General features: G+C 33.2%; 2 protein-coding genes and 1 long non-coding RNA gene across 3 annotated transcripts; all 3 read left to right on the top strand.

Moving 5' to 3' along the window:
* Nucleotides 1-7142: 7142 nt before the first annotated feature.
* Nucleotides 7143-12971, top strand: LOC132731447 (uncharacterized). Its single transcript, XM_060717633.1, has 4 exons — nucleotides 7143-7743; nucleotides 8083-8274; nucleotides 8440-8730; nucleotides 11528-12971. Exons 1-4 carry the CDS (start codon nucleotides 7644-7646, stop codon nucleotides 11914-11916), a joined length of 972 nt encoding a protein of 323 aa, XP_060573616.1. The 5' UTR covers nucleotides 7143-7643; the 3' UTR covers nucleotides 11917-12971.
* Nucleotides 12972-15820: 2849 nt separating this feature from the next.
* LOC132731449 (uncharacterized) lies at nucleotides 15821-19572 on the top strand. The gene is made up of 3 exons (XR_009625891.1): nucleotides 15821-16284; nucleotides 16678-16868; nucleotides 17042-19572. It is a non-coding gene; the product is annotated as an uncharacterized LOC132731449 (long non-coding RNA).
* A 3091-nt stretch (nucleotides 19573-22663) lies between these two features.
* LOC132731444 (uncharacterized) lies at nucleotides 22664-44002 on the top strand. The gene is made up of 7 exons (XM_060717627.1): nucleotides 22664-22815; nucleotides 25466-25805; nucleotides 26430-26648; nucleotides 26989-27285; nucleotides 27874-28422; nucleotides 28735-28947; nucleotides 39895-44002. The coding sequence occupies exons 2-7, from the start codon at nucleotides 25523-25525 to the stop codon at nucleotides 40299-40301; spliced, it is 1968 nt and encodes a 655-aa protein (XP_060573610.1). The 5' UTR covers nucleotides 22664-22815; nucleotides 25466-25522; the 3' UTR covers nucleotides 40302-44002.
* The last annotated feature ends 28087 nt before the right edge of the window (nucleotides 44003-72089 follow it).

Raw genomic sequence — 72089 nt, 5'->3', positions numbered from 1 at the left:
ATAAAACTGTCCATTATTTAGGAATGCCATACACCCTAGCAGTGGTCTTAATAGGTGCACCTGTCAATTTCACTTTGAATGTATTTACCATTAATCTTGATGAATAGCATCTGTATTTGGCTTACAGGGCTGAAAAATATATCTAAAATGAAAGATGTTGTAAAGATATGTATATGTTGATTTGAAACCATGATTTTTTTCTTTCTTTTTTAAACTTTATATACAATAGTTAACCCATTATGAATTTTACTCAGTATCAATTAAAAACCAATTAACGTTTTCAAACAATATAAGCTGTACACCTTATGCTACAGTGAATATTAAGGACACTTTGCAAAGTTTTAGTCACATGACACTCATAAGATATTTTAAAATGGAGGATAGAAACAGAAAAGGGCAGGTAAAGATTTTTCAAAGGCTTTATTTGCAAAATTATGGCTTGCATAAACATCGATTGAATTTGCATTAGTAAAAAGATGAAAAAATACAGTAAATTTGATAAAGGTGAAGTATTTTCAGTGAAATGTCTCTGTCTTTCCACATGTTTTAGTTATACGTTGCAAGTACATGCTTGCAGTGCAGTCAGCAAATTATGACGTCATGCGAGGTCGTTTTCGTCATTTGTTAGGTCAAAACAAAAATGGCGTCAAAATAGATGAGCGTCAAAACACATGACCGGACGAGTTTTAATTTTATAGCAAGTTAACTGTTGGAAGTTTTTCACAAATTGACTTGAAAGTTTTGACCCATCTATCCTTCCTTACTTGCTTTTTTGGGGATTACCTTGATAGTCGGTGTAAAAAGCTCATCAGAGCTTATGTTTATTGCACAGACGCTTGGGGTTTGGAGCTCAAAACGCCTTTAAAATCCAAATAAAATGCATATTTGTCAATCCCAGGACATGTACTGATCATATATATCAAAAAATCTTAATATATGCCGTTTTGAAAAAAAATCATATTTCAACACAAGATAAAAATGTTCGCCGGAAAAAATCCGCACCCCTACCGTCATAATCACCATGTATTTTAATCCATTTCCAATATTTTCACATAATCCTTTGGTCCATCGACACAGAAGATATAATTCTTCACGATGATGGTCAATTTTAAACTTTAACGGTAATATAAACAACGCAACAGCCGAAATAAACATCAATTTTATCGCCGTTTTTTTTCAACGACAAAATCTTTCGATAAATTCAATGGACCAGACGGCTATGAACGAAGCTATCCGATTATGTGGCCCTAGCTATGCCGTGTGCAAAATGCGCAGCGCTTTTAAGTTTGGGAACCACATAATCGGATAGCTTCGTTCATAGCCGTCTGGTCCATTGAATTTATCGAAAGATTTTGTCGTTGAAAAAAAACGGCGATAAAATTGATGTTTATTTCGGCTGTTGCGTTGTTTATATTACCGTTAAAGTTTAAAATTGACCATCATCGTGAAGAATTATATCTTCTGTGTTGATGGACCAAAGGATTATGTGAAAATATTGGAAATGGATTAAAATACATGGTGATTATGACGGTAGGGGTGCGGATTTTTTCCGGCGAACATTTTTATCTTGTGTATTATTATAGTTGTTGAAATATGATTTTTTTTCAAAACGGCATACTGGCATGCGAGCAGTTCCCGTACAGAAGCAGTACCCGTATTTTTCATTTAAACGCTTGATTGTTACATACATTCTTTAAAAATTCATTTCAAATCAAGCAGATACATAAACGAGACAAAATCTAAGTGTCAGTTCGACAGTACGTATAAAAAGTCTCATTTTAAATCACTTTCACCTGTGCGTTGTCAAAACTTGACCTTGTTTTATCTGGGGGATTCCGTCCTTGCGCGCATGCGCAAACATACTTACACGTGAGGCATGTTAAAGGGTTTTCCACTAATACCACCTGTTTACAGATAAGAAGGCAATGTGATGAAAACTTGTTTAATTATCAGAATTATGACCAATATTACTATATAAAATAATTTTATGGCTTTGATGCATAAAATATCATGCATACAAGCATGCCATCACATGTGAATGCATTGGGGGTAACGGTACCGGGTAATAGATACACGCGTTTAGTCTGCTTTCTATTTCCTGAATTACATCTATTTATCTCTTAGAAAATGGTCTGTTAAAATAGGTTCGATATAATAAAATTGTAATAATTATAATGGGTTAAATTTTATGTACGGGAACAACTACTTCTCTTCATACAAAATAATGGATAATTTCGGTACCCCATATGAGGCCTCATAACTAAGGGTTATTCTATGTTTAGAACATGATGGAATTTCCATGATTTGTGTGACGAGCCGAATATTGATGTGTAACATTCAAATTTTGGTGAGTGAGCGTAATAAAAAATAATGTTTAAGTAACTACGATTTTTGTACGGGAACTGCTCGCATGCCAGTATATTAAGATTTTTTGATATATATGATCAGTACATGTCCTGGGATTGACAAATATGCATTTTATTTGGATTTTAAAGGCGTTTTGAGCTCCAAACCCCAAGCGTCTGTGGTTTATTGTTGATGTATCCGACTTGTAAATAAAATTTACTTGACTTGACTTGACCGTAGTAACCTCCTCTGAAATTACCAAAAATGGCAGACATTAAAAATATTTAAAAAAAAATGTCATTTTTATTGGTTCTTTTGAAATAATTTTTTGACAAACAGTTCTGGAAAAGGTTCAATTATAAGATGGAAGAAAAATTTCATTCATTTATGATATTTATATTTAAATATTTTCCCGATAAACGTTTAGTACCGTGATATCATAGAACCCCGGGCTACACAAAAAGGCAGATGCTTTATCAGATCCATATTATTTCGACGCTTTAAAAGTGTCTAAATCCTGATGATACGGTATTGTTCCGTGTTGCCAATTCGTCTAGATTAGCATTATGTTGTCTTAACCTTCTCCCTTTTTGTCGCCTTATCTTACAAATAATTCATCAAATGAAAGTAATTATGTTCTTGAAATATTTGAAATATTATGTAGGTCTGTTGATTAAGAAGGCCCGGCACACCGGGGTGGGGGGGGGGAGGGTTAAGCAGCTGAAATCCCCCCCACCCCGACACCCTGGCCTAAAAAAAAAGTATATCAAAGATGGCATATTGAAAGACGCTGGTTTATGCTATACCTTATCAGGGCTGCAAGCAGGACAATTTAAATGTATATGCCTGTCTGGAAGATTCCGTTAAATCATAGTTTTTCCCTAGAATCAGTAAATATTAGGTTGATTTTCTTCGACTTGTGCAAGAATAAAATGTAATTTCAACACAAATTTTATAAAGTCTGAAATTTTGTGAAAAATATGAAGACACTTCCATTTCAAAATGTGCACCTAAATTGCACCAGATGCAACCATTTAACATGTAGATTTCATTTTTTTCCAGCGGGAGGATCCCCAGACCCCTCTCTAAGGGGGTAGTTTGGACTTTCAAAATTAGCCCGCCCCTAGCCAAAAAATTCTGGATCTGGCCCTTTCAAGGGACGATAAGAGACGATAAATCATAACTGGGTCTTTCAAATAGAATTTCATTTTAGAGACCTTGTATTTCATGCAAATATAATTATAAATTTTCCTCGGTGGATGTAAGTTCATGATAAAATTCAATTAAATGCACCCGTCACAAAAGATATTATCAGAGTAGAGACTATGTAGAGGGGCCGGATAGCCCAATCTGTAACGGTATATTCGGACGATTTGGGAATAGAGTTTTGGTCAGACTGAACTTTGTTTTTCTTACCCTGTGAAATTTGTCAACTGTGACTGTATAATACAAAACTCCGGGTCAATTGACAATGTCCTCTGTCAAAAGCAAAAGATGAAAGTCAAGATATAAATAGTGTATTTAATTAGAATTCAAAGCAGCATTCAGTAAGTTTCCCTACCAACGATTTCTAAGTAAAGTTTATATCAAGCTCTCATGCAGACCACATAAAAACATATTCTGTCTTAAATGAACAACATTTTCTATGCATGTGAATAGATAAATAAATGGCAAAATTGTTTCATACAAAATGCAAAACTACATGTTTGCACATTGTACAATTATTTAGTGCATCCTCTGACTTTTGCATGAAAGACTTGATTATTAATAAGATCTGTAAAATCCGAAGGGTTAATGAGTGATGTTTGACCAGAAAATAAATTGAAAATGTTGCAAACACAGAATGGCATATCATTAAGGCTAACAGAAACCTAGAACGAATAGCTACACATTTACCTTAATATATGAACAAAGAAATGCTTTACTATTCTACAAACCACATCTAGAATTCAATTCTATAATATAGGCACCTGAAATATAAGCACCTTAATTTTAAAAAATGCAACTGCAACGCGCAAAATAAATTATTTTCATAGCAAATTGAAAACGACTATAAAAAAGGGCAAACGACCTAGGAAACGGCGCTTAAACATATTTATCTGTTGTTCTTTCATAAAGAGAAAAAACTTGCAACCTTTTTTTTTTATTAATTTTGTATCCAATTAGCTGAGCTTACATCAATGTAGACTCACATCTTCCATATGAAGCGCATAAAAGCAATCTTTGTATGTTAAATGAAGTCGGTGATGAATTTCACTATATGTTAGTGTGTCCTTGTTTCTGTCTTCAAAGAAAGCGAAGCGATACATCCCAACTTACTTTTTAAGTAGACCAAACGTGTTGAAATTTAAGGAATTATTATCAACAGAAAATTTTGATCTTCTTAAAAATATTGTATTTTTAGCATGTTCTATTACTGAACGTTTTAAGACTAATAGCTAGAACAAGACAGGCCTAACGATTTTCTAAGTTAAATCCAAATGAATTCAAGTTCTACCTAATTTTCATATATTGCTCCCTGACTATCTTAGTAACGAACGATTTAATATTTATAGCCTTTCTTAGCGGTTGTAAATATTTGCAATATTGTAGTATTGTCTATGTACGTGAAAAGCGTGCACCTGTAGTGACGTATTCGTATTTTCTCACGCCACCTGATATTCATTTGCATGAGTTTACATTAGTATGTATGATAATTTGATAAGTAACTATACAATTGATAGAAGAAATAATAACAAATTGTGTTAAGTTTTTTTTAAATATCGTAATGCTCTACTACTCTCTTTTGTTACACCTTTTCTAGAAGTAAACATATATAGTTTATTACATACATGTATGTACATGTACTTACTATTTATCAGTTAATCATAAATGTATATTTCGAAATGCAGCAGTTTTGACAATATAATTACTGTCCCCATGTGATGAAAATAACGTTTAAAGTAGAATTTGTAACCCACTCTTTATTTTATGTTAATCAGTCATATTGTTACTATTGTGACGTGGCTTCTAATAATTTTAGTGATTGTTGTTGTTGTTGTTGTTGTTGTTGTGTATATATGCACCAATTAACTTCTTTGTAGTGTTGGCTTATAATTTTAAACTTAAAGCCGTGTTCTAAAATCCTCCGCTTAAAAATTCACTACCATTGTCTCACTAGATTGCACTAGTTTTCTTCACGCCAGTATGTCTGACGTGCTCAAAATATGGAATAAGCAATAACGGAAAAACACAAATTAGATAAAATACATAACTAAGTTTCGCTTACAACTGATTCATACCATAATCTTTGGGTCAACAAGACTTGCGAGAAATTATGAATTTTGGCTGTCCATTTTATCTGTCCGTCTGCAAAATTATCAAAGGCAATATTTATACCCGGTATAATTTTGCTTTATTTTGTAAAGTATACTGTTTTAGGAGATGTCCGCAATAGTATATTATTTTGAAACATACAACAATAACTGCTCCATTCTACACCTTGATGGTTAAGTACTTTTACTACTGTTAGATTTGAAAATTTATAATGTACATCATCATCTTGAAAAAAAGTACTAAACAGAAGGACCAAAGACTCATTTAAAGTATGAACCATGAAAAGAATTAGAAGGTGCACATGTACGTGATATTTATTTTTCAAGACGAGTAAAGTAAGTTCACAAAAAGTTTGCATCGAGGTGGGGCATGTTCAATTGAGAACATTGACCTTGAAGAAGTTTCAAACCACAAATCTAGTTACGATAATAATTATGTTATTATATTTTCCAACCCACTAGGAAGTAAATACAAACAGAAGTCAAGTATATATGACCTGAAGGAGCCTAACATATCCTGCACTTTACACAACAATATTTTCCTATCATGCACTTTTCACGATATCTCTTCCTTTTCACTGACTGGTGACCTTGAATTACAATATACATTGTAATCATAATTAGTGTATCAATTTCTCGAAAAAAGGCGTTGGCGTTGATATTTCTCAAGATGAGATGACTTTTACGGTTATTTTGTAGGGACAACCTTTAATTTATTAGTTCAACATAAAATATGTGACCTGAACAAATGATCTCTTAGTAATTCTTTTAGACTAAAACTATAACACAAATTAAAAATGAAAATGACGCAACAAAAACATTTTTAACAACAATACTGTAACCCAACATACATAATATGAAATAAAATCTTATGACATATCGGTTAACCCGTTAAGCCTGCTGGAAGACAACAGATTCTATCAATGCGATCAGTGCAGAACAAGAGCGTGGTCTATTCTGCTCGCTATTCAATAAGTGTATATTTTGAAATTCTCACTGCCCATGTCTAGATTGAAAGATAGGTAATTCCATTTACAATTTACATATTTAAACATAGTAATACAGGTGTATTTAAAGAAATCTTGACTCATTACCTGGAAAACAAATCACAAACACAGTTTTGCAAAGGGCAAGGCAATTTTGAATATGTTGGGATGGTTCAATGACTGTAAGAGATTGCTTGAAATCTTTAATGACGGTATTGTGGAATCTAGTTATTTTTAGATGTTGTTTTTGTAGAAGTGGCAAGGGAAGGGGAAGGTATTTTTTAGATAAACATAAAACATAAGATCACTCTTTGATTATTTTAGCATTATTAAGAATCATTTGTATTTAATCATTATCTTTTCATGGCAAGTACGTTTACGTTGCACAGTTTTGACACTGCAATCGACACTTTCACTGATATTTGGCAACTATTCTTTGAGAGTTGCTTTAAAAGAAAATACACTTCTGTCTATGAAAAATTCCTTTTTTATTTAAATATAAAGTAAGTTGCAAGTAATATATAGTTTTTAACTAACAATTTGACATAAATATCTACGACATTGTGATAATACTTCTTATTTTATGTTAGATATTAAACTTTCATCACCATCTATGACTCTTTGTCGACATATTCATTTAAAGTTTGGATGATAATCATATAGATATCGACGGGCCGAACTGTACCAATGTAACCACACTACTAGGTTAACATATAGAACGCATCTTTTGTTCACATTAAATTAAGTCATACTTTATTTCCTGCTATTATTAACTCATTCATGGAAAGACCTACATTTTATTCTCGACCTCAATTCCATTTATGGAAGTGTTGTTTAAAATGCTATTTATAGCTAAGTAAATACTATTTCATTCACCGAATAAGATGTTTGATGATTAAATGACGATGTAAAGTAGTTATTGTAACGTTATAAGTGTTTTGTACAAGTATTTGTTTTATTAAAAGCATATTCATAGGTTGCCTGTCTGAGTCTTTCAATGGATTCTAAAGACGAACACACTTTTGAAGACTTTATTTCTGGATTAAATAATAAAATATCCAAAAATGAAATGGATATATTGAAACAATTTACGAAAGGTAACCATTTCAGTTTAATTGTATAATTATTGTATAGAATGCATCGTTTATTTATTATCTTTATCATACAATTCAATCTGAAACTTAATGTTGTGAAAATGATAATAATTGTATGCATACATGATTTTTTTATATTTGGTTAGTTTATACTGACAAGTTATCAGACATAATACTGCATATATGTATATATGTATATGTTCTGTTAACTCCTTGGTATTTTCACAGATTTTACAATGAATTGTGATCTGATTATTACAAAGAGTGAAAATTAAGAATAAATAGATGAATATTAGGGACTTATTTATCTGTCTATAAATCAATAGTTTTTATCTTTGAAAGACCACTACCTGATGGACGTGCAATGTATTGAAACGTTTCAACAACTTTTGAAAGAACTAATAGGGAAGATAAACCTATCTCGTATGGAAATTCTTCAGGAAATGTTGTCTGTCCTCAAAAGAAAGGACCTAATAAACATTGCATTAGAATACAGAAAAACGGTGACTTCAGACTCAAAGGACATGTATGCAGGTATATTTTATTCTGTCTGTTAATTGTCAAAAATGTTATTCCATCATGTACATGCATCTTTTGCAGCAAATTATTTAATTATTTATTTGAATATTTTTCATTTACATAGATATAAAACATTATAGAATCAAATATATTATTATGTATCATTATTGTATTTTCTAGGAAGTGATAACGAGCAAATAACTTTAAGAATAGAGCACTTGTCATATTCTAAGGGCCACGTGCGAGAATTAGTGCAAAAACTATCAGACCTCTTGTTTGCACCGATTAACAAAATAACCATCAATCGGGTAGAAGAAATGAACTCTGGTGGGTACATTTGTGTCCTTGAGTTACCGAGTACACATGCAGAACTATTGCAAGAACTTTATGAAAGCGATGACAAAGAAACAGGTTTAAATTGTTTTGGAATAACGGATATTTACATACGAAGTGTGGCATATAAAATCAAAGGTATTAATATATTAATATTTGTCATCTAACTGACTTAAAGGCTATATACAATTATATCATTTATCGCTCATTTATAACATATTCCAAAAATGCTGATATGAACTCCTCAGCTGAGTAGACTGCAAATGTTATTTTATAGTCTTGGTAAAAACTTTGTATTGGCTATAAGTAGGACAATTTTATTGCTATCTTTATTGATTGTAAGAATTTGACCTTACTTATTTTGCTGAAATGAAAGATAAAAAGTTTTACTGTACTTCACACTTACAATGACCGTATAATCAGTTTATGTATTTACTTTACAATAAGCTGTATAAACTGATGGTATCTGATAATTGATACATGTACTACTAAAAGATACATTATAATTTGATCCATTGAATGTCATCAATACTTAAGATGTAGTGATAGATAATTATAGACCTTTTTACGACGAGGTCCGTTGCTATGAAAAAAATGACCGGAAGTAGTATTTTTTCGCGCATGCACAATTTGCGTAGGGCAAAAAGAGCCATGCCCTACATAGAAATGATGTAGAAATTCATAGACCATTCCGAGTTTGTTTAAGGTAAAAATTAGAAAATTATATAAAATAGTTTTTAACAGAAACAGAAAAGAATTGCCTTCATAGCTTTTTGGTCAGGATTGCTCAAAAAAGACATGGAAAAGACGATTGTTTAAGACCCCCCCTTACGATCACCACTGACCTGACATTGAGATTATTGTTGTAAAAATATATGGATATATATATATATATATATATATATATATATATATATAATATATATATATATATATATATATATATATATATATATATATATATATATATATATATATATATATATAGCAATTAAAGAAGTCAATTTAATTGTTGTTGAAAACGTCCATATTAAAAACAAGAGCAGTAGTATAAGGTATAAGAGAAGTACTCCGGACAAACTTTAAAAATAAAAATTATTAAAGGGCCATAACTCTGACAAAAATCACTGAACCGGAAAATGCTGACAATATGCACAACTAGACTTGGTACTGATCATTCCTGGAAAGTTTGGATGAAATTGCACCAGTAGTTTATGAGAAGTAGTCCGGACAAGTTTTTTGACGGACAGACGGACAGACAGAGACAGACAGACAGACGGACAGACAGACGACGGAGAAGTGATCCCTATATGTCGCCACTACTCCGTAGAGGCGACACAAAAATTATTACATATAAAACGTAACATTTTTATATAAATTTTAAAATCGAGGTTAAATATCATTCTGAAAAAAAAGTAGTAACACGTGATATAATGCATTTTTAGTTTTCAGTTTAGCTAATTTTATCCTTTATCCGACTTGACTGAGATGCCAAACATAAATTTTTTAAGTCAAATAATATATTTAAATAATTTTTCAAACTCTTGTGAAGTTAGGGTGGGTGGCGGAATAACACACATTTTGTCCGGTTCCTTGTAACACATGGAAATGCACGTCACGTACACTATTTGTCACTTCAATAAACATTGATGATATTGGTATAAAAATAAAAATTACTTAAATTACGATGAATCATTTTCATAATTTTAAGTAATTAACTATGTCATGGTACTAAAACGACCCGGTTGAATGATATTGTTAAGAAGCTGGCAAATAACAACCGGATACGTGTCAATTTGTTTGACACTTACCGCCTTGCAAATCCACTTTCAAAGGAAAACCAATTGTGTAATATTATGTAATACATGGGTTTTTAGTTTGTGATCTTTAACACCCTGCTGTTTTAATTTAAATTACTGATGAAATAGTCACCTAATGATACCTTGAACAGAGGACTTTTGGTCGTTGAATTATAAGTCCCGCTAATTATGTATATCTGTTATAAATATCAATTCACGTTTTAAGTACTTACCGCTTTAATTTAATTCATCCCAAATTTTCTTTTTTCTGTGTGACATAACTAGAAATCACGCCGTTTTTAAGACTTTAAGTGCGCTAAATGTATGCTATCGTACGTTATTGCGCTTTTGCCCTACGCAGAATGCGCATGCGCGAAATGCAACATACGTTGCTATGGAAAAATAGTACAGTAAAAAGGTCTATACACTCAGTAAATTTTCTTGTTGGTCACTATGTGACATATCTTAATGTTAGGATGATAACAAAGATACATTTCGCACATACTGTTGTTACTGTTGAATTTATGTACACAACTAGTCATTGGCATAATGTCTCATGCTTAAATTCCATTAATGAAACAGATAGTTTTCGTTAAATTCACATTACTTACACTCGGTCGTCGTGACTAAAGTAATAATTCATAGCCATTACTTCACGTGGCCAACCGTGACTTTCCTCGGGAAGTTCACTGAGCGTTTATTATTCTTGGATTTTAAATCTTTTATCAGTATATATGAAATGGTTTTATTTTTTTTTTAAAAAAGAACGTACAAAGTAAATATAGAATAAAGATATCTTATATCTTCATCTTAAAGAATTCATATCAATTGTTCCTCCAGGGAGCTTTATCATTTCATATCTTATCTATTTTTAATACTAGATTTTATATTAACTACTATCTATCTATATATTACTCATGTATGAACAAGGTATACTAGTAAACGAATATAAATTAAATTTTCGCCGTGGAAATAACGAAACATATTAATTTTATTTCAATGCAAACTTTGTTAGATAAAAAGATCATATGACATTTGGAATACATTATATATACATAGCAATGTTTGTTTTCTGCAATAGAATTCAAAATGCGTGTGCTTTATTTAAATTCACCTTACTTATTTTGATACATTAGGTAAAATGGTTCCAGTGGAAATGCTGCATCAACATCAACACGTTATTGCTATTTTAAAAGAGCAGAATGATGAATTTATGCAGCGTCTAGATAAGCTTAGTGCAAGCCTCGACTCTCTCCTACCACTTGTAACTGAACTTGGAGATCCTAAAACACACATGAAAAATCTTTCAAATTTGCACAAACATTCCGGCATGTCGACAACAATTTGGAAAATTCTTGGTAAATTAACAGACGACCAACTTCCTGAAAGGTATAGACCAGACTTTAGCCAGGAAGAAATACGACAAAAATGTCTATACTCAAAAGCAAGATTACAACGAGTATTTCCACATCTGTCTATGCCATTACAAAAGAAACCAGAAAATTATAAAGGAAGTCAATACTAATACTGTGTTAGTCATTGTAGGAAGAAAATAGTGTGTTAAGTGAGTTACTATAAGTAGAAAGACATCTATATCTTTATGATATATACCAACATTTTTCTAAGCAATCACAAGACTTGTACATTTGCCATTTCCGTTCCGGTTAATTTTAGTTATGACAATTAATAGTTTAAAACACTTTTCCAAAAGACAATATTTATACATTTTATTATCTGTCAAAATTTTCCAGCCGCAAAATTTATAAATATATATAATTTTAGAAAAACTCGGGGATAGAACTATCAAAAGTAGTCTTCAGCTTTTTTTTTATTAAATCTACTCTTAAATGATTTTTGCTTTTATTGCGTTTAGTTTCCATCTAATAAAAATATTTTCGATTTTAAATGAATTATAAGCATACCATATTTTGTTTTGATATAATGCAAGATGTGTCTAATCAATGAGTTTCTCAAAAAACTTTATGCTTTCTACTCCTTTATGTCTGAAATTGTATTTAAATTGTGTATATATGTACCATAGAAAAAACCAAGACATTGTTTAACAAATACCCTTTAAAATTACCTGATATCTGAACATACAATCAACTTAATGATACATATAAACAGGTATTGGAACTTGATAAATCCAGTGTAGATATTAGATATATGTGATTTTCAATATAAACTATCTGGTGGCGTTGGTGTTGATAGTTTACCCCTCACCCGTCCCAGATCACGGCAGTTTGCCACTTTGAATTCACTGGATAAACCTCCTATATCCGATTTATCCTACTTGATTCTCATGTTATCATGCTTTTACCTTGACGGTACATTAATTGTATGCATTGTCTAAATGAACCAAAAGCATGTTTAGTATTTAACTGTAGATGTTGTGTTTGAATAAGTTTCATTATTAAAAAGGCTGATACTAAATTAATATATAAAGCAAATTAAAGCAAGACCCCCCACCCCCCCCAAAAAAAAAAAGAAAAAAAAAAAAGAGGTCATGTGCTAAATTTTTCTATATACATCTGTAAATAATAAAGAAAGGTGAAAAGTATATTCGTTTCTTTTATTACAATGTACATTGAAAGTCCGTAAAGATCTGGATTATGTATTGGAAATTTGCTGCATTTTATAAAGCATGTATCTTCAAAGTTTCCAAAGGTCCTGCCTAGTTGACATGTATTATTAAATGTAATATCTATGAATTAACTGAGCGGGGATTTCGAAAGATGTAAAAACACCTTATATTATTGGGATATTGTATGAAATAAGGTGAAAAGTAAATTTCACAGTGGTTTAATGTAGCTTTATGCACATAGAAGATTTTGCAAAGAATTAATTTCTTATTTGATGGGTGCATTATGTACTTCATATAATAATTGATATTGAAATCAGATTAAACAGAATTTTATGTTAAATTTCTTCAGGAACATGTTTTCTTTCCATCAGATGTAACAAACTTTTATATTGTATTTACATTTTAAGATACATTATATGATATTGTTCATATAAAATGACTTGATAAACCAAATCAAATGGTGTGCAAGCAATAATAAGAATATCCACAATTATAAGACCATCCCACAATTAAGACCACTTTGATCCTTTGGTCCCTGTGGTGGTCTTAATTGAGGGTTTTTACTGTATACTTTGTCCTTGGTCAATATTAGTTCCTTATAAAATTCGATGAAGAAAGATAATCCAATGCACGCTAAATAGCTCAGTCTTTACAGCCGCGGTACTGTATTCCGACGATTTCGGATTTGAGTTCTTGTCAGACTGAACTTTGTTTTTCTTACCCTGTGAAATGTATTGACTGTGACTATAATACACAAACTCCTTGTCAATTGACATTTCCCGCTTTATAGAAGACTGGTCAAAAGATGAAGGTCAAGATATAAATAGTGTACCTAGAACTCAAAGCAAAACATGAAATAAGTTTCCCGTTTAAACGACTTCTAAGTAAGGTTTATAGCTACGCTCTTTGCAGATGATTCAAATCATATTCTGTCTTAAATGGACAACCTTTTCTATGCATGTGATTGGATTAATAAATGGCAAAAACTTAATTTTTTATACAAAATACAAAACTATGCACATTGGTCAAAGTGCATCCTCTGACTTTTACATGAAATACTTAATTATTAACAAGATCTGTAAAATCCAACGGGTAAATAGGTGGCCTTAAAGTGGTTTTCGACTAGAAAATAAAATTGTATAGGTATATGAGTCACGTGCAAAACATTTATCATGAATGTTGATGCACCAACTTGCCAGAGTAAATGGAAAATTAGCTTTCAAATCTGATTTGGATAAAGAACATAACTAGGTTTCACTAATAACTGTTTCATATCATAACCTTGCGGTCATCAAGACGTGCCATAAACATCAAGAATTACAAAACATTATGAATTATGAACGTCCGTTTTATGCGCCCTTCGTTTATTTGTCCGTCTGCAAAATCATCAGTGTTAATTTAATATTTTACCGGTTTTGCTTTATTTTGTAAAGTGTACTTTTTTAGAAGTCTGCACTAAAGTATAATTTTGATACATATCTTTAAGTTCTGCTCCATTCTTCACCATGATGGCTAAGTCTTTTAACTACTGTCTCTAAAAATGTTTCCATCAATAATAATTAAAAAAAATAAAAAACAGACGGACCAAAGAATCGTTGAAAAAGATGAAGCATGAAAAAAGAATCAGAAAGTGTACAGGTATTTTTTTCAAGTTTAAACGTTTACATTGAGGAGATGGTGACAATATTCAATTATCATAATGTGTTATCATATCCTCAACCCACTAGGATGTTAATATAAAGAGAAGTCAAGTATATATTACCTGAAGTAGCCTAACAACATACCCTGAACTTCATACAACAATATTTGCCTATCATGCACTTTTCACTTCACGATATCCCTTCCTTTTAACCGACTGGTGATTTTGAATGATTATCTACATGTATAATCACAGTTACAGTAGCATTATATGGCGTTGGCAGAGATATTTCTAAATAAAGATGAATTTGATGATAATTTTTAGGGTAAACCTAAATTCATTATTTCAACATAGAATATGTGACATCAACATATGATTTCTTAGTAATTCTGTAGTTTGAAATACGTATACAAAAACGATAGCCAACAATAAAAACTCAATAAAATTATTAAAAACATGAACATTTTTAACAATATTACTACAACATAGCATAATTAATTATATCTAAAATGAAAAAGAACAAACAAAAGAACAACAACCTCGAGCCTTTATGACATATTAAGTAAGTGTATATTTTGAAATTCTCACTAGAAATGATGAAAGGTTTTGTCCAGGTTGAAAGATGGATTAATCCATTTGCATATTTAAACATGGTTATACAGGTGTATTAAAAATAACTTGAGTCATTACCTTAAAAACAAATAGCTTTGCAAAAGGCAAAGTATACGATTTAGTTTTGTACATATTGGGCTTGTTCATTTATCCTAGGTAACGGGAAGAGATCGCTTAAGGTCCTTAATGACGGTATTGTATAGATTTATAGAATTTAGCTGTTGGAGTGGTCAGGGAAGGGAAAGGGGGAGTTTTTTCTTTCGATAAACATAAACATAAGATTTCTCTTTGATTGTTTTAGCATTACTTAGAATCATTTGTACTTAATCATTATCCTTATGGCAAGTGCGTTTCTGTTGCACAGTTTTGACACTGCAATCGACACTTTCACTGATTTTTTGGCAACTTGTCTTTGCGAATTGCTTTAAAATAAAATACATTTCCATGCATGAAAATTCTTTTTATTATTGAAAACAATTACGTACGTAAGTTGCAAGTAATATATTCTTTAACTAACTAACAGTTTGACATAAATATCTACGACATTCTGATATTTTTTTTTTTTGCTATTTAACCATCTATAACTCATATGTCAACATATTCATTAAAAGTTTTGATAATTTCATAAATATTGCAGGGCCGAACTGATACAATCTACCAATGTTACACTACGTATAGTTATAAGGTTAAGATGTAGAATGAATATTGTTCACATATAACTTTATCATACACACCTATTTCTTTATCTAATGTTATCAATAATTCATTCATGGAAAGATCGACCTTATTAATTTCCATTTATGGAAGTGTTGTTTAAAATGCTATTAATAGCTCAGTATATACTACTTTATTCATCGATTAAGATCTTTGATAATTAAATGACGATGTTAAGTAGTTATTGAAGGTCGTGATAGTAACGTTATAATTGTGTTTGAATTACTATTTGTTTCATTATAAAGCATAGGTTGCCTTTTCTAGTCTGTAAATGGATACTTAAGACGAATTAAATGAAAAGATATCCAAAAACGAAATGGATATGTTGAAGCAATTCACGGAAGGTAACTATTTTGATTTAATTGCATAATAATTTTATGGAAGGCAACGTTTATTTATTGCCATTTTTTTATTATCATACAATTCAATTTTAAACTCGATGTTGTAAAAATGATAATAATTGTATGCATACATGATTAACATTTTACATTTAGTTAGCATATACTCAGATGCTATCAGATACAGTATAATACATACTATGCATGTATATACATACATGTATATGTGTGCATACATGTATATGTTCATTAAACTCCTCGGTATTTTCATAGTTTTTACAATGAATTGTGAGCTGATTATTACTAAAAATTCTGGAAAGAGTGAAAATTAAGAATAAATAGATGACTATTAGGGTCTTATTTATCTTTCTATAACTCAATAGTTTTTATCTTTCAAAGATCATTACATGATGGACGTGCAATGTATTGAAACGTTTCAACAACTTTTGAAAGAACTAATAGGAAAGGTAAACCAATCTCGTATGGAAATTCTCCAGGATACGTTGTCTGTCCTTAAAAGAAAGGACTAGGAAAAGTTGCATTATAATACAGAAACACGGTGACTTTAAACTCAAAGTATATGTATGCAGGTAATTTCATTCTGTCAGTTAATTGTCAAAAATGTTATTCCACCATGTACATATATCTTTTGTAGCAAATTATTTAATTATTTATTTGAATATTTTTCCTTCACGTAGAAACACGTAAATCGTAAAACATTCTAAAATCAAATCTATTATTGTATCTTTATTGTATTTTCTAGGAAGTGATAATAAAAAATAACTTTAAGGATAGAGCACTTGTCATATTCTAAGGACCACGAGTGAGAATTAGTGCAAAAAACGATCAGACCTCTTATTTGCACCGATTAATAAAATAACCATCAATCGGATAGAAGAAATGAACTCTGGTATACAGTATACATGCAGACCTATTGCAAGAACTGCTTGAAAGCGATGACAATGAAACAGGTTTAAACTGTTTTGGAATAACAGATATTTACATACGAAGTGTGGCATATAAAATCAAAGGTATTTAAGCTGCACGCCTCCAGAGGAGCAAAAAATTTCGATAAAATCAAACCTGAAAAAAATGTACTGACATTTTATAAAAAGTATAAAGATTCAAAATTCTAGTAATAATTTACATGAAATGTGCGATTAATGACCGTTTTTTTTCAGTATTTATAACTATATTTCTACTGCGTTACTAACACAGTAAGGGCTATTTTTGCACATTTTGACGGATTGTAAGTGCCATTGATAATGTAAAATTTGCATTCTTTTGGTAACTTCACAATATTATACTGTTAAATACATTTTCAAATTTTCATGAAAATTAGCATGAATCTGGAGGCGGGCTGCTTTAATATATTTATATTTGTCATCTAACTGACTTAAATCCTATATACAATTATAATTGAGCCATGTCACGACAAAACCAACATAGTGGGTTTGCGACCAGCATGGATCCAGACCAGCCTGCGCATCATCGCAGTCTGATCAGGATCCATGATGTTCGCTTACCAACTCTATTACAAGTAGAGGAACTGATAGCGAACAGCATGGATCCTGATCAGACTGTGCGGACGCGCAGGCTGGTCTGGATCCACGCTGGTCGCAAACCCACTATGTTGGTTTTGTCGTGACACGGCTCATATCATTTATCGCTCAATTTGAATATATACTAAAATGCTGATAATGAACTCCCCGTCTGAAATGGCAGCAATTTTTATTTTGTTGGTTCGATAAAATCTGTTTATTGGTTCAAGATATAAAGATTTTATTGCAATCTTTATTAATTGTAAGAATTTGACCTTACTTATTTTGTTGATCTGACAGTTAAACAGTTCTACGAAATGTATACATGCAATGGCAGTTTAATCAGTAAATGCATTTACTTTACAAAAAAGTGTTAGCTCTATATATACTCGTATAAACTGATGGTATCTGATAACTGGTTTCATAGTTATAGAAAGAGCATCGAAACAAAAGGATATTTGATTTGTACAGGAGGCGTCGCCCCCTAGTATGAATCAGATTGCCAAGTGTCTTGATATTCTTTCTCTTTTGTATCATAGGCAAAAATGGAAGCACGTCACATTTTGTCACAATATGAAACCTCAGCAAAAAAGTAACCAATAAAAGAGCATCTAAATATGATGTTTCTATCGCTGTCCCCTTTTCACAACAAGTACACCCCAGTCAATGGACACGCTCTGGATAACTTATACCTGCATTCCAGTTTACGCCCTGTGCATGTATATGTATACAATTTAACTCTGACACATTATCAACAGAAATGTCCCAATACTATTATGATACAACTAACAGGTACACCACACTTCGATCCATTTAATGTCATCAATACTTAAGATGAAGTGATAGATAATTATATTCTCAATAAATTTTCTTATTGATCACTAAGTGATTTATTTGAATGTAAGGATAATAACAAAGATACATTTCGCACATATTAATGTTGTTACTTTTGAATCAATGTACAAAATTGGTCATTGGCATAATATCATGCTTGAATTCCATTAATTAAACAGATAATTTTTGTTAAATTTACATTACGTACACTCGATCGTCGTAACAAATTTCATAATTCATAGCCATTACTTCACTGGGCCAACAGTGACTTTCTTCGGGAAGTTCTTTTTTAGATTTTAAATCTTTTATCAGTATATGAAATATTTCTATTTAAAAAGAACTTAATATTAAGTAAATAATGGATACATATTTGAAATTGATTTCGAAGTGTGTGTGCTTTATTCAAAATCATCTCACTTATTTTGATACATTAGGTAAAATGGTTCAAGTGGAAATGCTGCATCAACATCAACACATTATTGCTATTTTAAAAGAGCAGAATGATGAATTTATGCAGCGTCTAGATAAGCTTAGTGCAAGCCTCGACTCTCTCCTGCCACTTGTTACTGAACTTGGAGATCCTCAAACACACATGAAAAATCTTACAAATTTGCACAAACATTCCACAACAATCTGGAAAATTCTTGGTAAATTACCAGGCGACCAACTTCCTAAATGGTATAAACCAGATTTCAGCCAGGAAGAAATACGACAAATATGTCTATACTAAAAAAACAAGATTACAACGAGTGTTTCCACATCTGTCTATGTCATAACAAAAGAAACCAGCAAGTTAACTGTGTTAGTCATTGTAGAAACATAACAGGAATATTTAGGTAATTCAATAAGTTTAAAGTGAGTTGCCTTTATGACATATACCATCATTTTTCTACTTTGTTAATAAATTGCAATCACATGACTTGTAAATTTGTCATTTCAGTTCCGGTTAATTTTAGTTACGACAAAAAATAGTTTAAAATCTTACACATTTGCACAAACATTCTTGAATGTCAACAAAAGTTTGGAAAATTCTTTGTAAATTTACAGATGACCAACTTCCTGAAAGTATAACCAAGACTTAAGCCTGGAAAAAATACGACAAAAATGTCTTTACCCAAAAGCTAGATTAGAATGATCAGTCATTGGAACTTAATATATCGAGTGTTGATATCAACTTAATGTGATTTTCTGGTGGCGGTACCAGGAACATTGTGTTTATATATTACCCCTCATCTCCACATATCACGAAAGTAAGCCACATTGAATTCGCCGAATAAACTTTCTTTACCATTCAATTGATTCTACTTGATTCTCGTTTTATCATGCTTTTACCTTGAAAGTGCATCGTATGCATTGTCAAAATGAACTAGAAGCTTACATAGTATTTAGCTGTAGAAGTTGTAATGTATGTGTTTGTATTACCCTAAGTTTCATTATACTGTTTTGAAAAGGCTGGTCCTTGATGTCAATATCAAATGTAAAAGCCAATTAACAGGAGACCCCCATCCCCCCAATGTTGATTTATACATCTGTAAATAATATAGACTAGAACTCGAGTCGGATGTGTCGCCTTGTGAACAATATGGTTTAAAAGAAATGACAAAGACAAAAATGAAATTTGAAAATCAACAAAGGGCAATAACTCATAAAATAAGAAATGCAGATCAGCAGTTTCTGTGCACTGCACTTCTTATCAATAAAATCTACCATCCTAATAAGTTTCAAGTCTAAAGCTTTTATAATTTATGAGAAATGGCCTGGACAAAATTAAAGTATGAAAATTAACAAAGGGCAATAACTCAAAAAATAAGAAATGCAGAGTACCAGTTCTTGGGCAGTGCACTTCGATTTAATGAGATCTATCACCGTATGAAGTTTCATGTCCATAGCTTTTATATTTTAGGAGAAAAGGCCTGGACAAAAATAAAGTATGAAAATTAACAAAGGGCAATAACTCAAAAAATAAGAAATGCAGAGTACCAGTTCTTGTGCACTGAACTTGTTCTTAATGAGAGCTATCACCCTATGAAGCTTCAAGTCCATAGCTTTAATACTTTAGGAGAAATGGCCTGGACAAAAATAAAGTAGGAAAATTAACAAAGGGCAATAACTCAAAAAATAAGAAATGCAGAGTACCGATTCTTGTGCACTGCACTTCTTCTTAATTAGATCTATAATCCTATGAAGTTTCAAGTCCATAGATTTTATACTTAAGGAGAAATGACCCTGAGAAAAATAAAGTATGAAAATAAACAAAGGACAATAACTAAAAAAATAAGAAGTACAGAGTACTAATTCTTGTACACTGCACTTCGGGTCATTATGAGAAGCATGCATACCAAGTTTGAAGTCAATCTGACTCATAATGACTGACTTATGCTCCGGACAAGCTTTCAGGGACGCCGACAACGACGCCGACAACGACACCGACAACGACGCCGACGACGACAACGACGCCACCGACAAAAGTAACCCTAATATGTCGCCTTTTTCAAGGCGACACAAAAAGTGAGTACTATATTAGTTACCTTTATTACATTGTATTATACACAGAAAGTCCGTAGAAGATCTGGATTAATTATTGAAAATTTGTTACATTTCATTAAATCATAAGAGCTTAAGTCAAGGATGTATCTTAAAAGTTTCCATATGTCCTGCCTTCTTGACTTATATTATTAATGCATATCTATGAATTAAAAAATAATGTCGATCTGAGCGGTGTTTATCGGCTATTTATCTCCGGTTTGGAGTTTTTATGCTAAGGAAATTAAGAATTGTATAGAAGGCCGTATTTCGATAAAAACAAGTCAAAATAAGGGAGCTCACTAGCGCTATTTTTGTCTATTTACATTCGGGGGGCAGTGGACCTAAAATGAACTATTTTGTAGTTTAGTGTGGCCAGACACACAATTCCAAATGTTTAAAAATCTGTTACAACGGTAGTAACACTAACATTATCATCATCATTATCATCATCATCATCATCATCATCATCATCATCATCATCAACAACAACATTAAAACAACAGTAGCAACAACAGCAGTAGTAGCAGCAAGAACAACAACAACCACAAAAAAATAAAAAAAAAAAAAAAAAAAAAAAACAAAAAAAAAAAAACAAAAAAAAAAAAAAAAAAAAAAAAAGAAAAAAAAACACAAACAAAAAACAGCCCCCAAAAAACCCAAACAAGCAAAGAAAATCTTACCAACTCAAAATACTACCTAAAAAGTTCGAATTAATCTGAAATAGTGAATAGGATAACAACAATCATTTTTTACTTAAACTTTAAAAAAAATAACAGGAAAATCTTCAATTGATCTAAAACATGTTATCACGTTTGCAAGATCATCTTAAATTTCAACATCGAAACGTACAAACTCTGTGTAAAACAAGTTCATTTGTACTGAAAAATGAAATAAGTTTTGTTGAGAGTTGAGAAATATGAAATAGACACTTTCATAAGCTGAACGATTTGATTGCACGTTTTCTAGAGATTTAAGCGATTTCAGGACATTTCGATTGTAATTCTTTAACAATATTAAAACTTCCGAAATAAATATTTCCACAGCATGACTCATTTTATATTTATTATTAGACTTTATCTGGGTAGATTGATTCCAAATACTTAAATCTAGTAATTTATAAGCATCAGATGAATGACAATGGTAACAGTTTTAAAGCTTGTCTTTATTTCTTTGTATTTTGTCCACGATATTGGAGTGAATTATTTTATAAAACACACTCATCATACGAAAGGAGTACAAAGTACACATTGTATAAATAGAAACTAGGACATAGATTTTTCGCCTCGTTTTGACTTCATTTTCGGAAAATGAGTGTAGTATTTTACAAAATTATCTATTTCTGTAAAAGTTCTGCACCACAATTAAAATTCTAGAGTATTTAATTTCGACTTTGCATCGAAAAATCATTATTTCAAGCCTCAGTCTCTGATTTCGATATGAATTTTCGAAATTAATTTAAACCGAAAGGAAAGTCATATTGATGTCGGCCTCGCTTTGAAATAAATATGCCATTGTAGCTTCTAAGGTTACCGCATTTTTGTACATCAATGGATATAGCTAATAAGTAATGAAATCATATCTAAAAAAAGGATTTTTTTAAATCAATTTAAGATTAGTAACAGTTGGATGAAGTCAGGTAAGTACCACAAATATTACTGTAGATCTTCTAAAAATGTTTTGGTTATCATCTTAAGTCATGAAAAGGGCGTCAAACATGGCGGTTTTCTGAGTCCTTCTGATATTGGACATGTTTTATAAAATGAAGATATAAATATGAATGTAAAATACATTTTTATTTTTAGAGAATCTAGAAAATATTTTAATATGTTCTTTCGAAATACAGAATACAAATGGTTTGATTATAAAATCATAAAGAAGGTGAAGGTCAATGAATAGATTTATTAAAACGTGTCATTTTGCTTTTCAAATTTGTTATTTTTCAAATTTAATAAAGAATATTGTAAATCATGATGGTCAGTATAATAAAAATAACATTTCTAAAGACTTTCCTATTTTATAAATTGTTTCTAGTATATATAATGAAATCAGCGATAAAACAAAACCGATTTTTATCGTTTAATCTTAACTGCACTTGATGTTTATGACAGAGCGCTTGCGTAAATGTTTTGGCTATTTCATATCTCCTGAGATATAATTTGGAAATTATTCCCCGAACGTTGTTTTATTCATTTGAAAGAATAATAAATTTCAATTGATTGATTTGATTAAGTATAGGAACGTTTTCACGTAATTAAATAACCACTGACATGCTAAAGCATGAAAATGATTTGTTTGGTTTCACGGCACAGAAAATATGCGCTGATCATTGATAACGTTTATGATGCATAGTTTACATAAACCTCGTAACATGCATTAAAGTATTTACCGAAAAAAATGCTTAACGTGTATAATGCATATCTGCTGTCTGTAGTTTGCAAATTTTATTTGATTTTTGAAAAAGAAAACCGGTATCGGACAATCATTTTGTGTCACCAGCTCAAGCATGAAATCATTGTGCAGTAAAATCCGTACTTAAAAGCAACATAACATTTTATTCTAGAGCAGTTTATTACGTTTACATACAACATTCACGTGCGTTGAATAACAGATACAATCTTTGTTATATAACTCTTTCGGAAGTCTATGACCAGAATATGGAAACAACATAATTCTACCGTTTGTAAATTTCATAAGAAATATTTCATTAGAAACATTTTACTCTTATAATAAACAAACACACAAACGCACGCGCACAATTGTACCACTCATACAAACACATTTTTAAAGCAGCACGCCTCAAGATTCATGCTAATTTCCATAAAAATTTTGAAAATGTATTTGAATGTATAATATTGTTAAATTACCAAAAGGAAGCCATTTACACGTTAACAATGGCACTTACAAGCCATGTTAATTAGCAAAATGTGGTCAAAATATGCATAAATAGCCCTTACTGCGTTAGTAACGCAGTAGAAATATAGTTATAAATACAAAAAAAATCAGTAATTAACCGAACATAACATGTATATATTACTTCAAACTTCAATCATTTAACGTTTCCTAAAATCGTAGTACATATTTTTCAAGTTTGATTTCATTGAAAATTTTTTACTCATCTGGAGGCATGCAGCTTTAACTATTTATATGTACACATACTTTTAACACATTATCTGAAACATATGGAACTGAGATTCAAGTAGATAGATGAAATTTATACATTTAAATTAACAGCACATTTTTGAATTCAGCCATATCACTAAATATCTACTTTAATATATGGTATCTTTGAAAGGCTGTGCTTGTATCCAAATTAATACGACTTTTATAGATAAAGCAAATATTGTGATTTCAAAACAAATGTTGGTCTTGTCTTTTTGTTGACCTTCTCTAACATCTTGTTTGCTCTTTTTGATAGACTAGAACAAAATTATATTTTATTAAACTGCAATGTACATACAATGAGTCATTTAGAGTAGACAAAGATAACAGATTAAGAACAGAAAATGTGATGATTTTATCATGATACCATATCCTTCCTTATAAATAAGCCTAAAATTAATTAACAGAGAATTGCATTCACATGTTTTGTGTAATTCAACATATTAACAGATTCATGCACGTTTGACACTTCTTCTTCTTTTCCTAATTAAAAGATGAAATTCATTTCAATGGTGTTTATAGATTGCATTAAAATAGGATTACATAGAGGATATTTGTTTGTTTTGCATGTAAGATTGAAATATAATTTCATTGAGTGAACACCAGATGCAATATTTTCAAGAGTGGCGTAGCCACGAGTGAAAATATAATAGCTGGTGTTCACGAATGAAATATATTTCAATCGTATATGTAAAACAAATATTTTTTTTTTATTTCTTGTTTTTTAAGTGATATGAAGTTTTTTTTATTTATATTTTGCCGCGTAACGTCGCGCATTCTCCTTTGTGACGTCATCACATCATGACGTCAACATGATCAATTTCAGAAATATAGTTCTTGTTAAAGTTCTCTTACTTTGTTACATTTTTAACATGATTTATAGGTGACATCGACTTTTCTCTTCCTAAAGAAGCAAAATTTACGTATGACGGCATTTTTTCTGCCTGTTATTCCATTTAGTTATGATATTCTTTTCATTCGCATTCAGATATAGTCCGGCTACAGTGAAAATTATATTTTATAAATTTCACTAGTGGTTTATCAGAATATAATCATCTGATATATTGCAATAAAACACTGGAAAGCATGAAATAAATTCTTATTTGCTTTACTTGATTATTTCACAGGAAGTTATTTAACTGTACAGAGATTCAGCTAACAGGTCAGCTTGTTTACGGATAGCAATGTCAAACAACGATGACGCCAGTGAATGTCAATCGTTGTCAACGGATGCTTTACCTATGGCGCCGAGACAGTTGCCGGTAGACAACAGTCAACCTATACCACCTAGAGCAAATGAAGAAAACCAAGATGAACAATCAAGTACAGAACATCTTCAACAGCCAACACAATCACCTTTCAATCTACCAAACCCTCCAACTGATTGGAATTTTAATATTTTCCTAAACAAAATAGCAGACAGTTTAACAATGGAAGATCTTGTGAATATGAAATGGTTCTTTGAAGGTAAATATCGCATTTCAAACAAAAAGAGACTAATTTAAATAAATATATCTCAATTTTTTTTTCAATGATTTTTTGTTGTTGTTTCCCTTTGCTTTTTATTCACTAATCAGTCATATGTTATATCGCAAATAAACTACACCGTTCTTTAAAATAGAGAATAAATTGTCATCTTAAATTCTAATTATTTTGTTTTGAATGCTATTTTGATTTTTTTATAATCGTCTTTAATATTTTTTGTAATAATAATAAAAATGATAATAATTTGCTACATAATTTGTTAGTTTTTAAGATACACTGAAGCTTAAATAATAATAGTAATAATAATAATAATAATAATAATAATAATAATAATAATAATAATTATGATAATTATAATTAAATTTAATGATTGTGTGATAATGATGGTTTTGTTAATGGTAGATGATGATGATGATAACGACGATAAATAACTTTTTCCACATGTTTATTTCCTATTAGGGTTAGATCTTACAATTTCTTATTGTGTAATTCGTTATTATTGCTTCATTATTAACATTTATTTTAGTTTATTCCGTACATGATAATACAAAAACATGAAGAAAATCTCATAATAGGAGTATATTAATATTCATATAAAATTTACAGGCGAAGGCGGTCTAGGGAAAGGGGTTCTTGAAAAAATTAAGACGCCACAAGATCTATTTCGAATAATGAGAACAAGAGGTTACATTACTCGAGATAACTTGTTATACCTTCAAGGAATTTTGTACCAGGCAGGAAGAAAAGACCTAATACAGGACGGGGTCGAATATGCAAAATCTTTGGGCAATGTAGTGCATTTCTATGCTCCAACATATTTACCAGGTAAGACAATAACTTACTGATAGAAGTTATGCAATAGGTACACAGTACTTCTATCACTTAAATAATTATGATTTGTTTTAAGACAAAACATATTGAGACAATATTATATTCCATTAAATATATAACTTCTATTTCAGGTTATTTGTCTTTACTAATTGTAAAAAGCCTTGACACATCAATTTAACCTACTGAAACTTAGAATGTGAGATTGCTTAACTGTACAAGCAACATAATTGTCATTCAAAAGTTTATGTGTTTTTCTTGAAGCTACTAGTTAACCAGAAACAGTCACATTTTTATATTTAAACTCTGTACAATAATTATGTATGCTTTATTTTAGAAAATGGTTACAAATATGTAAAATTTCATGTTGATGGTAAAGATTTCACAAATTACTCACGGAATGATGTAGAAAATCTTCGACGTATTGTGTCTGCTATCTTGTTTGTGCCACAACATTTTGTGTTTATTTGTGGCATTGAACCGTCTTCTAGTTTGGTCATTACGCTGATGATCCCAGATCTTTATGTGGAGATACTACAAGAAATGCTCGAGGATGGTGATGTTATGACAACTCTTCATGAAACTGGTGTCGATATAATTGATATAAATGGACAGACATCATACAACATCAAAAGTAAGTATTGTTGAAATGAGTTTTACCATATAATTAATATTGTAATGGAAATGTAATGCTTAATATTGGGTAGTCTAAAAATAGGATCAAGTGTTTTCTATTAGTTTAATTCTCATTTGAATATTTCATGACAGATGAACATAACTTGCAATTACTACTACAACCCATTACCAGATTTAATCAAACCGAACCTGCAGCATCATTAAGTTTACCTTATAAATATACAGAGAAAACATCCACGAAATATTATAATATTTATTATTGTAGCACATGAAACATGATTTGAATATATACTGTTATACATACGTATATACAAATATTTATGTAATGAAATATGTTTTAAATATGTCCTTATTATATATTAAGCTTAAATATTGTACTTATGCGAATGTTGATTTTACATGTTCTTCTATAATTTAGTTTTCCTTAAAACATCTATATGTGCTATCAATGGGTATAATATGTATGTTATACATTTTGTATTGATATTTTTATTTCATAATAACATTGCTATCATTGTTTCGAAAGAATTCTTGTGTCATGAATGTAACACCATTTTATCTTGAATTGATACTGATGTCTTTCCAGAAGGTACTGGTGATACTAATACTGTTGAAAGGGAACAAGAAATAAAACTAGTCAATGTTTATGAGCAACTTAAACAAACCCAACAAAGCCTGGATACTAGCGAAATGACATGCATTGACCTATATAGACAAATTGACGACATGAAACACACAATAGACGAGACAAAAGAAAACCTAAGCAATATGGAAAACAAGGTGTATGCGTTAAAGAAAGTATTATCAATGTCAAAGGATGCAACGGAACCTGCATCTCTCAAAGAACTAAGTAGCCTGGAAGATTTTACCGAGTGTCTTGACCACTTCAGAGCACAAAATATTGACAAAAAAGTAGTACGGCGTATGTTAGATGCCACGGTCAATATTGTTTCAAACAGGGTACGAGAAAGTCATAGAATGCAAGAAGAAAACCTGATACTTGGTTTACAAGACATGCAATCACAGCTTATGCCATTGAAATTTGAGGTTGAGAAATTCAAATTCCTTGACAGTTTAAGCAAGATTGATAAATCTGTTTTAGGAAGAATGCAGGAACTCTTGAAACCATTCATAGGTACTTTTTTGCAAATTTTTTACGAATGTATATGTATCTATATAACGTTAATTATGTATTCATTACTTATACAATATTAATTGAACTTATGATACAATATATATGTTTGGAAACGATCATTTACTGAACATCATGTACTACTGATACATTATTTCTTTGTTTCTAAAAATATATTTTACTTACTTCTTTTTTTCATGCAAATTGGTTAATAAAAAGCGATTATTATTACGTTTTAATTGTAATCCTCCCTGTAAACAATATCAGTCAAATGATAAATATTTCATTTGTGTTATACTATATTTCTTTATCAAGGTCAAAGAGAGGTTTCATTGACACCGCTTGGAATGCAAATGCTGGCAAATATAAGCAGTAAACTACACAAAAAAGAAAAGGAAAAGTTAAAGAAGAAATATCAATGGACTCCAAACGGTGAAATCGAACGATTTATGGAACAAGATCAGAACCTTTTACTCGCTGGAATATTTTACAAAGAAATAACAACTAAGCAAACTGATATCAATTTTGGTAAGCAATTAATTCATCATGTAAATGCTTAAAAGCCTGATTATAATGATGATTGTAATCTTACTTAAATTGATATGTGATACTTAAAATCATCAAAATGTTAATAACGTTAAGCGACCAAGGATCATTCAATTGTACAATTAACATACAGAATAAATGATTATATATCTGTTTTGCTGAAATACTGATACAATATTCGCTTTTTGATAACTCTGACGCTTTTCGAATTTTCACGTTGTATATTAAGATATCTAAAATTTATTTTGTATGAGGACGTCTTTCAATAGTTTTTATTGTAGATTATCAAAGTGAATATTTTTAAATAGTAAAGCAAAAATTCTTTAAATTTAAACAGTCACGTAATTTAAATTCTTCTAAAAATATATTGTGAATTAAATATGAAAAGCAAGGTTTATGATACTAAAAATGATAATGATCAAATATACAGATACCAATTACAGTTTTGAGTACTACGAGACATACACACTTATTCGCAAGAAATTTGCAATTTATTTAAATGTGGGAAGAAAAATGAAAACGTAGACAAATATTACAAATATTCAGCGATATTTTAAATTATTCTATTTTACAATTTACGTTTTGTTTTGCCAATATCTTCACACAAGATTGTAGAGCACGATTGTTTAACATTAACGGAAGTATGGATGCGTTAGAACGTGAATACATATGTCGCAGCTCAAACGAATCAAAGGGCTCGTTGACTCTGCTGTGAGTTCTGGACCTGGGGTAGAGGAGTCTGTAAAAAGACAAGTATGCGCTACTCAAAATATTTATTCTTCCCTACAACAAAACCGTGGCCTGTGCCAACAATTTCTCAATTCAAGTGCCCATGCGTTGTGCAGATTAGCGGGGAAATTGAAATATTAGCGAGAAAAGTTAATCGAAGATATTGAAAAGGTTATAAAGTACTATTATGTATAGGTAACGGCTATTGGATATGAGCTATGAGTATATGAATTAAAGAAATAACTACGGAAAACGATAATGGACACTAACATTAACATATAAAAATACAGAGACAGGCATGGACACGAACAGATTAAAATATACAGCACTTGGCAATACGGACAATGTATACTTGACCCTGTGACATCATCCCCCTCAATAGGAAATTTCGTTCCGACATTTAAATAAAGGTCAACCCATATACACTTACCTTAGAATAGATAAACCGCAAGGTTCTTCTCTATACTGTCCAATAATACAATACTCTATACTCCTGTACATATCGTACAAATTTATCCAAAGACTACTCAATAACTACTGTAGCTAACAATAATCTACACTACAGCTCAAAAATCTGTCAAAGTTTCATGTAAAGTCACAGAGACAGGACACCATATACTTGAAATATGATAAACAAGATCAACAAGGAAAGGCGGCGTTCAATGAACGCAGCCCCCATATGACCCAGCAACAAGAACCAATGGCAAGGAGCCCAGGCGGACCCCAAACAAAAACAGGACAGGACAAAGACAGAGCACGGACAGGTTAATTATTAAATGATAAATAATTAGTAACTGATTAGGAATTCAAAGAAAATAATAATAGGCCCACAAAGGGGAAGGGGACAGGAGACCGGGGGAAGGGGGCGGGGGTAATCAAAGAAATAAAAACTAGAGGCAATGGGGAAGATACTTACCGTAGACGAGAAAACATCAAGGGACACAAACAAAAGTGTCACCAAAACAGTATGAAACAACATAGACATACATCTAAGGAACACAGTGGGGCGCCGCCTTGGAACTGTCAGCAGCATAATAATGACTGCTGGGGAGTTTAAACCGGTTAATGGTGCACCAAACCTCGCTCTTAGCCCCACCATGTTCCTATAAACGAGACAGTGTAAATAAAATGAATCCCCGCCAAGTGAAATTCTAACAGTTGTCATGGTTACAAAAGGTTAAATAAGTAAAACACTAAAATGATCATGTAGAAACATATAAAAGTAAACCCAATGACCATAACAAAAGTACTCAATGTCCTAAAGGAAGACAGAGCAACAAGAAAATCACCTACAAGGGCCCGACGAAGCAAGGCAGAAGACGAACATTAAGACAATTCAGTCCCAAAGGGCTTTACGAACTATCCATCATAGAGTCTCCCACTTGGTCCGTCAGATGCAATCAAAAGAGGAAAGCGTAGTGTCCAACTGTAAAAGGGTTGAACACTAAACATGCAGTATGTCTTAAAATAGTAGGGTCATAACCTCTTTTAATGAGCCTCAGGCCTATATGCCCACATAAAAATGTCAATATACAATAAAATCATTCAGAACACTTACATAAATGACTATTAAGCACTTATTTCAGTATTCATCTCACAGATGGCACTTATATCTGTGAGGATTCCCATAAAGCGCACACAACATCAGAATCACAATGTAAATTGAGTATATGCAGTAAAGCAAAAATAACATATGTTACAGATAAACCCCATAATATAACTTAGATAAATGAAAGTAAATTTGTGTTACGACATCACTGTCTCTTTCAAATACCTTAAAGCTTGCGATCATACTCAACAATATGAAACTTCTATGCTATGTCACCCAATAAGTTGATATTAACCAACTTGGCGGCGTTCTTTTTCTAGCAACACGGTCTGGGACAAAGGGTAAAGCACATGGATTAAGAGTGGACTTGCGTTTTTGAGGAATGATATATTCCTCAACAGATAATGGGGAAGTGGGAGGTGGGTTTTAGAATTTCCAGTTGTGTCTACACTGTGCACTGGTTTGGTACAAGAAAAAGAAGCGTCAGATTCAACTGACTTTTTGAGAGGAAGACCTGAGAAGGGTAAAAGGAGATTCCTATGTACAGTTCTGGGATTTCCTCTTCCATGCTCCTTCTTCACAAGGAAAACGGGCACATCAGGATTTGGTTGCTCCACCACAATATAAACATCTCTTCCCCATTTATCAGCAAGCTTGTACTTTCCCTTCAAACCAACGTTCCTCACCAGGACTCTGTCTCCTGATTCTAGTTTGGCCTCCCGTACTCGAATATCATAACGTTTCTTATGCCGTCTTGATTGTCGCAATGACTCTCTTGTGGCAACTTTGTAGGCAAAGTCCAGACGCTTTTGAAGGTCACGAACATAGTTAGAATGATCAGTAGACTTGGGTTGATCATCAGGCTGGATTCCCAGGAAGGCGTCGATGGCAAGACGTGGATGCCGTTCGAACATTAGAGAGTGGGGTGTAAGCCCCGTGCTTTCATGTCGGGTAGAATTATAGGCATACACTAATGCTGGAATATGTGCATTCCAGTTAGATTTCTGTAAATCTTCAAGGATACCTAACATGTTCAATAATGTCCGATTAAAGCGTTCTGGCATGCCATTGCCTTGGGGATGATATGGAGTGGTTCGGGATTTCTCACAATTGGCCAGCTTACACAGTTCCTTAATGACAACAGATTCAAAATTAAGGCCTTGATCACTGTGTAAGCGGCTAGGGAATCCGTAATGGCAAATAAACTGCTCAAATAAAATCTGAGCCGTTGTATGGGCTGTCTGGTTCTTAGTGGGGATAGCTTGAGCATAACGGGTAAAATGATCAGTGATAACCAATATATGCTCAAAGCCACCCACAGACATTTCCAAGGACAGATAATCCATACAAAATAGCTCAAGAGGAAACGTTGATTCCACAGAGACAAGAGATGCGGCCTTACCCACAGGGGTTTTACGTCGAATGCATCCGGCACATTCCCGAATACGCTTTTCAACATACGCGTCTAAACCGGGCCAGAAAAATCTGGACTTGATCAAAGATAAGGTCCGATCTCTTCCCTGGTGACCTGCCTCATCATGTTATCCTGAAAAAATAATATCATGAAAGACAATGGGTACAACCAATTGTACTACAGGATTACCGGACACATTACCTTTCCTGTACAAAATATCATCTTTGAGAAAGAGAGTACTCTATTCACGTAAATACTGTCTGACTGGATCTGTTTCAAGACAACTCTGGCGACTTGTAAGTTTGTGACCAGCTTTCGCAATACCAATAACTCTTGTAATTACACTATCTTTGGCTTGCTCGAGTTTCCAATCAACATCATTGAGACAAGATCCAAAATAGATAAAAACAGAATCCCTAAAGAAAGCCCAACACGGCAAAATTGAAAATGTTGTAGGCTCGGTTTGATTGAGCCTGTTCATGGACGGTACTGGAAAGTGCAAGTTACCGTCTACGCCCCCTAGCACCGGCTTAAGCAGAATTCAACATTTAAACATGAAATAGTAAAATTTTGAATTTAGAAACATCCGCAGATGTGTTCATACGGCGGTTATCATGGAACCTTCAATGTGACACTTCCGTGCCATTCCATGAAAAGCGGCGTATGGTCCCCAAGTAATAAAAAGCGTGTGCCCTAAGTCTTCACTCGAGGGAATAGCTTGGGCATTGTGAGACAAAGAAATACACTCAACTGCAGGGAGTTCTGGAACATCAGCAAAAGAAGCTTGAAACAAAGCTTTAAGAATTTCTGGGTAAAGAATTCTCGTTTCGTCACTATTCCTAACCTCAACACCTGGTAAACGAGAGAGAATGTCGGCATCTACATTAAGCTTTCCAGAACGATACTGAATAGAAAAGTGATAGGCAGAAAGTGAAACTAACCAGCGATGAGATTGGGCATCGAGCTTGGCTGATGTAAAAACAAACGTGAGAGGATTATTATCAGTGCGTACAAGAAACTGATTCACATACAAATATTCATGGAATTTGTCTACCACAGCCCATTTCAAGGAAAGAAATTCAAGCTTATGAGCTGGGTAGTTCCTCTCAGCCGGTCGTAAACCTCGACTGGCATAGGCATCAACTCTCTCAGTACCGTCAACTTTCTGATATAGAACAGCCCCTAGACCAAGACCACTTGCGTCAATATTCAAAATAAATGGTTTGGAGTAATCTGCATATGTCAGGATAGGTGTGGAAGTTAAACTTTTAATGAGAGACTTAAAAGCGTTCTCTTGTTCCTGACCCCATTTCCAAGGAGCAGCGTTCTTTCTGGAGCTACCCTTCTTATTAGTAGGATGACCAACAAGTAAGTCATTTAAAGGTTTTGCTATCAGGGAATATCCTTTTACGAAACGGCGGTAATAACCCGCAAAACCTAGAAATGAACAGAGTTCCTTGATAGATTTAGGGACGGGCCATTTTTGTAGATTACTTATCTTTTCTGGATAAGTTCTAACGCCATTTGCATCAACCACATGGCCTTAATACTTTACTTTAAGCTGAAAGAACTCGCATTTAGAACCTTTAAGTTTCAATCCATATTGTTCCAATTTGTGAAACACTGCCGCAAGTCTGTCAAAATGCTGTTGAACGGTGCCACTAAAGATAATAACGTCATCTAAATAGATAACACATTCTTTAAGATGCAGTACTCCCATACATCGCTCCATTAATCGCTGAAAAGTAGCGGGAGCGTTTGTTAGACCGAAAGCCATTCGTTCGCACTCGAAAAACCCGAGAGGACCAACAGTGAAAGCAGTTTTCGGTTTGTCTGATTCTCTTAAAGGAACCTGCCAGTACCCAGAGCGAAGGTCAAGTTTTGAGAAGAACTTCGAACCAGCCAGACAGTCAATGGTTTCATCTATGCGGGGAAGTGCATAGGCATCCTTTACGGTATTGTTATTCAATCGGCGGAAGTCGATGCAAAACCGAAGGGAACCATCCTTCTTCCTGACCAAAAGCACGTTCGATGAAAATGGACTGTGTGAGGGTATTATAGCACCAGCAGTGTTAGCGATTTCCCCTAACTTTACTGAGTACCTGGGACTCAGTGCTAATAGATCTGTTACGTCCCAATTCAAATGGAACGAGTCCTTAATTACAAAAATGTCAATGTTTGCATAACTTCATAATACAATCAAATTTGAGACTGTTGATGTTCGCGGATACCATTGATAGGTTGGCCCAAAACGAGGCCGAGCACTTGCTCCTAGTCTACGTTTGGGATATAAATCTGCATTGCTAATGAGAAAGGAACAAATGAAAATGAGGTGAAAGTCAAGTTCTTATAATACAATTTATTTAAAGTGAATAGAAAATCATTTTCAAGCAGAGCAAAAAAACTTAAGAGAGAATTGACCAATTATCGGGGAAAAAGTGTTTCGTCCCAGGGACTCAACAGCCCTTTTTTTCTTTCCTCCCTGGCAATTTTAGCGAGTAAATTGATATGTTTACTCAGTAAACGCGAACACTGACCAGCTTTCAGCATTTCTTGAATATGCTCTCTTATCTCTTCAAACATACTAGGTGGAATCCTTCTATAAGGCTCTTTGAAAGGCTTAGGGTCGGACAACTGAATTTTGTGCTCAACAGACTTAGAACAGCCAAGATCTGTTATCCCAGAGGAAAAGATATGTGTCCAGTTGCTAAGAAATTTAACAACCTGAGAATGTTCATCACCAGAAAGGTTATCAGAAGGAATTGTTACACCAAGTTCTTCAAGAGTCTTATCTTGGTTATGGGATTTGGAGACTGAACCTTTGGAGGGATCAAGAGAACGTACAACCTCTACCTGTTTTAAACTACAAAGAACTGAATTCGGGTAAATAAGCACTGGCCTTGCTGATAAGTTGCAAATCCTAACTGGGATTCTAGAAAAAGCTTTACCTGGGCGAACACTGACAACCCTTGAGCATATATTCAACAGGCTAGAGGAAGAATCAAATGTCTCAGTAACACCAACAGTCATGTCATCAACCTGTCTAGCCTTCCCAGTGACGGTATGTGTCTGGTATGGCTGAATTGTTAAAGGCCTATGATTATAAGCTTTCACTGGTACAGAGTGAATACAAGAAATAGCAGAGAAAGCTTGTTGCCAACAAGAAGGGATTTATTCACCTGAACTAATATTCTGAAAGTGTCTGATGATATTAGTCCCAACAATAACCGGAACTGAGGAAGAGTAGTCTGTATCTGGAACAATTAATACAGGCACAGTAATAGTACTGCACTGCAAAGAAGGAACAGAAATGTCAAGCAAACAGTAACCTATATAAGGAACCTTTACATCATTTGCACCTAAGATATTAAAAGCAAAAGCTTTTAAACTACAAAGTTCAGGACAAGGAGATAATGATTTATAAAATGATTCACTGGCAGTGGTAATCATTGACCCAGTGTCAATCAAAGCTTGGCAACGTTGATTATGAATAACAATCTCAGTTTGGTTTGAATGGTCAACTAATGGTATGATAATAGGGCTGGATATGTTGTTCTGACCTTCTAATTGCCCTCGATTGAAGGTCTGGACTCATTTAAACCACCTGTAGCTGGAGATTTACTGTCAGAATTCTGGTCTTGTTTGTCAGCGACTGAACTGGACTGGTTTCTAATACCATCAAAGCTATAGCCACGACCACGACCCGACCAAAAACGTCCACCTCTATTGTATCCGCCTCGATTATAACCACCTCTGTAGTTACTACTACCCTTTTCCATGGTACTGGTACTACCACTGTCTGGTATGGAAGATTCACTCACTTTCTTCAACTGGGAAAGCTCCTTCTCTACAGTTTCAACCCCGGAGTTAATTCGCTTCATCTGTACAGTGAGTTCTTCAAGTTGTTGAATAATCTTATGTTCAACAACTGACATATTTGAAGAACATGAAACCTCTGGAACAGGTTTACGGTCAAAAGCCTTGGAAGAAGAATATAGGGATTTGAGGGGGAGAGCAAGAGACAGAGTTATAGGTAGATGTGCGAGCCTTAAAATCTTCCTCAATTGAACGAATTTCCTTCCTCAAAGTCAAAAAAAGACTCGAACTTGTAACGAGTTGCATTCCGGAGATCATTATCACGAAGACCTGACCAGAGCCGGTTCCTAAGCATATCATCCTTAGTGTTCCGGTCCAGACTCAGGTTCGCATTGGTAAGAAGTCTTTCTAAACGAAGACTATACTCAGCGACAGACTCGTTCTGACCTTGCTTGGCACAATAAAAAAGCTTATTTCAACCGCTCTGAAGTAGCAAGATTACCATATATGGCTTCAAGCTTTGCAATGACATCTGAAATGGAGGCCCATTCACCCAAGTGTAATAAAACAGTACGTGCTCTGCCTTTCAAGCTGTTACGAATGGACTCCTGGAGGATATGGCTTGGATACATACCACCACATAATAAACAATTCAAAGGATACCTCCAAACCTCAAACTCACATTATCCTGGTTTCCCTTCTCCAGAAAACAAAGGTAATTTGGGAATCCGAGCATGAGTAACAGATGAGTCAAGATAAGAGGGGTAAGTGGAAATATCATGAGAAGTTGGCTTATGAGGAGGAACATCAGCTTGACTTGAGACTTGAGTCTCTAGTAGGAGTATCTGTCTCAACAGGTCTGTCCTCCAAATATTCACCAGATATCCTATGGGAAGAAAAAGGGGTACTAGATTGACAAGGTGTCACATTAAACCTCCCAGATTTTCTTATCTGATCTACAAAATACTGTAATTCCTCCTCTCTTATGCGAGACATTTCAGTTGTATAATCTGCTTCATCCATAACTAAAAAAATTCTTTCTTGATATGTCAAACTGCAATTCTGGACAATGACACCTTCAGTACACCATACAAAAAAATTAAAAATTGATGTATATATGTGTCAACTCTGTGTAGATTGATATGTATTTATGTATACACAATCTGCAATATTGTTGCAAAATTGCTGTATTATAAAATTTGCTTAAAAAAATGTCTTTAATACTCCACCATACTTTATGAAGTATTTGAATAATATGTATGGATTATGGCAGACAATTATGTAAAACAAAAAAAAAATGTATGCATATTATGTATGAATTATATTGGTACACAAATAATACAACCCTTGTGTTTGGGTTTTATGTGTGTGAAAAAATAAATTCAAATAAAACAAACACAAACACTAAAACAATGTGTATAGTTACATCCAAATTGTTTTACTTGATTTAATGTTATCTCACTTTATATACACAGAGTGCTTATAAACACTAGTGCATGTTGGAAGTGTTTATAAATACAACCTGACTTAAAATAATCTAATTTGAATTTTAAAAAGAATGAGTAATAACTCAGCACTTATGTTCACTTCCTTGGAAATTTCACACAAGTACAAGGGAGATAATTATATACCACCTCAGCGACTTCAACAAAACCAAGACAGATTATACTAAGAAAAGTTCTATAGTTACACGGTTGAAACTGTTAATCAATACCACTTACATCTACGGTGTAATCGCAGCTGAAGGATATAAACTTACCAAAAACTGTTGACAGCAGCAGCAGATAATTATCTCAGTATACATCAATTGCAATCTGTTGACTGATGACAGGGTTTTGACTTATAATGGACCAAGTCACACTTAAATTAATAGGGACATGTCTGAATTAATATGGACAACTAGACAGGACTTATAGGATATAAGGATTTACTTTAATTAAGTGTTAGTTAAAAGTCTCACCAACCACCTACAAAATTTTAACAGGAGATCATCTGTCAACCATGCATGACAAACCAACACCTCCAACGCCTGGGGTACCAACACTTAAGTGCATCAGTGGGTGGTCACTTGACATAGAACACTACATTCTGAAAATTAAAATTAGAAGTAGTAAAACTGGTTCAAATTGTTTCTACAAATTACATGTACAAAACAAAATATTAATGTAAACAATGTCAAAATTCTACATGTATTACAATTAAGAAAAAATAAACAACAAACTTTATGCTTATAATTTAGATGAAAAAATAAAATGTCACTGTAACCGAACTTATTAAATCTGAAAGTCTATAATTTAAATGTCACAAATCACTGAATAACACCGGTAACTATTCCATTGTCACATTGTAGTCTGTTGAAAATGAAAGTAGAACATTCCATCCACGGATATCAATAATTCTCGACGAACACGGTTATATTGATAAATGTCGATCTAGATTAATCCAAATAATATTTATATAACAAGTCTAGGCCTAATTTTCACTTCAAAATGTGTAAAATATGTGTAAAACCATTTGCTTACATTCTTCTCGATACATGTATACCGACATTCCTGGGGGAAGCCATCTTACCCCAGTGACGTCATACAGAACGTTTCGCAACCAAACTACATCGAAATTGATTCACTCTTCGAACCAGGTCCCCCGTTGGGCGCCAAATGTCATAGGGTGAAAAAAATGTGCAGCCTGACCGGAACTCGAACCCGGGACCTTCGGAATACCGTTCCGCGGCTCTACCGACTGAGCTATATCAGGCCGCTTACACAGTTTCTCCCCTATTAAGTGAACAGTTCTGAACCGTGACATACTCCCCTGCTTTATTGAAATTCGACCTCGAATTTCATAGAGTTACAGAGCAATGTAAATTAAACTCTGAGCTATGTCAGTCACGGTCCCCCGTTGGGCGCCAATTGTCGCAGCTCAAACGAATCAAAGGGCTCGTTGACTCTGCTGTGAGTTCTGGACCTGGGGTAGAGGGGTCTGTAAAAAGACAAGTATGCGCTACTCAAAATATTTATTCTTCCCTACAACAAAACCGTGGCCTGCGCCAACAATTTCTCAATTCAAGTGCGCATGCGTTGTGCAGATTAGCGGGGAAACTGAAATATTAGCGAGAAAAGTTAATCGAAGATATTGAAAAGGTTATAAAGTACTATTATGGATAGGTAACGGCTATTAGATATGAGCTATGAGTATATGAATTAAAGAAATAACTACGAAAAACAATAAGGGACATTAACATTAACATATAAATATACAGAGACAGGCATGGACACGAACATATTAAAATATACAGCACTTGGCAATACGGACATTGTATACTTGACCCTGTGACATATGTCTTCATTAAATCTGCGCTCAGTTATTTCATGTACTTGAACGACATATGTAAAATAACTATGATTTATGTTTTTATTTATAGAATCGTTCATATCACAGTGTCTTTCTGAAGTTGGCAGAGAGGATTTAAAAACGTTCTTGGATCCTAGACATTATCTAAGTCACCCGAGTCCAAGAAACGCTGCTGAAGCAAAGGATGCAGCTCAGTGGCAAACTTTATATATGCAGCAGCAGCAGCAGCAGGAGCAGCAGCAACAAAAGCACCAGCAACAAAAGCACCAGCAACAACAAAAACAAGCACATCATCAAGGTCATAGGCAGAAACAAGGCGAACAGCAGAATCAGCAGCAGGTTATAAACCGTATGGCGCTACAGATAGAAGAAATGTACAGTTTGATGCTGACAAGACAGAAAATGTTTGAACCCAAATTAGATAACTGGAAATCTCCCATATTTCCATTTTCATCTGATGCCTTTCAACAGAAATAAAGTATTCAACATCTGAATATACAGTGTCACAATAAGCGATTTATTACGCGATTAAAGTTGCCTGTGAAACATTTTAGTTTTAAAAAAACAACATCTATACACATATACTGACAAAAATCAAACTGTGAATGTATTTCTATTTGAAATGATAAATTTGTCGTTTACCCCGTGTAAATGTGTTTGAAACAATTTGATGACAATCGCCACATCAGTGTTGTTTGGTCCTATGGAGCCCATAAAATGTTGCCCCATACATTTAATCAGACATATTTTCGATCCTCTTTTGTGTCGCCTCTACAGTCACAAAACTTGTCTGGACTACTCCTCAACATCTACAGCAGCAATTTCGTCCAAACTCTTTCGTCGGCATTTTCTTGTTCAATGCTTTTGTCAAAGTTACGGCCCTTCACTTATTTTGATTTTTAAAGTTTGTCCGGACTACTCCTCTTGTACCACTTATGTAGTTCCAATGAAAATTTACAAAATTGATCTGTATCTCAAGACTAGTACTTTCGCATATTACACGGGTTTTCCGGTTGAATGTTTTTTTGGCTTATTAAAGTCATTTTAGTGTTGCAAGCTACACAGAAGCTTGTCCGGACTACTTTTTAGAAAAAAAACTTGTGCAATTTCATCCAAACTTTACAGGAATTATTGGTGCCACGACTTGTTGTGCATATCATCGAAATTGTATGGTTCAATGATTTTGGTAGAGTTGTGACCCTTAATATATTTTTTTAACTTTGTACGGACAACTCTTATAGATCTACCACTAGTACAATTTCAATGTGAATTTCTTGTGGATATTAAGAGTTTTTCGCCTTAATGATTTTTGACCGAGTTATGGCCCTTCGTGTACCACTAATGCAAATTCAATGAAACTTTACATGATTAATTGGTAGCTCAAGTACTTGCGCATATTACACAAAGTCCTCGGTTGATTTTTTTACCGAGTTATGGCCCTTTAATACAAAATGCGTTTTGCCCTGTTATTGATGTTTATGTCTCCCGCTACGTAGTAGCTGCAACATGCAATTTGCTATCCTGAGGCGACACATATGATCACTGATTGCTTTTATCTCATTTATTCTGCTGTTCGTTTCATATACAAATAACAGTCATCAAGTTACTCATACTCGTATTTAACATATTAACATGTTTCATTTCATTAATTTTTCACTAAACTATAATGTAACACACACACATTCTCGGAAAAGAAACCATTTTATTATATGACAACGTTTGATTTGTGAGATTCTTATTATCACACGACTAATTACAAAAATATAAATAAAATATTGTTTTGGTGAACTAGGCAGTGCTGGTCAGTAACGAAATTAACTAAGCGCATCTCTTTACAACGACAGTTGGAACAAACTGAACTGCAAAATTGTTTAACTTTATGAGATAAATCAACAATTTTAGCAATTTGTTAAAAATTATTTCTTCAGAATTATCATCAACTGCATTGTTTCGGGACAAACTTGGCATTTCCGGGTCATGTGACAGTTGTTTATCTCTGTCATCAGGGGGTGATCTCAAACTACGCTATTTTCAACAAAACGACTCTTTAATAATTACAACAAAAAAGGTTTCAAAATGAAACGAATCTATATGTAAATGAAAGAACTATAATATTTCAATTACCTTTTGCATACTAAATAAAAAGTGAATTACAATAAAATGACAGGGTATACTTTTTCTGTTACTCTTAGCAATATTCCAGAGTGACAATCACTAAAAGTTCTCACTGAAATCGTTTTCACGGTTGACATCTAAGCATGTATTAGGTGAAGTATAAATATTGGTCAAAGTCAGGAAATATAGATTGTTTTGATAATTATTTGATATAAACAGTCGTGCATTCAAATGAAATTTTTGTTACTACTACGTTTATATATTTAGTGTATCAAACTGTGTTGTAACAGGGTAACAGTGTTTCGAGTACACAATTATTTATAGTCTTAAGGGAAGGTAGTCCTACTGTAATCCAAATTGACACAAATTCTACACCATTTCACTTTTGCTAATTCCCGTTATCTATCGGATAACCGGATAACAAGTATTATTATTGAATTTTACTCAGCATATTCAGTTTGAAAATTAGAACTCCGCGAGTCGGATTTGTCGCCTTGTGAATGTAGTTTAGGAGAAATGGCCAGGACAAAAATGAAATAGGAAAAATAACAAAGGGCAATAACTAAAAAATTGATAAGTGCAGAGCAGCAGTTTCTGTGCACTGCACTTCTTATCAATAAGGTCTATCATTCTATGATGTTTCAAGCCCATAGCTTTCATACTTGAGGAGAAATGAGCAGGGCAAAAATAAAGAAAGAAAATCAACAAAGGACAATAACTAAAAAAATAAGAAATGCAGAGTATCAGTTCTTATGCACTGCACTTTTTCTTAATGAGATCTATCATAATATGAAGTTTCAAGTCCATAACTTTTATACTTTCGGAGAAATGGCCTGGACAAAAAATAAATATGAAAATAAACAAAGGGCCATATCTCAAAAATTAAGGAATGCAGAGTAACGTTTTTGTGCACTGCACTTCTTCTTAATGAGATCTATCATCCTATGAAGTTTCAAGTCCATAGCTTTTACACTTTCGGAGAAATGGCCCGGACAAAATTAAAGTATGAAAATAAACAAAGGGCAATTACTCAAAAAATAAGAAATGAAGAGTACCTGTTCTTGTGCACTGCACTTTTTCTTAATGAGACCTATCATCCTATGAAGTTTCAACTCCATGGCTTTTATACATTAGGAGAAATGGCCCGGACAAAAATAAAGTATGAAAATTAACAAAGGGCAATAATTCAATAATTAGGAAGTGCAGAGTACCGGTTCTTATGCACTGCACTTCTTCTTAATGAGATCTATCATCCTATGAAGTTTCAAGTCCATAGCTTATTTAGTTGAAGAGAAATGGCCTGGACAAAATTAAAGTACGAAAATTAACAAAGGGCAATAACTCAAAAAATAAGAACAGCAGAGTACCGGTCCTTGTGCACTGCACTTTGGGTTATTGAAAGAAGCATGCATACAAAGTTTGAAGTCAATCAGACTTATAGTGACTGAGTTATGCTCCAGGCAAGCTTTAGGGGACGCCGACAACGACGCCGACACAGACGCCGCCGACAAAAGTAACCCCTATATGTCACCTTTTCAAGGCGACACAAAAAGTACATGTATTTTAAATTAAACTTAATTATAGCATTTCAGTTCATCAGAAAAAAGTACTCAAGATTATGCATTATATATTGGTTAATCTGATACTGACCGCAATAGCTGATATGACGATGGCAATACTCAAATTATATTAGAATGGGGCTACCAAACAAATCAAAGCAGTCACTTTGTTCCTGCAAGGTTAAATTACCATTTTAAAAGTGAAACCATTAATACAATTTAATTTCATATATTTGTAACAAATATTTTAACACCAGTCACAAGTCTAGATTATTTGACTCCCACTTGTACTTCCTATCAACTCTGAAACGCATTGGAGGTTCGGTTCTGTAAATGGTGACATAATCTTTTGATAAAGGTTTCATATTTCTTAATATGCAAAAATATATATTAAAGGATAATAATGACTTAGAATTTTATAATGTTACATAGGTAACAGTATTTTTTAACAGTATAAAATTTGGTCACGTCGTCTATTTTCTGAATAAAATGAAATAAAATGGCCCCCATTGTTCTATCGATTCATTCTTATTTTCGTCAATAGGGCATCACGAAAGTAACTATGACACTCATAAAATTTAGTTATTTGCACCCTAGAGTTCTTTTCGTGTATAAAATATCTTTTTGTTGAATAGTCAAAAAGTAAACATCCGTTTTCAACGGATGTATTTGTAATGTGAATAATTTTGTGTCAAACTCGAACATGCAGACGATAAAAGCATGCCACAAAGGATTATCTAACAATTTTAACCAGTGAAATGTTACAGATAGAGTTGGTTGACAGACATCTGTAGGACATCATCGTTATTTTGTAAAATAATACACTTTGTCAAAACCATCCGAAGAATATTCTGGATACAGAAGGATCAGATTTCACAGATCATAACCTTATAAATGGGTTGGTGTTTTGTTTCCTAAATAAAACACAGCTTATTGTATGTTTATAACTGGTAGATATCATCATTTGTTTAAAGAAAAACAGCTTCTCAAGTAGGCCTATAGTATTCTTTAAACTTGCAAGGTAAGGACAGTTTAGTTATTCCTACTCGTGGTTTATTTTTGTTACAGTTACAGTGCATTTAGTTGACAAATTCAGATCATCACAATATTTATTCGGGGTAATAAAATAAATAACACATAGGTTTGTGGGTAACAGTAAAAATATCATCCCTCGTAAAAATACTGTTATCCTCGGCAACGCCTCGGGTAACAGTATTTTCTTCGGGATGATATTTTTACTGTTACCCACAAACACATGTGTTATTTATATAATATTGTTACTGGTCCCAAGTTTGTGTTAATGTAATAATAAGAAGCCTGAGAAAAGCTACTTCAGACATTATATTTGATAAAATCATATTGAGATGAATTAAACATTGGGAATATTTTTATGTATTATGAATTAAATTTAATCTTTTTGCACACAAATAAATGTCATCAATTTGATCTATTATACCGTTGCGAAATTAGGTCGAGTGGTCGAACCATTCGGGGCTGTAGTAATTAAAATTGACTTGTATATATTCAATATTGATTCATTCATTGATTGTCAAAGATATTGTTTGTAGAGAAATTTATTGAATACTTTATAATTATTGATTGACTAGATAGTACGAGTAGTTACGATGAGAATTGAGTACCACTCAAGCCGGTGGTAAGGGTCATGCGGGATATTGCACTTATTCAGTATCCCCCATGAACAGACTCAATCAAACCGAGTCTGCCATTCTCTTGTAATTTCGTTGTGATTAATGCTTCCAAGGGATCACTTTGTTTCCAGATTTTTTATCGGAATCCACCCCTACGTTACGCAAGCATGCATACTGCAGTGACCTCCATGTGTCCAGCTATGTATAACGGCCATCTTATGCTGACAAAAATCTGGCTTTTAATTTACCTGCAAGTACATACGGTCTGTTTAATGACCAGTTTCATCAGTCTCCTCATACATCATCAAGCATACCTAGATATCCCATATTAAATAGGTCATCATATGTTACCTATGTTGCCTAAGCTCCTGTATCAAATGAAACATTTTTCATCTTTACCCCAATTAAATTACGTGTTTAACTCATGAAATGTTTTAATTGTGATATTTGAAGAATGGAATAATGTGTCTCTGCCTCTTACTACTTACCAAGACAGTACAGTTAAACCAAGAGCCATAGATATCTTCTGAGCCAAAACATAAGGAAATTGAACTATGTACTTTTAGCGGCTAAGAAAGGTGAATAACTTTTGTCAATACTTTTGATTATATAGCTAGATTTAATAAATAAACCCCTGAAACCATTCCATTGCGTTTTAGTGTCCAGCTTTATTTGTCATTCAATGAAAACGCTGTATTTCATAAAAAATTTGTGTGTTAATTTTCATAGAAGAAAAAAAGTCGATACTATATTGAAATCCGTTCAATGTCGCCTTTTTTTTCTTCTATTTTTCATAGTGCTTCATAGAACCGCGTAGTGACGTAATCAAGGGGCAAATAAAGCTTGACACTAAATATGTTAGTGTTCATCCGTAGCTGTTCTATAGAAATTAGAAACATTCTCCCCGTCGAAGTTTCTAATTTCTGTAGAACAACACGGATGAACACTAACATATACTTAGAATGTGAATGAAGAATGAGCACGTTTTTATCTCGATACATTACATTAGATTACTTTAGCTTGAAAGTAGCGTTTAAACAAGGCTATGGTGATAAAACAAGTACGAGCGTATAAGTGCTTACAAAAATCAGTTTCGGCGTGGACTTAAGAACCCTGGCGAGAGAATTGACGCATTTGCTTTTATGTTACGTCGACTAGCGGATTTCAGTTACCCTGGAAAACAGGGCACGCTCTAGATGAAATGATTTGCAATCAATTCATTGAAGGGAAAGGAAGTTATTATTTTAAAAATTATTTAAGGCTTGAAAGGAAGAAAATCAATACTGTTACTCATGAGGCATTACTTAAGTTGGCTAAGAGCTATGAAAGTGTCTTGAACCCCTTCCAGCACAATAGAGCACAGGCTAGGTCACAAAATTATTACAGTCTAGATCATAAATCAGATTTACCACCTGATAATCAATTTAGATCCCAATACAAAAATAGATATCCCGAAAGAAACTTTTACATGATAGTCTGCTACCATTGTCAAAAAGATGGTCATGTGGCAACTAGGTGTCCGGAAAACTCAAACAGGCTGAGCTAAAGGTCTCTACCTTTCAGTGAGGACACAAAAAATCTCAACTTCGTAAATTCTCAAGTTAATACGTTTGTATTGACCTAGCTTCAGGATCTAGCAGGTCCCTTTGCATTCCGAAGATCAGTGTAAAACAGCATTTGCAACACCAAGTCGCGGCTTACACGAATTTCTTGTTAGCCATACGGTTAAGTTAATGCAGGTGCAACTTACGAAAGACTAATCGAACGCATTCTAGAACACTTACAATGGCGGACATGTTTATTTTCTATACATGACGTAGTTATTTCTGGTATTGACTTTGTAAGTGCCCATGAAAATTTCACAGAAGCGTTCGAAAGATTGAGGCAAGTAAATCTAAAGTTTAAATCTTCGTGATGTATCTTTTCAGTGACAAGTTTCATTAATAGGCCATGTCATTTCAGAAAAGGGGGTCACTTGTGACCCAAAAAAGATATCAGCATTCATAAATTGGCACCAACTAGAAAATAAAACTGAGAATAAAAGTGTTCTTAGTTTAGTCCACTTCTATAGAATATGGTAAACAAGATCAACAAGGAAAGGCGGCGTTCAATGACCGCAACCCCCATATGACCCAGCAACAAGAACTAGTGGCAAGGAGCCCAGGCGGACCCCAAACAAAAACAGGACAGGGCACAAGTCAGCATGGACAGTTTAATCACTAAATGATAAATAAATTGTTATTGATTAGGAATTAAAAGAAAACAAATAAATGATTGAAAAACAGGCCCACAAAGTCAAAGGGCACATGGAAGAGGACAGGGAAAGGGGGGGGGGGTTAATAAAAGAAATAAAAACTAGGGGTGAAGGGGGAACATACTTACCGTAGACGAGAAAACAACAAGGGACACAAGCAAAAGTGTCACCAAAACAGTATGGAAAAACATAGACATACATCTAAGGAAGACAGAGGGGCGCCGCCTTGGAATGGTCAGCAGCATAATAATGACTGCTGGGGAGTTTAGACCTTATAACCCGGATTATGCCAAAATATATCAACCCTTAAAGGAACTGACAATAAAAGAAAGTACGATTTCGCTGGGAGATGAGTGTGAAAAAGCCTTTAAAATACTGAAGTCAAAGTAAACTGAATCTCCAGTGTTGTTCTCGAGATGACATGTATTTTAGAAACGGATGTCTCAGCCTTCGTAGCAGCTGTGATTTTGTCACAAATACAGGACAATCGGGAAGAAGTTATCGCTTATGCAAGTAAAGCTCTCTCGGCTTCACAACAGCATTATTGTACCACGATAAGAGAATAATTTGCTCTGGAAACCTTTGTTCGACATTTCAGACATTATATACTTGGTAAGGATACTGATGGAATGTTGAGTAGGTGGCTTAGAATAATATTTACTTTAGACTTTGAAATTGTTCATCCAAAAGGGTCTCATTTGAAGCATGTTGATGCATTATCTAGATCAGTTAAAATTTGTAAACATGGACAATGTGTAGACTGCGCTCCTAAAAAGATAAATTGTGTCTTATCTTGCCATAAAATTGCATTGGGAGGGTCAAAAATTCTAACTTGCGACATATAGCCCGAAACTCCATTTTCAAAGCTAGGAATGCGCTGTGAGGCTGCAGCATGCAATAATCTGAAAGTATTTTGAACCTTTTGCAAGAACAGGGACCAGATAAATGCATATCATCTGCCACAAGTAAAATTATGGATATATTCAGGATATCACAAAAGCTTTATAAACGAAACATACAGGCTCACACAAAACATAATCCAAAACCCCATAATTATTTAGTCTTTAAGAAATGAAAAATATATTGATCCAGATGGAATTTCCATGCCGGCTTAAAATACTTATGACATTTCCAAGGTGACTGAACAAGAAAGAATTGACCGTGACAAAAAGTGTGGACAACTCAAAAGGGATGCCTGCAAAGAACATGCAGAAAATAAGATTTGCAAGAGAAATTGGCCTTTGTGGACAGTTATGTGGATCAATATATGCTTAATATTTTGTATACATTTAAATTGATGTTTGTTATAATTGAAAATCGTGAAGGCATTTAAATTTGTGTTATTACAAAATTATATTTAATATCATTTTTTTTTTATTTTCATAAGGGGGGGGGGTGTACTTGTAGTACTTTGTAGTTTCATATTTCTTAAGACGCAAAAACATTTATAAAGGGCAATAATTATTTCGAATTTAGTTGTTGCAAATTTACATTGATATTGTTCATAGGGTAAAAGGAAATATTCATTAACAATTCATATTCAAATTTAACAAAGTTTTATATCAAATTGCCTTTTTGTTCTTGTTAAAACAGAATAATATTATGAAATTTTGATAACTGATTAAAACTTTGGTATATTTTGGGAAATGTTAAAACCATGTAACCAATTATATTGTGAGTTATAAATTCCTGTTTGCATTGCTGTAATCGGTGGATGTCTTATTGGGTTGGACATAAGTATATTGTTATTGGTCCTAACTTTGTGGAAAGGTAATGTGAAAGATAATAGTAACACCTTGATAGGCTACACTGCCAGTGGTTAAGTTGTGATACATTATATTTGATGATATGATATTGAGGTGAATTAAACATTGGGAATATTTATGTATTATGAATTATTGCACAAAATTAAATGTCATCAATTTGATCCGTTTTGTTATTACTGTTTCCCAGTGCTAGAACCATTCGGGGCTAACTTATCCGGCTACACTTGTAAGCATGGTACCCTTTGATAACTGATTTTTTTTATCTAAATGACTGAAAAGCCAGGCCCACCATCAGATTTTCCGACTCAAGCACTCTCAGAACCTCCCGCCTGTTGAATTGTTTAGGGACTTGAAAATTTTAATGTATCATTCTATTTATATTTTTCATAATATTGCTGACATATTTGTCTTTCGAAATTGTATCCTGCTTTTATTCAATAGATAGATAACTCTTCTCCTCACTTCAAGATAACAAATATTGTAACATGTGTTATCCGATTCATATGCTTTGTCCGAACATGAATTGTCCGAACATGAATTGTACAAGTAATGCTCACCTTATTGCAGAATTTTAATCCATATTATTTCCATTATTAGTTATATTATGTCATTTGTACACTTAAACAACACAGTTTGGAACATTGTTAATTATTTTGTATCTGTTTAAATCCATTACTTTTGTGCACAATCATACAGAACATTTTTGCACTCGAATTTGGCCGCCATATTGACTTGTTCTAACTACGGTGCAAGAATATTGTTGTCATCTTGATATATATGCTAATACTTAAGTTTGTGTTATAGGTTGAATTAGAAATTGATTGTTAACATATATTTTTGCATTATATATGAAATACTACAATGGATGAATGCTATATTGTATTTGAGAGTGATTGATTCTAAGAACTATTTAGGGCACTTGTGCGTATGAAAGTTGGCAAATGTTGGCAACTATTATTTCTATAATGTCAAATGAGTATTTTTGATATATTGATAAATTAATGATTATCAGTCCCATTATTTAGTAACCTCTTGTTATGTTTAACACGTATTATATTGTATGTAGTCGAGTGAATGATGTTTATTTATTTGAAAACATTGTAGAACCTGTTTACGCATTTTATGTTTGCAAGTTCTGATTGGCTGACGCTATGTTTTGCCAACATCCGACAGCTATATAAGGGCGGCTGTAAACCGAAAATGGCACCAGTTGCAAGCTTCCATAGTAACCAATGGCACTGGGGAAATATTTTCAAAGAAACCTTATTCATCTATTTTATTCAGTAAGTTTACAAACAAAAGATGTTATCCCCTAAAGAAAACAACAATCTTTAAGTGTTTTAGTCCCGTTTATTTACAATATAACCGAAAAGTTCCGTTTGTTTGACATAAATGCCGAGATTTGTTTAATAGCAACCCCGTAGTCCAAGCTTTTTAACATCAACATATGCAACTGTGTGGTCCCCTTTGCTGTTACAACCGCACGTCTTAGTAAGATAAATTAAAATTTCTTGCAATAATTATATTATATTGAATGATAAACTGGAATTAAAAAGAAAAGATAATTAAAAACAAGTAATGGTGTTCTATTATTGAAGTATTCACACTAGCTAAAATAAAAGCTGGTGCTTTACAATTGGGTCAAAGTGTATTATATTTAAGTAACATAACATCGAACTACTCTGCTTTTTTAAGAGTCTATTCTTAGCCAGCACTGATTAAAAGAAGTTCACACGAACACTAATATTAATAATGGCATCTCCTGACTCTGATATTTCTTTTGAGCAGCAGAATGACACAACATCATCAAACCTATAACACATAAAAAATCAGGTTTTGACACTGAAAGCGATAGTCAAGCACTTTCATCTACTCATGAGTAAATACGCTATAAAATGAAAGAGACAAATCCAGCTTCAACATAAAAAACAATGATTATAACACCCTTCAAAACACTGAGCATGACAACAGAAATATAGTGACACCAATAATTGGTGTCACTTTTTACACATCTTAATATGACCAATCCATCCATCAGTACACGACAATCAATTAAGCCAGATTCTTATGATCTGGATCTTAAAAGTTTGAATTAAGTATTTATCACTACTGTTGAAAGCTTCTCGTTGGGAATTAAGATACAGAGTACCTAATCACTATCAGCAAGTTTACGTGGTTAAGAAGAACGATATTTGATGACCCTTCGCCGAGGTGCTGCGCGAACTACCAGTGTGCTTGTTTCTAGATTGCGTACCGTTCGAGAATTTAAAGCATCAAAAGTCTCTGGTTAAATAACGAACAATAGAAAGCGAAAAAAGGTGAAAGTAAAAGCGACGTGATGGACACCTGAATTCAAACTTTCGCAAAAACGTCCATTCTGATCTCGATGCAGGGCTCAAAAAAATTATCTTTAAACCAGTTTTATCGAACAAAAGTCGATCGCGTAGAACAATAATTGTTCAAGCGTCACAGAGGCAGTTCTTTGGGTTGAAAAATATGAATGCATTTTAGGCCTCGAAAGAGTGGTACTTTGTTTTTCGGCACTTGAATCCATGCCAACCAACAAATCATAGAAGATTCTAATAACTGTAATCAACGCCTGTGAAATTAATAGATAGGCTAAGAGAAAATATATGATAAAAAAATACGAGTTGCATAATGAGAAAATAATCATGTTTGGTGTGCAATTTGCACAAATTGTGATGATCTGTCCCAAAATGCAGATTTAACCGAAATGTGAACAAATTGATTGCAAAAATGAAACGCACTCCATCAATGACCAAAGGTTTCAGTATGGAATGAACCAAAAACACAAGTGCAAAATACTCAAAGATATCAGAATTCATCTTCCTAGTTTCAGCATCAGAACTAGAAAAACAAAGCTGGCTAAACTGAGACAAGAGTCAGACATTGATACCAATTTAAATATAAAGAGGAACCCCATTATAATGAATTCTAACAAAACAATTCAAATTTTTCTCTGTTTAAGAATTGGTTCTAATCTTTACCAATATTGATAAATGGTTTTACACAACTAGTAATTTAAATAAGTACTGTGATTTTTCTTATTGACTGTGATACTCTTCTGATTGCAACAGAAAAGCTCCATGAAATGATTCAAACTGGTCAAAAAAAAAGATTACTGTTTCAAACACTGCATACTGTCAATTGGTGAACCATGTCATGTCTGGTTCTGTTGATCTGTCTCCTAAAACTAGTGACCACCATTATGATATAGACATTTTATGTTTGTAGTATGGATACTGCAGGGTATCCATAGGTCAAGACTTTCTTGAAGCAAACATGTTGACTCGTATTAACTACAAAAGGTCTTGTCTTCAGATGGGTGAAAATATTGTGTCCTCTATTTACGAGGAAAAAGCACTACAAGTTTGTTAGAGGTTGAAATAAAAACTATTAAAGTCTCCCTCAGTCAAATGTGGTCTGCAAAAAACTAAGCTATCAATCTGTCTGAAATATTTTTTATTGAACCAGCTACAATCTGCATAGTACAATGAGAATCCACTGTTATGAGTGGATTATTAATCCAAAGGAAATCCTCATGTTGTCAATGTTATCAATTATGGCAGCAAATGCAGCACCACATTATACCAAACAAAAGATAATGTTGGATTTCATGTGAGTCCAATACTATGAATGGTGAAACTGTTATGTTGCTGCTATGTCTTCAGCAAGAGATTGCGCATGTTAATGAACTTTTACAAGACCCTACAATACCTGAAGCATCTCAAAATCTTTATGATAGAAGTTCTGTTGAATTTGAAATATACTGAAAAGGCAAGGTCTTGGTTAAACTTTTGTTTAACGTAATCGGAACACATTTTCTAGATCTTCTGATGATATATGGTAGTACTGATTATGTACAACACTCATATCAATATAAGAAGACGCAGTACCTGTACGTCCGAACCACCAGAGAAGGCTTCATTAGGCAAGCCGTGAAATAGAAAGAATGAAGTAAATGAAATGTTAAAACGTGGTATTATATTGAAACCGTCAAAAGCGCATGGGGCATCGCCAGTTGTTTTAGTAAGAAAAAAAATGGTACTTCCACGTTTCTGTGTCGACTACAGAAAATTGAATGAATCTGACTGTCAAAGACGCTTACCCCTTACCCGACGTGTCGATGACTGTATTTGATCCTTATCAGGCGCTCGTTACTTTAGTTCATTAGATTTGAAATAGCGGTTTCTGGCAAAGTCGCGATGAAAACCTGAAGACAAAGAAAAACAGTTTTTGCAAAAATATGGTCTTATATCAATTACAGTTATAAGCTTCGGACTAGCAAGCTCGCCTTCTACATTTGAGCGATTAATGAAAATGTTTTAAGAGGGTTACAATGGTAAGCATGTCGTTTGTACATGGATGACATCATTCATACCATGTACAACAGTATGACCAAGGTCTAGAAACGGTTTAGAACCATAAATACTTTCAAAGGTTACAAGAGAGCTAAATCTGAAGAACTTAAACCGTCGAAATGTGTTCTTTTCCAAAGAAAGGTAAATTTTTAAGCGTCTGTTTATGATAAATGGATTTCAACTGACCTCAAAATTTTTTCAGCTTTAAAATGGAACTCTCTAATGCTCGCGAGGTAAAAATTTCTTGGTTATGTTTTATTATGCCGCTTGTCGATGGTGCAAAAAATGCCGCTCCTTATAAACGTTGACACGATAAGCGCCAAATTGAATGGACACACTGAATGCGAAATGCGTTCAAACCTTGAAATCCGCATAATATCTGCACCCATCCTGGGTATCCGATCCCAAATAAACAATTCATATAATACGGATGCAAGCGACAAATCGACAGCGCTGTTCTTCGCCGACTCAAAATGGTAAGGAAACTGTAATATGCACTTAAGCAAGAACTTTTAAAACAGCACGATACAAAGTTATTGCTTAATCATCGAAAAAGAATTGCTTGCTGTCGACATTGCTTTCGAACATCATCATATTTATGGTCAACCATGCTTTGAGAACCGAACAACTGCCGCAGTTGCGTGGATGAAGAACTTAAACAAACTACCGGACAAGTAGCGCGTTGGTTTAGAATGTTGGTACATATAACCTTAATGTTACACATCGCCCGGTATTTCAACATAGAAACGCTGATGCTCTTTCTGTGCGCCCTGTTCAAAATGTTCGAGAAACAACAAAATGGAAATCTTAGATGAAGTTAGCGATCAACAACTGCTCAAAATAAAAAAACAATTTAACTTTGAATACGTCTGAACAATAGCATATTACAGCAGCACATCTGACATAACAAGAATTATCATCAATGCATCTCAATCTGAAATGACTAGAGCAATTAACTCGTAGTAACTCTGATAAACAACCTCTTTTCTATCAACACAAATTATACCTGTCACAATGTCGCCTCGCTAATTACGCACAGTTACAGCAAAAGATCCAGATCTAAACATATCATACTTCATCTGATACAGTCCAAATGATAAAACCTACATGCAAAAATATCATTCTTCGCAGTAACTAAAACACTTTGGCGCATGTTTGGATCGCTCTCCTTGACCTGGAGTTCTGTTCAAAACTGGTTTGATGAAGACAAATAATTATCATATGCAATAGTGACCTAAAGAAAACGTCTGATGTGTTTACTCAATATGCATAACATCCATCACTGCTACTTGGTTTTGATCAAAAATCTTGCAAAGATCCGTCAAGAGTTCTACTGGCCTGGCAATGAAGATAAAATTTGAAAAAGTTTTCAAAATCCATAGTGCATCTCGTAAACCGCCAAACCCAATAAATCTCCTTTAGGTAGAATAATGCCTCTCAAGAAAACATTCGAAGTGAGCTGTCGACATTTTCGGTCCATTGCCAAAGCCGAGTCTGAAATATTACGTTCTTGTTCCAATTGTGAGTGCTTTACAAGGTGGCACCGAGGCAGTTGCGATTACCTAACAGGAAGCAGACAATTGCAAAGGCATTTGTTAAATGAGCTTTGTCTCTTGTTGGTGCCCCTTCAAAAAGCTTTGACCAAGCAGCACTTCGTCTCTAATTTATTGTATCTGACAATGTGTGGATCTTCTACAGATTTATCAACTATATCACAGCCAGCACCCGCTATCCAAATGACACTTGGAACGATTTTAACGAACGCTCGTCTCAATGTTAAGTATGTACTTGCAATTCAATCAACGCCTCTGGATAATCTTCCTCAGGTCATTATGCATAGCCGTTCCTCTGTAAATGCGGTCTACTTGTCACACCTAAAAAAATGATATTTGGAAAAGATATTATACTGCCATTACAAGCATGCATTGCCTGCCCCTCAATCCAACATTTCAAATGAACCTAACAAACCTACTCTGACTACTATTCTTGATCTTAAAGACTAGAACTCATACATGAACAGGCCGAGAGGTTTTGAAAACTAAAATTTCATAACCGTAAACGTCACTATGACTTAACAGCAAAGAGTCGTTCACTTTCTGTCGGAGATCCAGTCTGGTTACATGACACATCTCGTCGTCTTGGAGTTTGTAAAAAGCTTTCACCTACCTGGAAAGGTCCATTTCTGATTACAAAGTAAAGTTGATGATTTGGTTTATATTCTTGTAAAAAGTCCGATAAACCTACCTGCTAAAGCTGTACACATTGACGTCGGCTAGTCAAGTACAAGAGCAACAACATACCAAAGTGGTTTTCTACCTACCTCACCAACAAACCTGATAAATGCCAATCCTGCAAATAGTTATGGAGCAACACAGTAACATACCATGATACGCTGATAATTTAAGAAGGAGAGCATATGCACAATTTCTGGATGTGTCTTTAGTTTTTGGATTTGTTATTGAATTATGTGCTGTTGAATGCGCCGCAAAAGAATTACATAAGGGACGACGGTCAAAAGAACAAAAATTGGTGTCGTGCGCGTAGGAAAAGCATAAGAACGGTGGTTTCGCTCAACGTTGACCGGTGAGGTTAGAGCATAAGGGAATTCACAAAAGTTGTCACTTGTGCACTCTGTAAAGTAAAAAGAAATTCAATGAAGTGATTTTAGGACTGTTCAATCATAACAATACCCCCATTTTTTAATTGTACTCAAGGGCTTATTAAAGTGAACATGCTGTGTTCAAACTATTCGGTATTTTAGTAGCGTTCACATTGCAACAAAAAATATGTTTATGTCAAAGCCAACAATATGTAGAATTTAAACAGCAATTCATGCTGGAACTTTAAGAAATGTCATTTTAGCGTGATTTGAGTACATAAGATCATTTTGATAGTTTTGTCATTATTTTGCCTGAATATCCCTTTAAATATGCAATGTATTTGTATAATGTTTTCTGAACACATCAACTTAACAAAATTTGATAGCAATTCATAGTTACATTTTAATGAAGAAAGTCATCTTTAAGAAACAACAATGCTAGATTCTTGTCCATTGTTTATAGAAAAGCATGCAATAATGGGTAGTGAGGCTTTGTATTGGTATAAAGCGGTGATTTCAACAGTAGTAAAATTGTATTTAATTAAAATGGAGGCCTCCAAAAAAGTATTGAAAGCGGATTGATCACCCAACTTGCGATATACTTACGATGATACCAGAAAGCATTGTCTGCAATGTAAAGACATTGTTTTTAATCTACATTTTGTGATTTTACCAAATGTATGTGAATAATGAAACAAGCATAACAGCAATCCAGATAGCATAGGTTGATACTAGAATTTAGAGAAAAAACGACTACCCTACATTTTTATGATTGTAACCATTCTGATTGAAATTACATCGCTTCATTAAATAAACATCGATTTGAGTGAAATGCTGAAATTAAAGAAAATTACCAGCGTATCCTTCCTACATGAGTTTTATACTTTTCTCGTTTCAGTCATGAAATCAAAGTTCTTTGCGAGACGTGCCCAGCATCTTTTCTTACAAGGAGGGAACTCCAAAACCACTACTTACGAACAACCACAAGTCTTTTTCGTCCCATCTGTCCATGGGTGTTTACCAAAATGAACGTTGCTATAAATATGTACAGGTCCTAAGAAGGCATGTAAAAAGTCAGCACCTGTCCAGTTTTAAAGAACTGCACCAAGAGCCTTATCAACAAACAACTGGCTTCTACCTATGTAAGGATTCGAAACGTATATTGAATTGTATGGCGCATCAAACAGATTATAAAGAGCGTTGAGGCAAAGTTTCTTCAAGAGATGGTCACAAAAATGTTCAACTGGTCGCGTTCCTGTGTTTTCCGAATGGTTGAATGGTTGGAGAATTAGCCAAGTCTGATTCATCATGTAGAAGTTAAACAATAGTCCAGTGAACGTGAATTTTCTGCTTTCAAGCCCAGTAAGTGCTCCAAAGTCTACATGTCAACTTTCTTACTTCTTCTATTCATGCAAAGTCTGCCTACATCTACTTAACTGAAACTCACAACAGTCATGAATTGTCTACATTTGTCTTCTCCAACTATACATATGAAAAAAAGATGTCACGAAACAATCCATTGATCTCAAAAGTATAATTATTTCGTCTGATGTCAAGGCATATCTTCTTGAGACAATGAAAAATGTATCATGGTTAAACTTCTACCTATCGTTATCGCACAATTAAGAACCATTGACTCTTGATGAGAGAATTTCAACTCTATTAAACGTTCAATCCGTCATCTGGTAACCTGGAGAAATCGTGAACAAGTAACAATCAAAGATTCAATGTGCAGGATCTGGTGTAAAACCTTTGACCAGATCCTATCCTCTTACAGAAACCTGCTGAAACTTTAAAATTCACGTCACTGCTCTGTCAGCAATATTCAACCATAATCTGAATCTCTTCAACCATCAGCAAAAGGTGATAAATCAATAACTAACAAGGAAGACATCTGTAAAATAGATGTAGACAACATAATTAAACAAAATCAAAATGAAGAAAATGTCACAGTCTAGCTGTAAAGTAATTCAACAGGAAATACGTAAACTCTAACATAGAAGCTGAATCAATCTCTTCAGTTAAGAATCCAGAGTGGACAAGATAACCTTGATTACAATGATTTAAGATCTACAACAACCAGTTTTCTATAATAATCCAGATGAACCTTTTAACAGTCCTTACTACAATGGCTGGAGCAACACCAACAGATAATAGATACGAACACATTCCAACACCATCATATGAACCAACAAAGCAGTAACATTGATAACACCTGTAGTACCTAGAATATATACCAAAACACCTAAAAATGAACTAATTATCAACAAAAGCTAAGACTCTCCTGACAACTGGATCCATGCCGCTTCTTCCACCAGCAGAAAGAGAATGGTCATCTGTACCTGAATGCAGCGTAAATTTAACATCTAATCTTCAGTGGCTACCACATCAATGGAAAACATTCACACCTGACCAAAAAACGCCTTGTTACAGAATATGCCGCCATGAGACTAGAGAACACCAACAACAACAAATTAACCGTCATGGACAGATCCTTACTTCTCCACAAATACAACTTTTTTATCCTTGCCTGGTTCCACCGTATCAAACTCGATCTAAAAGGAAGATCCAGAATATTGAACTTTCACGTTATTTCAAACATTGCCATCGAAAAAGACCAATCCAGTGACGAAGAAAAACACAGCATCCTCTACAGTTTCAAGCCATCCGAAGAACTAAAAGACATTCTCTCAAAGATCCACCATGTACCTTTAAGACTTAAAAACAAGAAATAAATCAGTAAGTTAGTAGTGAAGCAATAATGCAATAAAACAGGTAAATATTTAAATAAACAATAATATGTTACAATAGAAGTATTTTTCACAATTTATCCTTTTTCAACATTTCTTAATTTTCCACACAAAATAATTGTCAGGTTAGGACTTAAGTTAAGTATAAACAGGTATTGTTGTACTGTGTTTCTTTAAAATAGATAAATACAGAATCCCTAAAGAAAGCCCAACACGACAAAATTGAAATGTTGCAGGCTCGGTTTGATTGAGCCTGTTCATGGACGGTACTGGAAAGTGCAAGTTACCGTCCACGCCCCCTAGCACCGGCTTAAGCAGAATTCAACATTTAAACGTGAAATAGTAACATTTTGAATTTAGAAACATCCGCAGATGTGTTCATACGGCGGTTATCATGGAACCTTCAATGTGACACTTCCGTGCCATTCCATGAAAAGCGGCGTATGGTCCCCAAGTAATAAAAAGCGTGAGCCCTAAACGAGAAAACAATGGGCGGAACTAAATAAAATGGAATTTTGAAAGGGGATCAGAGGTTATGAAGCCTGCGTATCACAGATAAGACGTCAAAAGACAAATTTAAAAAGCAGGCAACATATCCTAAGGGTGATTCAACATTATTCAAGTAGGAATATTGGAACCACCCAACTAGAAAATGCCAAAAAGTTGAAGCTAAAAATACCACAAGCACAACAATAATGTCGTGCTGAACGATCTTCAAGGATCGAAAACACAACATCATTGATTAAATGTACGGGGAGACCCTCCACAGCCGCCACACGGCACAAGTAACACGGATGTGATCATAAAATAGATAAATACAGAATCCCTAAAGAAAGCCCAACACGACAAAATTGAAATGTTTAATTATATGAATATAATAAAACAATTATAGACACATAATTATTATAAATCATTTTAGAAATATATTAATCAAGCATAAGTCTTTATGTGAATTGTCTGACTGGTTATTATGAAAGTCTTTAAATATAAGTAGTTTATTAACTATTAATATATACTTGAGTGTTTAAGTCTTAACTTGAGTGAACTTAAAGTATGGACTTAAATAATTGTATTATGTGCTGAGGTAATAAGGTATGATAAAGTACTCATAAAATACTCATTGTTGTTATATGTTAACTTATATTTACTTAAGTATTGTTAAAGAATTAAGATTCTTATATGAAATATGCATTACCTAAGTCATTATTTGAATGCATTTAAATGTACTTAAGTGTTTCCGTGCAAACTTGACTTGTTCTCTTATTAGTCATGCTAATTTGATAATGTTTTTAAGGTGCTGATAAAGTCTGAATCTGATATTGACTGAGATGTTATTTTGACAAGTGTTTTTTTTAATGTACTTGAACAAATGATGTATTGTAACTTTATTTAACTTCAGGAGAAGTTAGTTTTTAAGGTGGGGGAAATGTAATATGTGTTATCCAATTCATATGCTTTGTCCGAACATGAATTGTCCGAACATGAATTGTACAAGTAATGCTCACCTTATTGCAGAATTTTAATCCATATTATTTCCATTATTAGTTATATTATGTCATTGTACACTTAAACAACACAGTTTGGAACCTTGTTAATTATTTTGTATCTGTTTAAATCCATTACTTTGTGTACAATCATACAGAACATTTTGCACTCGAATTTGGCCGCCATATTGACTTGTTCTACTACGGTGCAAGAATATTGTTGTCATCTTGATATATGCTAATACTTAAGTTTGTGTTATAGGTTGAATTAGAAATTGAGTGTTAACATATATTTTTGCATTATATATGAAATACTACAATGGATGAATGCTATATTGTATTTGAGAGTGATTGATTCTAAGGAACTATTTAGGGCACTTGTGCGTATGAAAGTTGGCAAATGTTGGCAACTATTATTTCTATATGTCAAGAGTATTTTTGATATATTGATAAATTAATGATTATCAGTCATTATTTAGTAACCTCTTGTTATGTTTAACACGTATTATATTGTATGTATGTCGAGTGAATGATGTTTATTTATTTGAAAACATTGTAGAACCTGTTTACGCATTTTTATGTTTGCAAGTTCTGATTGGCTGACGCTATGTTTGCCAACATCCGACAGCTATATAAGGGCGGCTGTTACGAAAATGGCACCAGTTGCAAGCTTCCAAAAACTTCCATAGTAACCAAGGCACTGGGGAATATTTTCAAAGAAACATCTTATTCATCTATTTTATTCAGTAAGTTACAAACGAAAGATGTTATCCCTAAAGAAAACAACAATCCTTTAAGTGTTTTAGTCCCGTTTATTTACAATAAACCGAATTAGTTCCGTTTGTTGACATATGCCGAGATTTGTTTACATAGCAACCCCGTAGTCAAGCTTTTTAACATCAACACTATGCAACTGGTGGTCCCCTTTGCTGTTACAACCGCACGTCTTAGTAGATAAATTATAAGTTCTTGCATAATTTATTATTATATTTGATGATATAAACTTGAATTCGTTATCTTCATCAATACAGAAGAGATTATTTAAACGTTAATGGTGTTTCTTATTATTAGTTTTCACACTAGCTAAAAACCCTTAAAGTCAGCTTGTAAGGTTGGTGGCTTACAATATTACATTTACCTGATAAAGTAAGCAAGCAAGAATTTTTGTACGTTTTTATATGCTTACCATTCTGGTCGCAAAAATATATCAAAGTGCTGCAGCACTGAATGCGACGGACATGCAATCGGAGAGACATTAAGGCTTTTTTTTTTGAAAAAACAAAACAAAAACAAAACACAAAATATATAACAGAGAAAATTTGTTCTATACAAGTTTGAGATTTGTAGAGCAATATATTTTGTGTCCCAAACTGATATAATCCAGATTTTCTACTTTCAAGCTCTTAAATACAGAATGAAATTTATGCCTAAAAACTCTGGTCATACTTGTAAAGCAGTGTCCTTATCGATTTATTCCAAGAAATGATATGTAAATAAGAAAATACTGTCAACGAAATATTTTCAAAATAAAACCATGCAAATAAACTTCAAGCATAATACATTATACATGTGAGAATGCTATTTAGAATTGCTTCGTGTTATATCATAGTGAGCATATAGACAATAAAATATAAGTTATTTGTATTTTTATTTCTCTTGGATATGTCTCATTAAAACTATTTTTGGTTAAAATCATCAGGAACTAATAGTGTATTTTTTAGATGTTTTTTATTTACAAGGCCAGAGCACATCGTTTTAATTTTAATTTAAATGTCACTTAAGGTAGACCATGGGTAATGGGCACCATAAGGAACTGTAAAATTGACAACATAGGACAGTTATATGTCTTCAAGGTCACCTGTATGCCAAATTTAAATAAAATTTACCGTGTGGTTTATGAGTTATGGATATATTTCTGAACTAAGACTTTGCCATTAGAAGGGCTTATTTTCAGAAATGAGGAAATTGTAAATAATCTGTAATATCATCATTATAAAAAATGTTTTTCTATTGCCCATTGTTAAGAAACAAATAATAACATTCAGGTAACACATTACACAAGAAAATGTTTGTTTCTAAACAAAATGTTCTTAATACGTATAAAAATGTTACCCTACCCCACCCACTTTAAACACTAATTTTACCATTTCCCTATCTAAAATGCCTTATTCAAAATATCCCTAAAATTTATCGAAATGAGGGTCTGTTTTCAAAGTTTGCCCAAATTTTCTCACAGGTAAATTAGTTGATCATGCGAAATATAAAATACTTTTACCGTGTAGTTTTTATTTTATCGAACTTTGAAAATATCTGGTATCATATTTGCTATAAATTTTGGCATTATTTAGCAAAAAAAATACCTAAAATAATTTTAATTTAAATCAAACTATTTTTCTTCCATAAGGTATCAGAGAGATACATAAATAATGTTAAAAAGAAAAAAAGAAAGAAAAAAAAAAGTTGCCCCTTCTGGGGTTTGAACCCACGCCCCTCAATTTCAATGTAGTTTACAAGCGATTCTAGCCTATTTGAATACTCTTCAAAGTGGAGGTAATGCATTACCCATGGTCTAGGTCAGGGTAACGCATTGTAACACGGCCAGCGATTGGCTGAAAAAAAGTGCAGGGAAAACCGTATGAGTCAATTTATACATGAGGTGATTGGATGAAAGTGGGGTATTTTTAAGTATAAAAACTAATTTAAAAAGTAACACTACATTGTTTTCTGAAGAAAATGAAATATTTCATGAGTCTCTGTGATAATTTTGACTTGGATATTTGCATTTATAAAAAGTGTATGTCAGTCCTGTGATCAGCAGAAAATTTCAATGAAATGGGGGGTAATCCTCTTTGAAGTCATTTTGCAAAAAATTTGGTTGGCTACCCCTATATAACAGGAACATTTTTATGTGTCAGGCATTTCATTCTGCTAGAAAAATTACCTCTTTTGCATGAAAACTCAATTTTAAGGTAGGATTAGGGACCATTTCTTATAATGTAAGTCTATGGAAATATCAATGTGAGTGTCTGACCTAAAGAGAGGGAAATTGGAACTGTCATAATTCATTTGTTGTACTTTGTCTTCTTTGATATGCCACGAAAAGCTGATATTTTGGAAGAATGGATGTATACAGCCTGTCTAGGTATAAAATTTCATTATTTCAATGCAACTGTTGGTGTTTACAGCAGATAATGTGTCAAGGGGGTCAATCTACAAGCATTGTTTACATATGAAGAAGAGTATTATTGTTACTTAAAGGTTAATAATGGTTTGTGTTTTTTTTTAAACAGTGAATTTGAGTGATAATTAATTGGTGATATGTTGATGATGAATAATGTTGACCTTTTCATTAAAAATATTTTTTCAGATTTCAAAGAAATGCTGTACATTGGATATACACATGCCAGGTTTGAAGACTTATGTATAACTTGACAGGACCTGATGTAAGCACATTGGCCACTTTTGATGGGTGTTGCAGGTATATCAATACAAATGCATATTGTCAGGTTTAAAACTAATAGATTAATACTAGAAATAGTCTAGGTTGCTGTTTCGGTTAACTTTATGACTTATTTTAGGGGCGGACATTTCTTCGCTCGACACTAATATTTTCCCATTTTGCGCATATAATAACATAGAATGTCACAAATAAATTGCTTCTATGTCTGTTTTCCATATAAGAATGTTTTGTGTTTCATTTACAGGCATAGATAGCATAAAAGCTTCAAATAAATAGCATTTTTAAGGATTCTGTCTTAAAATTTTACTTGGTTTCAGGGCATGAATATCAATACATACTTAGAAATTGAAATCCATTGAAAATGTAGCATAATTAAAGTTAGGTAGCCTCTGAATAGCCTCTTATTATGTGGTTAAGATGCAGAATAGTGATTAGAATTTATTGTTTTTCTATTTGGTAATACATATTTACACACTCACAATGTATAATGCCATAGTTTTTAGACTTTATGACTATTTAATGCATAATTGAATGAGCATCATAATGGCCAAGGGTAGAATTATTTTGTAGAAAAAGTTTTATTGATAAGTAAAAGTTGATCTACTTTTTCACAATCATATTTAGGCACAATTATAACACAGCTTTAGTGTCTCTGATGTGTCTATAAACAGAAAAAGCACTAATTCTGGTAGATAAATGTACACAAAGGGTGTGATTATGCACAACTTCAGTGAATTACCTCCCTTTATTTATTGAGAAACTTAGATAAGTGCATAAATTCTAGTTTCTGGCTACCTAAATGAGAAAAAATACACATTACTATCCATTCCAAAGTACATTTTGGTCTGAAGAGGTGGTTTACATGGTAAAACACCTGAAAGAAGGTTTCAATTGTCATATTTGGCTCCAAATGAATGCAAAAATGGCCAAAAAATGGGTGTAGAAGTCAGATTTTAGGCTATTACTGTGCTGTTTAAGTCCAGTGGAACTTGGTTTTTCCAATATATTGCATTTTTTAATATCTATGTGAGAGAGAGACAAAATATATATAAAGAATTTTGGCATTTTATTGACATTTTGGCTTGTATTTATGACTATATAAGCAAATATTTGGAGTAGAAAAATACAGCAGGGGCAGTTTTAAAATACCTCGTTACACCCAAAATGTTGCTATGTGTGTACAAATAATGTGTAATCCATAATCAGGTCACTATACAGTAGTTATTAAGTATGTTTGCTAAGCTAAATCTTCATTCAGGAAGTCTATTGGTAATAAAATGTTGAAATTTGGGTGAAAAATCACTTATTTTGTTATGGGTGGGGTGATAAAATTGCTCCCTGCTACATCCTTTTGTAAGAAAATTAGTATTTTGAAGCACTTCTGTAATGAAAACAGTGTAGTTTTGCTATCTGAGTGATTTTATGGAAGTTGTTACAAAATTGACTTCATAATAATGAATTATGTATGAAAATCACATGCTAACATTCATTTTCAGAATATCCGGAATGCGACATAACGGCGCTTGTTAGAAAAAAGGGAACTTCAAAGTTTTAAATGACTTAAGAGTGGTGAAAATGCATCCATATAATTGGTAATTGTATATGCAACTTCATTTATTATTAGATATTAGAATACTAAACATTTAATATTCCCTTTAGGTCAGGGTAACGCATTGTAACACGGCCAGCGATTGGCTGAAAAAAAGTGCAGGGAAAACCGTATGAGTCAATTTATACATGAGGTGATTGGATGAAAGTGGGGTATTTTTAAGTATAAAAACTAATTTAAAAAGTAACACTACATTGTTTTCTGAAGAAAATAAAATATTTCATGAGTCTCTGTGATAATTTTGACTTGGATATTTGCATTTATAAAAAGTGTATGTCAGTCCTGTGATCAGCAGAAAATTTCAATGAAATGGGGGGTAATCCTCTTTGAAGTCATTTTGCAAAAAATTTGGTTGGCTACCCCTATATAACAGGAACATTTTTATGTGTTAGGCATTTCATTCTGCTAGAAAAATTACCTCTTTAGCATGAAAACTCAATTTTAAGGTAGGATTAGGGACCATTTCTTATAATGTAAGTCTATGGAAATATCAATGTGAGTGTCTGACCTCTACCTTAAGCACTACAGTGTTAAGTTGTCCTTTTCAATTTCACACTAAATTCCATTTTCAACTTGTTTGCTTCTTAAAATTGTATAGAATTTCTAAAAGTATTGCATGTAATCCGCTTGTTTATTACATATAATGTGTACTCCCTTATCGCCTGTCCAAAATCAGCACAGGTGAATCAGAATCTATTTTTAGAATAGCAAAGGTTAACTCATATCATGACCTAGAAAAATATGTAAACAAACCACAAGAATCGGAAGTAGAACTGATATTAAATCTTCCTTACCATGACGACTACATGGTCAGACACTCACATTGATATTTCCATAGACTTACATTATAAGAAATGGTCCCTAATCCTACCTTAAAATTGAGTTTTCATGCTAAAGAGGTAATTTTTCTAGCAGAATGAAATGCCTGACACATAAAAATGTTCCTGTTATATAGGGGTAGCCGAACAAATTTTTTGCAAAATGACTTCAAAGAGGATTACCCCCCATTTCATTGAAATTTTCTGCTGATCACAGGACTGACATACACTTTTTATAAATGCAAATATCCAAGTCAAAATTATCACAGAGACTCATGAAATATTTCAATTTCTTCAGAAAACAATGTAGTGTTACTTTTTAAATTAGTTTTTATACTTAAAAATACCCCACTTTCATCCAATCACCTCATGTATAAATTGACTCATACGGTTTTCCCTGCACTTTTTTTCAGCCAATCGCTGGCCGTGTTACAATGCGTTACCCTGACCTAAAGGGAATATTAAATGTTTAGTATTCTAATATCTAATAATAAATGAAGTTGCATATACAATTACCAATTATATGGATGCATTTTCACCACTCTTAAGTCATTTAAAACTTTGAAGTTCCCTTTTTTCTAACAAGCGCCACTATGTCGCATTCCGGATATTCTGAAAATGAATGTTAGCATGTGATTTTCATACATAATTCATTATTCTGAAGTCAATTTTGTAACAACTTCCATAAAATCACTCAGATAGCAAAACTACACTGTTTTCATTACAGAAGTGCTTCAAAATACTAATTTTCTAACAAAAGGATGTAGCAGGGAGCAATTTTATCACCCCACCCATAACAAAATAAGTGATTTTTCACCCAAATTTCAACATTTTATTACCAATAGACTTCCTGAATGAAGATTTAGCTTAGCAAACATACTTAATAACTACTTTATAGTGACCTGATTATGGATTACACATTATTTGTACACACATAGCAACATTTTGGGTGTAACTAGGTATTTTAAAACTGCCCCTGCTGTATTTTTTTACTCCAAATATTTGCTTATATAGTCTTAAATACAAGCCAAAATGTCAATAAAATGCCAAAATTCTTTATATATATTTTGTCTCTCTCTCACATGGATATTAAAAATGCAATATATGGAAAAACCAAGTTCCACTGGACTTAACAGCACAGTAATAGCTTAAAATCTGACTTCTACACCCATTTTTTGGCCATTTTTGCATTCATTTGGAGCCAAATATGACAATTGAAACCTTCTTTCAGGTGTTTTACCATGTAAATCACCTCTTCAGACCAAAATGTACTTGGAATGGATAGTATTGTGTATTTTCTTCTCATTTAGGTAGCCAGAAACTAGAATTTATGCACTTATCTAAGTTTCTCAATAAATAAAGGGAGGTAATTCACTGAAGTTGAGCATAATCACACTCTTTGTGTACATTTATCTACCAGAATAAGTGCTTTTTCTGTTTATAGACACATCAGAGACACTAAAGCTGTGTTATAATTGTGCCTAATATGATTGTGAAAAAGTAGATCAACTTTTACTTATCAATAAAACTTTTTCTACAAAATAATTCTACCCTTGGCCATTATGATGCTCATTCAATTATGCATTAAATAGTCATAAAGTCTAAAAACTATGGCATTATACATTGTGAGTGTGTAAATATGTATTACCAAATAGAAAACAATAAATTCTAATCACTATTTTGCATCTTAACCACATAATAAGAGGCTATTCAGAGGCTACCTAACTTTAATTATGCTACATTTTTCAATGGATTTCAATTTCTAAGTATGTATTGATATTCATGCCCTGAAACCAAGTAAATTTTAAGACAGAATCCTTAAAATGCTATTTATTTGAAGCTTTTATGCTATCTATGCCTGTAAATGAAACACAAAACATTCTTATATGGGAAACAGACAAAGAAGCAATTTATTTGTGACATTCTATGTTATTATATGAGCAAAATGGAAAAATATTAGTGCCGAGCGAAGAAATGTCCGCCCCTAAAATAAGTCGAAAAGTTAACCGAAACAGCACCCTAGACTATTTCTAATATTAATCTATTAGTTTTGAACCTGACAATATGCATTTGTATTGATATACCTGCAACACCCATCAAAAGTGGCCAATGTGCTTACATCAGGTCCTGTCAAGTTATACATAAGTCTTCAAACCTGGCAGGTGTATATCCAATGTACAGCATTTCTTTGAAATCTGAAAAATATTTTTAATGACCAAGGTCAACATTATTCATCATCAACATATCACCAATTGATTATCACTCAAATTCACTGTTTAAAGAAAACACAAACCATTATTAACTTTTAAGTAACAATAATACTCTTCTTCATATGTAAACAATGCTTGTAGATTGACCCCCTTGACACATTATCTGCTGTAAACACCAACAGTTGCATTGAAATAATGAAATTTTATACCTAGACAGGCTGTAAACATCCATTCTTCCAAAATATCAGCTTTTCGTGGCGTATCAATGAAGACAAAGTACAACAAATGAATTATGACAGTTCCAATTTCCCTCTCTTTAGGTCAGACACTCACATTGATATTTCCATAGACTTACATTATAAGAAATGGTCCCTAATCCTACCTTAAAATTGAGTTTTCATGCTAAAGAGGTAATTTTTCTAGCAGAATGAAATGCCTGACACATAAAAATGTTCCTGTTATATAGGGGTAGCCGACCAAATTTTTTGCAAAATGACTTCAAAGAGGATTACCCCCCATTTCATTGAAATTTTCTGCTGATCACAGGACTGACATACACTTTTTATAAATGCAAATATCCAAGTCAAAATTATCACAGAGACTCATGAAATATTTCAATTTCTTCAGAAAACAATGTAGTGTTACTTTTTAAATTAGTTTTTATACTTAAAAATACCCCACTTTCATCCAATCCACTCATGTATAAATTGACTCATACGGTTTTCCCTGCACTTTTTTTCAGCCAATCGCTGGCCGTGTTACAATGCGTTACCCTGACCACATGGTGGTAAAGTGTTGAAAAACTCTCTTCTTACATGCATTTTCAAAAACAGATATTTATACTAACCATTGTACTGTATTCAATTTATTAATAACTACTGAATATTCAGCTAAACCCGCGGTATGAGTCACGTAAATAGTTCTTCTTATATTAAAGGAATAGGAATAGATAGATTGATGTCTGTCTAATATAAATATTTATCTTTTAAAAAGAGGTACGATACAGTTTTTCTGTTGAAATCAACCGTATAACTGAGAAATTCGTGTTTAAAGACACTATTTTTTACTTGAGAAATAAGTTCATGGGCGCCGCCATTTTGGCGTTCTTTCACTCTCGCGAGACAGACGAGACCGAGATAATGACGTGTTACACCCACTTCCGGTATAAGTGTACACGCTGGTACAACTGAAATATATCTTGATGAAGAACTTATTACGTACATTATATATTATTACAGGAACTTGAAATTTAGTCAATACATCACAAAATATACGTATATTAGCGATATAGCCCTTATCTAGATCTGAATTGCTTTAATTTATTAATTGAAGACGCCGCGACATGAATAAACATTTGTCCGATGTTCAAGCTTGCTGATGATCCCTGACCACATGATTTAAGCAATGACTGCTTAATTTTCAAAGATAAACCATTTATTTTATTTGGTCAATTTAATTTGGGTGCTATAAATCTCAACTAAATCCAATATGCAGAGATCTGCTGAGGCTAAACAAATGAGAATGGCGCAGGAAAATCGGCAGCCAGACAAATATCGTATGAAAACAAAACTGTCCGTTGTGTTATTTTGTTATCCAGTCAAAACTGGTACCAACAGATTCCATATTCTCGAGTTTATCCAGTTTCCTATAGCTTTTCCCCGCACACAGATATGCATTTCTACTTCCGTAAATATAATCCAATAAAACAAAAAATCATAAATCTACTTAAAGGAATAAGAATGGATGGATTGATGTCTATCTAATATAAATATTCATCATTTAAAAAGGGGAACCATGACAGTTTTCCTATTGACATCAACCCTATAAGAGGGAAATTCGTGTTTAAAGACACTATTTTTTACTTGAGATATAAGTTCATGGGCGCCGCCATTTTGGCGTTATGTCATTCTCGCGAGACAGACGAGACCGAGATTGTGACGTGTTATACCCACTTCCGGTATAGGTGTACACGCTGGTACAAATGAAATATATCTTTATGAAGAACTTATTAATTTTATTGCGTACATTATATATTATTTATGAAAACATCATATGGAACTGAATTGCTTTAATTAATTAATTGAAGACGCCGCGACATTAATTATCATTTGTTCGATATTCAAGCTTGCTGATGATCCTACCACATGATTTAAGCAATGACTGCTTAATTTTCAAAGATAAACCATAAATTTACTTTTACGCGATTTTCTGCCATTGACGCCAAAAATGAGAAAGGCGCAGGAAAATCGGCAGCCAGACTTATATCGTATGAAAACAAAACTGTCCGTAAAGTTATTTAGGCACCCAGTCAAAACTGGTACCAACAGCAACAGGTTGCCCATTCCCCTATAATTACGCATATTCTCGGGTTTATCCAGTTCCCTAAAGTTTTTTTCCACGTTATCTACTTACCAAATTCCTTTCCCCGACAGATACGCATTTCTACTACCGTAAATTTAATCCAATAAAACAAAAAATCATAAATCTACTTAATATTTAAAATGATTATTGGTAACTGAAAAAAAATGTGTTGCTATTTTATGACGTGCTGTAATTTACTACAGTATAATTTGACAGGTGTGGAACCGAATTCCCCCTAAGGTCATTCAGTTCACTGATGAAGCGTAAAAAAATAGATGTCTATTTCGTCATTAGAATATTTGACAAGGGTGATTAACCAATCAGGGCAACATTGTGCATGATCAAAAGGTCTGTCGGCACAGAAGCATACAAGGAGCAATAAAAATCGTCAGTACACAGTGTGACAGGAGCATTTGGTGCAAATTAGGAACAATTAAAATGGACAATGCGCAGTATTAGACATAAGTAGTAAGAACCAGCAATTGTGTGAATAAATTATGCAAATTAGATTTTTGAGCAGCCAATAAAAATGATTTGCCTGCAGTTAATATTAGGCTACGATTACGATGCGCAGCATCATACGTTAAAGGGATACTCAGGCAAAATAATGACAAAAATATTAAAATGATCTTATGTATTCAAATCACTCTAAAATTACTTTTTTCTAAAGTCCCAACATAAATTTCGGTATAAATTATATATATTTTTGGTTTGAAGTGTAAATATATCTATATATGTTAAACGAAATTTAGACGCCAACAGAGTCACTGAAAAGTTTTAAAACAAGTCATGTGACTTGAACAAACCCTGGAAAATACAATAACAGATATTGTGGATATTGTATGATTGAAACAAGTCTAAGTCATACTTTTGACATGCTCTTTAACGTTTCCAGAGTTCACTGTTGCAACTAATGTGAAATCTTAGTGCTCTAACCTGACCCACGCGGGTCAAGTTAGGAAAACACCATTTTATTCTTTATATTTAGAAAAGTTTTGTTCCTTTGACTGTCTAGTGTACTAATTTTGAGGACATTTACAGAATAATGAATGAAACATTCAAAACTAAGAAATGAAAATTTTGCCTGTGTCTCCCTTTAACAGACATGTTAACAATTCACTTTTCAAAAGAGTTGCTTATATTTTTTAAATGTGTACATCAATTATAACATATGTTCACACCTTTAAATTTGAAAGTCAGAATCAAACTGCAAAAAAATAATTATATGTACTATTAAGAACACGTTTTA

The sequence above is a fragment of the Ruditapes philippinarum genome, unplaced genomic scaffold, assembly GCF_026571515.1.
Source record: "Ruditapes philippinarum isolate M1 unplaced genomic scaffold, ASM2657151v2 ctg4126_1_1_1_1, whole genome shotgun sequence".
NCBI classification, from domain to species: Eukaryota; Metazoa; Mollusca; class Bivalvia; order Venerida; family Veneridae; genus Ruditapes; species Ruditapes philippinarum.
Note: the sequence above shows the minus strand (reverse complement) of the source record. Positions and strands in the feature narration are given on the sequence as shown.

Bases quoted from the DNA above. Each gene is read 5' to 3' on its own strand.
- LOC132731447 (XM_060717633.1), top strand. From the start codon at position 7,644: ATGGATTCTAAAGACGAACACACTTTTGAAGACTTTATTTCTGGATTA. The intron at 7,744-8,082 runs GTAACCATTTCA...TATCTTTGAAAG, and splicing joins ATTGAAACAATTTACGAAAG to ACCACTACCTGATGGACGTG. The intron at 8,275-8,439 runs GTATATTTTATT...TGTATTTTCTAG, and splicing joins CTCAAAGGACATGTATGCAG to GAAGTGATAACGAGCAAATA.
- LOC132731444 (XM_060717627.1), top strand. From the start codon at position 25,523: ATGTCAAACAACGATGACGCCAGTGAATGTCAATCGTTGTCAACGGAT. The intron at 25,806-26,429 runs GTAAATATCGCA...TAAAATTTACAG, and splicing joins TATGAAATGGTTCTTTGAAG to GCGAAGGCGGTCTAGGGAAA. The intron at 28,948-39,894 runs GTAAGCAATTAA...TTTTATTTATAG, and splicing joins GCAAACTGATATCAATTTTG to AATCGTTCATATCACAGTGT.